Source organism: Oncorhynchus tshawytscha, linkage group LG07 (genome assembly GCF_018296145.1).
Source record: "Oncorhynchus tshawytscha isolate Ot180627B linkage group LG07, Otsh_v2.0, whole genome shotgun sequence".
NCBI lineage: Eukaryota > Metazoa > Chordata > Actinopteri > Salmoniformes > Salmonidae > Oncorhynchus > Oncorhynchus tshawytscha.
In genome coordinates, this window is record NC_056435.1 from 62,333,936 (window position 1) to 62,406,024 (window position 72,089).

Consider the following 72,089-nt stretch of genomic DNA (forward strand, 5'->3'; position numbering starts at 1 on the left):
TTTGACATTTCTGCAGTCAGCATGCTAATTGCATGCTCCCTCAACTTGAGACATCTGTGGCATTGTGTTGTGTGAACATTTGAGTGGCTTTTTATTGTCCCCAGCACAAGGTGTATTGTGTATTGATCATGTTGTTTATTAGCCTCTTGATATGCCACACCTGTCAGGTGGATGGATTATATTGGCAAAGGAGAAATGCTCACTAACATGGATGTAAACAAATTTGCTCATGAAACATGGGACTAACACTTTACATGTTGCGTTTATATTTTTGTTCAGTGTAGATAATGACAATTTCAGAGTTTTATAATGTAGTGCAGAATGTGCCCTGTTTAGAATTCTAGTGAATGTGCAAGTTTAACAACATTGAATGACTGATTAACTGAGATGCCAAGAATGAGTATTTAAACCCCATCTGCTCAGGAGCTTCAGCTTCCTGACCCCTGTGTACGATGTCTCTTGGATTAAATGGAAAATGCAAATTATTTTTTATGCAGATTTGAAAGTTAGTAGGATGGCTGTATACCTTTTAAAACTATTGTGTTTTATTAGCATTTTCATCTGTGAAAACGTTATCCCCAGCACTACAGGGTGTCTTGGTGTTGACCACCGAACGCCTGCTCAGAAGTCCTATGGTGATCAAACACACAGACATTACTGTACATCCACCGATGAGCAGAGGCCTCCTGCCAACCCTATTGGCAAACACCATGGAGACCAAGGTTGCGTTCACTTTGACTACCTCCATGCCCACGAATGCCAGCACTGCTGAGGCATTACTCTCAAAGCCCACTGAATGAAAGACAGTTGAGCTGTAGAAGAGCACGTTGGGCTGACCGGTGAACTGATGAAAGATCACCAAGCCCAGCCCTATCATAGTCCTGATCCTCATGTTATCCAGCCGTTGTAAGAGGTGCACAATGCTGTACTGTGCGTTATCAAGTCTGTTGGAAACTGTTGCTGAATTCTCTACTTCGTGATCCTCAATGAAGCGAATAAGGCCTCTTTGGCTTTGAGCGCCTGCCCTTTGGCATTCTGCAGGTGCTCCAGCATTGGACGGGAGGAACCAAATGGAGACGAACTGAGCCAAAGTCAGCACGATGGCTGACCCAAACAGATATTTCCATCCATGTCTGGTATCAGACAGGATATAGTTCATGGCATAAGCTCCCAGAATGCCCACGGTGATACCGACTTCGTTGGGTCCCAACAAAAAAAAATTATCTCCAAAACACAGACACAGCAGGAGATGCATATGGCGAAGCCCACCGTGATTCTTCCCACCACCAGCGCTAAGTAAAAGGTGCTAACAAGGACCAGACTCCCTGCCAGGATAAGGACGTTGCTGAGGATGATGGAATTCCTTCGGACATAGCGGTCAATCAGCTACCCGCCGACCAGGGAAGCCTGCAAGGCCCCAATCAGAAGGGTACTGACCACCGCCTCCTGCTGGACACAGGTGAGCTGGAACTAGGCCTGGAGCAATGCATTTCACTGTACGTCTGCACATGACAATAAAACTTAATCTTGGGAAGAAGAAAAACATTTGAAGTATATGAGTTTAACATGTTTTGTTTGAGTATAGGATTCATTTAGTCTACATTTGAATGACCCTTGGATGATGTGACACAATTGATCATGGATTTGACCTATGGTAAAAAAATTTCAAGGTGCAACAGAATGTACTAATGTGTCTATTTTCATATGTGTGCCTATATGGAGGAAATGTATATAGTAAAGCAGCTAAAAGAAAATGCTAATTTGTTTATCATAAATATATTCAATAAAACATTAGCTGTTAACTACATTCATGTTTGGAGAGAGGTCATAAACAATATATATTCTTCATGTACATATATACATGTTTGATATGCAATATATTGCTAATGAATCGGGCAAAAATCCAGGATAATGTGTAAACCCTATGTGGTATCTTTGATTATTCAGGCTTTTTTACAGTTCTGCAGATGGCAGACTAAAACATTGAATAAGTATCGCATATTCTTTTATGCCTACTGTACATCAGTGGAGGCTCCTCAGAGGAGGAAGGAGGACCATCCTCAGTGAAATTCATACAATTAAAAGGGAAAAAGTTATCCTTTTTAGATAAAACTATACCAAATATATTCACATGTCAATTCTGTCCGTCTCTGGGTACTTTGACTTCAATACAAAACCTAGGAGGCTCATTGTTCTCACCTTCTTCCATAGACTTACACAGTTATAATGGCAACTTCTGTCCTCTAATCTATCAGAGCTCTAAATTGTGTTAGAGTTGTTAGTGGTCATCTATTTAGGCAAACTTATTTGTATGTACAGTGCATTTGGAAAGTATTCAGACCCCTTGACTTTTTCCACATTTTGTTAAGTTACAGCCTTATTTTAAATTTGATAAAATTGTCCCCCCTCAATCCACACACAATACCCTATATTGACAAAGTAAAAATATATTTTCAGACATGTTTGCAAATGTATGTATATATAAAAAAAAACTATCACATTTACATAAGTATTCAGATTATAGCCTCGAGTCTTCTTGGGTATGACGCTACAAGCTTGGTACACCTGTATTTGGGCCACTCAAGGACATTCAGAGACTTGTCCCAAAGTCACTCCTGCGTTGTGTTGGCTGTGTGCTTAGGTTCGTTCTCTCTGCACTTTGCTCCGTTCATCTTTCCATTGATCCTGATTAGTCTCCCAGTCCCTGCCGCTGAAAAACATCCCCACAGCATGTTGCTGCCACCACGTTTCACCGTAGGGATGGTGTCAGGTTTCCTCCAGACGTGACGCTTGGTATTCAGGCCAAAAAATGTAATCTTGGGTTCATCAGACAAGGGAATCTTGTTTCTCATGGTCTGAGTCTTTCGGTGCCTTTTGGCAAACTCCAAGTGGGCTGTCATGTGCCTTTTTAATGAGTGGCTTCCATCTGGCCACTCTACCATAAAGGCCTGATTGGTGGAGTGCAGCAGAGATGAATGTCCTCCTGGAAGGTTCTCCCATCTCCACAGAGGAACTCTAGAGCTCTGTCAGAGTGCCCATTGTGTTCTTGGTCACCTCCCTGACCAAGGCCCTGAACGAGCTCTACAGACAATTCCTTTGACCTGATGGCTTGGTTTTTGCTCTGACATGTACTGGCAACTGTGGAACCTTATATGGACAGGTGTGTGCCTTTCCAAACAATGTCCAATCAATTGAATTTACCACAGGTGGACTCTAATCAAGTTGTAGTTGTAGAAACATCTCAATCATCAATGGAAACAGGATGCACCTGAGCTCAATTTAGAGTCTCATAAATAAGATATTTTAAGATAAGATATCTTTGATATTTTTGTTTTTTATTCATAATACATTTTCAGAAATGTCTAGAAATCTGTTTTAGCATTTTCATTAGGGGGTAGTGTGTGTAGATTGCTGAGGATTTTTTTTACATTTTAGAATAAGGCTGTAACGTAACAAACTGGAAAAAGTTAAGGGGTCTGAATACTTTCCCGAAGGCACTGTATCCATGTTACAGTGCTTGTTTACTGAAGGCAGATGGAAGCAACCACCTGTGCTAATTAGCTATCTATGGTGCTCAAACACCTGTGAGTAAGTGTAACTAGGGAGGAAGTGTAGTTCGTCGGCTGGAGGCACACATCCGTATGGATCTGACCTTTTACAGTAAGTGTATCTTTTATTTGAAATACTATTTTTGCTAATATGAAAGATAAGTTCCATATGTTTCAAAAACCGTATTGCAAGTGATGGTTATTGATGATCTGTTTTAACATTTAGAAACGGCAGGATTGTAGTTCACATGGACCCACTGTAAGCAGTGCTTAGCTGAGAACCCTTGGGATAAGAATTCTTTCTTAATGCCTTGGGATCTTGAGAGCAACAAGCAGGCTAAATAAAAACCCTCACAGTAGTATATGTAAATACATTATTGTCTGCACAGTAGTATATGTAAATAAATTATTGTCTGCATATAAATGACAGAAGTAGGGGAAAACACATATTGTGTGACATAAAAATGTTCAGTCTAATAACTAACCTCACAGTAGGCAGTATGGGCTATCATTTCCAGTTGTGAATTACATGTTTGATGTGACCTGGCTTGCGTTATCTCCAATCTTTTTACAGATTTCGACTGATGGCATGAACATGATCAATTATGATCCTCGTCAGTTTTACGCCGAAACAGAAGGTGGCAGCAGTTTTAAATATATGTAATTGTGCCAACTGTCAGGAAGATACAGCGATTTGTAAACATGGCTGTTGAGGGGAACAGCGTGGCCCTACCGCAGTTTCTGAAGAAAATAGAACTGATAAAACAGGGTGCAGAAGCTCGTGTATATCGAGGGTCATTTTTGGGCAAGCCAACCATTGTAAAAGAAAGGTTTCCGAAATTGTATAGACACCCGTTGTTGGATGAAAAACTCACACATCGCAGAACCGTGCAAGAGGTGCGCTCAATACTTCGCTGTCGAAAAGCTGGTGAGTAGCGTTAGCCCAAGATGTAGCTGAGGAAAGCTCAACTCAGTTCTCTTATATCAAGGCGGAGTTGAGTATTGATAACTGGTCTCGCGAAATCCATACTTTTATTTAAAAAACGTACCAAATAGGTTTTTGGAGACGTAGCGGCCTTGACCAACGCCTCATGTCCACCAGATGTATTGCGTTCCTTCGGAAGTCATTAATTGTCAATGGAGCAGTCCGCAACTCTACGTTATGGGGTACTGCAGTGCGTTCTGTATTTTCATTTTCGCATTCTAGCATTCAGTTGCATATTTCTGTTATGGAATGTCTGAAGTTCATGTGTGCAATTAACGTAATTCGATCTTGCACTTCTTAACGTAATTTTTGAAAACTTTCTCAAAGGGTAAAGTCTTGGAGATTGTAGTTTTGGAAACATAAAACTGTATCGACATCAAATGTTTAATAATTTAGAAAATGTGTCTGCCAAAATCCATCTCGTTCCATCTTCTCCCACTGCCTGCCACTAAGCTTTCTCTCATCACCATATTTTGTAGTGAGTGGAAATGCCAAGTGGATACTTCACATGTAGCCTATACAGTAAATTTGGAAAGTATTCAGACACCTTCCCTTTTTCCACATTTTGTTACATTACAGCCTTATTCTAAAATATATATATTTTTTAAATTCCCCCTCAAATCTACACACACAACCTGTTTTTGCTTTGTCATTATGGGGTATTCAGAAATGTTTGCACATTTATTAAAAATAAAAAAGATAACTTGGGTAAATAAGGTTTCAGACCCTTTGTTATGAAACTTGAAATTGAGCTCAGGTGCATCCTGTTTCCATTGATGTCTACAACCTGATTGGAGTCCACCTGTGGTAAATTCAATTGATTGGACGTGATTTGGAAAGGCACACACCTGTCTTTATAAGGTCCCACAGCTTACAGGGCATGTCAGAGCAAAAACCAAGCCATGAGATTGAAGGAATTGTCCGTAGAGCTCTGAGACAGGATTGTGTCGAGGCACAGATCTGGGGAAAGGTACCAAAAATGTCTGCAGCATTGAACGTCCCCAAGAACACTAGCCTGCATCATTGTTAAATGGAAGAAGTTTGGAACCACCAAGACTTTTCCTAGAGCTGGCCTCCCAGCCAAACTGAGCAATCGTGAGAGAAGGGCCTTGGTCAAGGAGGTGATCAAGAACCTAATGGTCACTCTGACAGAGCCCCAGCGTTCCTCTGTGGAGATGGGAGGACCTTCCAGAAGGACAACAATCTCTGCCTCACTCCACCAATCAGGGCTTTGTGGTAGAGTGGCCAGATGGAAGCCACTCCTCAGTAAAAGGCACATGACAGCACACTTGGAGTTTGCCAAAAGGCATCTAAAGGACTCTGACCATGAGAAACAAGATTCTCTGGTCTGATGAAACCAAGATTGACCTCTTTGTCCTGAATTCCAAGTCTCACATCTGGAGGAAACCTGGCACCATCCTTACGGTGAAGCATGGTGGTGGCAGCATCATGCTGTGGGGCTTTTTTTTTAAGCGGCAGGGACTGGGAGACAAGTCATAATCGAGGGAAAGATGAACGGTGCAAAGTACAGAGCGCTCAGGACCTCAGACTGGGGAGAAGGTTCACCTGCCAACAAGACAATGACCCTAAGCACACAGCCAAGATATGAAGGAGTGGCTTTGGGACAAGTCTCTGAATGTCATTGAGCGGCCCAGCCAGAGCCCGGACTTGAACCCTATCAAACATCTCTGGAGAGCCCTGAAAATAGCTGTGCTGTGTTTCTCACAAGTGTAGCAGGTTCCTCACTCTGCAAATAACGTTTCCACTCCGAAAATGAAATTACTGTAATTAATGTAGGCTAACCAAATGACGGATTAATGGTAAATTTGTCTGTTTTTACAAATGGTAAGTTACCACATGGGTATTCATAAAAGCGCATTGCGTGCCAACACTGTATGGCCTAGGCTACTATTATACTTTGCAGGGTTATGATGTGTGACAGAAAAATTACATATTTACCTGATTTGTTGGATATTTAACAATTATTTACTTAACAAACAGTGAGAGATTTCTGTTCTACTAATGCTGTGTTTTATGGTCTCAACTGTAGCACCCTGCAGCTAATCTGGGTGTATGGTTTTACTAGAGATAGCTTGAGTGTGCAGGCTTCATTATTGCAATAATAAACACTATTAAATAAAGATGATTGTTTGAAGAAATGTCTCCCTCAGTATGAATTTCCATGACAGATGGCAGCATTTTTCTTGTCTCGCCTAAAACGGCATATTGGCCAGGTGTTTGTGTGTGTGTGGGCCAGGACCGGGCATGATCATTGTTGATTAGTCTATAAATTAAGAAAAGATTCCATATCAAATTATACCATGCCAGGTTCAGCAAGCAAGAGCAAGCCTGCATCTCTCCTCCAATAGGCTATTAGTAGGCTAAAGAAAATTTGTCGAAATAAGTGTCCAACAAGCATTTGTAAAGTCTGGCTTTTCCTGGGACTGTACAAGATTTAAGAGGAATAGCCGAGGCAGAGGAGAGGCATGATTGCGCAACAGAACAATGAAGACTGATAGGCTCGAGATGAATAGCCTAAATTAGAATCTTATGCATATTACCCCATAATTCATAAACTCAATGTTAGGATTAATACTGCTTTGAATAGGCCTATATCCAGTCTTAACACTGATAGATTACATCCTGACAAAACACACAACATGAATGGCCTGCTAATGTATTTTTCTGGACCATTAACCTTCTAAACTGTCAAGAATAGACCCAAATTGTTGCATAATCAGGCCTAGATTGTAGGCTATGCAGTTAGTTCGGCCGAAACAAAACAGGATGTTTGAGTGGTTATTGAAATTAGACTACATCACTGCAGTTTATAGCCTATAGACAATTGTGCACTCACTTGATAACAATAATACAATCCTCATTTCACTTTGTTATAGCCCTGGTAGAATAATGTTCTTCAAAAGTGGAGATTTGCTGCCCGGGGACCAGAGTGGCCTGTAGGAACTCTCAGATCTGCCATTTCATAATCTGTCAACTTTATTTTCAGGCACTTTCACAGATAAACATTTCACCTATGCACTAATATTTAGCTAGTGAAAGAACTAACTTAACTTCTTACTTCAGTTACACATCACTATTCTCTCCCAGCTGTTTCCGTGCGCAATAGTCTATAGGCCTATGCATGCCTCTCCGCAGTAGGCAATTCCTCTTCTCATGACATCCCAGCAAAAGCTATAGGACATGTATTTTTCTACTAGACCTAATGGTTTATTCGGCGAGAGAAGCAAGCTTGCTCTTGCTAATTGCTGAATGTAAAACAGGCCTACAGCATAGGCCAAATTAACTGTTGTATGCAGTCCGCACTGCCATGAATGATTCAACTGAAAATCAGAGGGAGCAATCTTTGGACAAGAGGTAGTGAGTGACTACAGGGGTTCTATGCAATCATTTTTAATCTTGAAGTATATGTTAGTTACAGAGCTGCTTCTCACTGCACAGGTGTCCAGAACTGGACAGCTGTCAAATCTTTCCAATACAGGATGTTGATGATTGCTAGGCCTATACTGTTCTAGCGCAGATCATACACTATATATACAAAAAATGTGGACACCCCTTTTTAAATGAGTGGATTCGGCTAATTCAGCCACACCCGTTGCTGACAAGTCTATAAAATTGAGCACACAGCCATGCAATCTCCATAGACAAACATTGGCAGTAGAATGGCCTTACTGAAGAACTCAGAGACTTTCAACGTGGCACCGTCATAGGATGCCACCTTTCCAACAAGTCAGTTTGTCAAATTTCTGCCCTGCTTGAGCTGCCAGGATCAACTGTAAGTGCTGTTATTGTGAAGTGGAAACGTCTAGGAGCGACAACTGCTCAGCCATAAACTGGTAGGCCACACAAGCTCACAGAACGGGACTGCCGAGTGCTGAAGCGCGTAGAGCGTAAAAATCATCTTCTGTTCCAACACTCACTAGCATTTCGCTACACTCGCATTATCTGCTAACCATGTGTATGTGACAAATAAAATTTGATTTGATTTCACTACCAAGTTCCAACCTGCCTCTGAAAAGGTCAGCACAAGAACTGTTCATCGGGAGCTTCATGAAATGGGTTTCCATGGCCGAACAGCCACACACAAGCCTAAGATCACCATGTGCAATGCCAAGCGTTGGATGGAGTGGTGTAAAGCTCACTGCCATTTGACTCTGGAGCAGTGGAAACACATTCTCTGGAGTTGTGAATCGTGCTTGACCATCTGGCAGTCCGACGGACGAATCCGGGTTTGGTGGATGCCAGGAGAACGCTACCTGCTTGAATGCATATTGCCAACTGTAAAGTTTGATAGAGAAGGAATAATGGTCTGGGGCTGTTTTTCATGGGTCGGGTTAGGCCCCTAAGTTCCAGTGAAGGGGAATCTTAACTCTACAGCATAAAATTACATTCTAGAAGATTCTGTGCTTGCAACAGTTTGGGAAGGCCCTTTCCTGTTTTAGCAGGATAATGGCCCTATGCACAATGCGAGGTCCATACAGAAATGGTTTGTTGGTATTCGGTGTGGAAGAACTTGACTGGCCTGCATAGAGCCCTGACCTCTACCCCATTTAACATCTTTGGGATGACTTGGAACACCGACTCTGAGCCAGGCTTAATCGCCCAACACCAATGCCTGACCTCACTAATGATCTTGTGGCTGAATGGAATTCCCCGCAGCAATGTTCCAACATCTAGTAGAAAGCCTTCCCAGAAGAGTGGAGGCTGTTATAGCAGCAAAGGGGGGACCAACTCCATATTAATGCCCATGATTTAGGAAGGAGATGTTCAAGCACATGTCCACATACTTTTGGCCATGTAGTGTACATATCAGATAAGATACATGCCTGTATATCCCTGATCTGTATTAGTGTCTAATTATACCCCCCTTCTCTCTCATCCCCACCAATATATATCTCTCTATCACTCTCTCTCTCTCTCTCTGTTCAGGCATATCTGCACCAGTCGTCTACTTTGTAGACTACACCTCCCACTGCATCTTCCTTGAAGACATCGTCGGCTCCATCACCGTACGAGACCACATCGCCTCCACCCCGCTCTCCTCTGCCCAGAAACTCCCAGAGGAACGCCTGGACCAGCTCGCTAAGAAGATGGGTCAGATTCTGGCCAAAATGCACGATGAGGACGTTGTCCATGGAGACTTGACCACTTCCAACATGCTGTTGAAGGCGGGCACTGAGAGTGGAGAGACTGAGCTGGTCCTCATTGACTTTGGCCTGAGCTACATATCAGCGCTGCCCGAGGACAAGGGAGTGGATATGTATGTGCTGGAGAAAGCTTTCCTCAGCACCCATCCCAACACTGAGGCTCTGTTCGAGAAGCTGCTGAAGGCCTACGCAGCCTCATCCAAGAAGTCCCATGCTGTCATCAAAAAGCTTGACGAAGTTCGGTTGAGAGGGCGAAAGAGGTCGATGGTCGGTTGAGGGGGAGAAAGAGGTCGACGGTCGGTTGAGGGGGAGAAAGAGGCCGACGGTCGGTTGAGGGGGAGAAAGAGGCCCGGTTGAGGGGGAGAAAGAGGCCGACGGTCGGTTGAGGGGGAGAAAGAGGGACGGTCGGTTGAGGGGGAGAAAGAGGCCCGGTCGGTTGAGGGGGGAAAGAGGCCGACGGGGAAAGAGGCCGACGGTCGGTTGAGGGGGAGAAAGAGGCCGGGTCGGTTGAGGGAGAAAGAGGCCCGGGAAAGAGGCCGACGGTCGGTTGAGGGGGAGAAAGAGGCCGACGGTCGGTTGACGGTCGGGAGGGGGAGAAAGAGGCCGACGGTCGGTTGAGGGGGGAGAAAGGGGAGGCCGACGGTCGGTTGAGGGGGAGAAAGAGGCCGACGGTCGGTTGAGGGGGAGAAAGAGGCCGACGGTCGGTTGAGGGGGAGAAAGAGGCCGACGGTCGGTTGAGGCCGGGGGAGAAAGAGGCCGACGGTCGGTTGAGGGGGAGAAAGAGACGGTCGGTTGAGGGGGAGAAAGAGGCCGACGGTCGGTTGAGGGGGAGAAAGAGGCCGACGGTCGGTTGAGGGGGAGAAAGAGGCCGACGGTAGGTTAAAGAGAACCTACGAGATAATCTGCATATGCATTTATAATGACATGCCCTGTTTGGCACTGATTTGTTAAGTTCTATTTGATATTTGTATGGAAGCATAGAGACTGTCGGTGCCAGAATTTTATGTTACTAGAAATATTTGTTTTTGAAATAAAAGACTACTCGCTTTTATTGGTTTGTGTTCTTTCAGGTTAGTTTAGTATGCTGAGAATTTAGAATGTGGTTCCTCAGTCAGCCCCACACAGTATGCAGGCGATGATTTCTCAATACTATTTCTATTGCGCCAATCACAATATTCACTGTTACGTAATGATGTCCATATTTGGTAACTTATGAGCTTTCCTGTGACTCAATTGGAGCATTGGAACGCACTTGACTGAGATCTGTGTCAAAGTTTACTTTCAGAATTGCTCTCCAGTCTCAATGCACTTGTCACAGTAAAAAAAACAAAGTGATTACCAATGAATAGTAGCTGGGATATTAAAAATGTCACTACGATTCTGCTCATTATTTTGCATTGTAAAGGTAAGAGGAAAAACTGGCCAGTGTTTTGATTGTCTTTGTATTCTAACTACAGGTTTCTTCGGAGTAGTGGGACAAAGGTCAAAGTCAGTCCTAGTAGAGAGCAATAGTATTTGTCTTGGCTACGAAACAAGTTCTTAAACATTTTTCTCGTCTAATCTTTAACGTTGCATTACTACATTTATGGGAAGATATCTTACAGTAGCTGTTTCTGCTATGCATGTTTTTTTATGTAACAGAGAATAGGCTGTTTCATATCCGGCCGTGATTGGGAGTCCCATAGGGCGGCGCACAATTGGCCCAGCGTCGTCCAGGCTTGGCCGGGGTAGGCCGGGGTAGGCCGTCATTGTAAATAAGAATTTGTTCTTAACTGACTTGCCGAGTTAAAGAAATACATAAAATAAAAAATGTCAGTTTTAATTATGGGGCAGTGGTCGAACCCCCAAGCTGCCTGTGGGGAAATCTGCAAGAAGTGATCTGGTTGTTGGCTCTCATATCCCTGTATACTACCTACCCCTTGAGCAAGGCACTTTACCCCTAAGTGCTCCCAGAGGCGCTGCTCCCAATGTGTCCGGTTGGGTACGGTGACAGCAAGAGAAAATGTAAGCTTATCAGTGAAAATTGACCAAAAACATATTGTATCCTACGTATTGATCGTGAGTCTGGGTGATATCATAAAATACCTGCCAGCTACATGCTGCAGTCTCATGTGAACATTTTTAATATTCAAATACTGCAGCAAGGCACTCAACCCCAAACTCTCATGACTGACATAAAAAGATATTACCCAAACTGGTTTGTGTTTTGGACTGTAGGTGCAAAGGCCCAGTCTACAAAGAAGATCGCCATCTTAGCTGGCACGGATGTTACCTTAAACTGCTCTTTTAAGAAGCCTGAACATGTACCGCTGAAGAAAATCACGGTTGAGTGGGGGATGATGGTGGATAAAGAGACCATAAAGCACCTAGTGTATACATTCCAGAACGAGAGTGCCAAGGTGCATCGTGAAGGGTCTCGAGTCGACCAAACGGGGTTGCTTCAGGGCAATGCATCCCTTCGTTTGTTCAACATGACCGTGGCTGATGAGGGACTCTACCGCTGCAGAGTGATCATCACTCCCAACACATACAAAGTTTCCTCACAGCTGGAAGTATCAGGTGCTGTCTGACGTTCTGTTAGCCCCTTTTGTACATTTTATCCCAGCAGAAAATGAAGCAATAATAGGCAGTGGAGGCTGTTGAAAAGAGACCGGCTCATAGTAATGAGTGGAATGGAATGTGTTTGTTACTGTTCCAGTCATTACAATGACCCGGTCCTCCAATTTTACTGACACCATCCTCCACTGATGCTATAATCGTATTTGTTATTGCTGTGAAAGTAAGTGAAATTGTTGAGAATAGGCCTCCAGTAGTATCCTAATGGATGTATCTTATTATTTACATAATGACATGGCTTTACCTTACACACACATGCCTAGTTCACAACTTCACACTGTGTGTACAATGTATTTAATTGTGTGTGAACTAGGCCACAGTGAGGGAAATTAATTCACACTCTTTACTCCATCTTTTCCCTACAGCCAGACCCTCAGTGTCCCTCCCAGAGACCGCCATGGTGATGGAGGGGGAGGAACGGACATTGATGTGTGACATCACAGGATTCTACCCAGAGAATCTGTCTGTGACCTGGCTGATCCAAAATGGCTCCCGGGTGGCCCGTGGGAGCATGGCTCGCGGGGCCATCTCGCGTGATGTGTGCACTGGAATGGCTGTGCCCAATCCAGACGGCACCTACAGTGTCAGCAGTCACATCACTGTCCAGGCTTCAGCCGTAGGGAGCGGAGGAGCCATGTACATCTGTCACATTGAACATAGGTCCTACCCTGATGGAAAATACAGCAAAAGCATCTTGTTGACCGTGCAAGGTGGGAAGCCAACACACCACTCTATCAGCTTTATATTGGGATTCATAACAAATTATACTGGATTTTCCCCATGGGGAAATGTAGCTTGCGGCTCTGAGCATAAATTAAAATATTTCATTAAGCATACATAAACATAACATAAAAACAAATACAGATAAATACAATGAGAATTTAAAAAAAATGCAATTGGGTGTTTTAATAAGGATTCAACTGAACACTACTATACACATAGTGTATTTCAATGGACTGAAAGTCAATTTCAGTGTATTTCTAGTGTATTTTATCAACATGTACTTCTAACTCCTCTCTCATCAGATCCAGGGTTTAATGCTGTAATGCTGATGGTGGTTACTAGTCTTGTTAGTGTTCTTCTGGTCTTCTCTGTCATCGGTGGTGCAATGGTCTTCTACAGGTATTTTTACACAGGTACGTTTACATCCAAGAAGTGATTATTAGATTCAGGTGTGTTCTGTTGTGCTGGAACAAAAGCCTGCACACCTTGTAGAATGGTGACTACTGATGTAGAATGGTGACTACTGATGTAGCATGGTGACTACCGACGTAGAATGTTGAATACCGAAGTCGCATGGTGACTACTGACAGCATGGTGAATACTGATGTAGCATGGTGAATAATGATGCAGCATGGTGAATACTGATGTAGGATGGTGAATACTGATGTAGGATGGTGACTACTGATGTAGCATGGTGACTACTGACAGCATGGTGACTACCGACGTAGCATGTTGAATACCGAAGTCGCATGGTGACTACTGACAGCATGGTGAATACTGATGTAGCATGGTGAATAATGATGCAGCATGGTGAATACTGATGTAGGATGGTGAAAACTGATGTAGGATGGTGACTACTGATGTAGCATGGTGACTACTGACAGCATGGTGACTACCGACGTAGCATGTTGAATACCGAAGTCGCATGGTGACTACTGACAGCATGGTGAATACTAATGTAGCATGGTGACTACCGATGTAGCATGGTGACTACTGACAGCATGGTGACTACTGATGTTGCATGGTGAATACTGATGTTGCATGGTGAATACTGATGTTGCATGGTGAATAATAATGTATTTTTCCTCAGTTCCTCCCAGCATCTCTGACATCATCAAACCCACCATCGTTTATGCCATGAAGCCGACCAACTTAAAATGCACCATTAAAAGAGTACGACTGAGAGAGCTCAAAGTGAAATGGTACAAGATAACAGCCAACAGGGACTGTAACGCAGCTTCCAATAGCCAATCAAAGGCACTGTTGAGCCACAAGGACCTGAGTGACCAGGCTAACATCCACTCTGAGAGCACGCATCACGTGTCTACCCTGTCCATCTGTCTGTCAGTTAGGGAGGACCAGGCTAAGTACCTATGTGTTGTGCTGTACAGAGGCAAGAAGATCACCAGAGAGACCACTGTGAGTGTAAAAGGTAATGTAATAATGTCATGGAATAACTACAATAATGTAATAACGTAATGTAACCAGTACGTAATGCTGAACTGTTCTGTGTTCAAAGTCGGGTAGTAGTACAAGCTTAAAGTGGGTCTTGAGAGCAATACAAATGAGTGGACATATTAACATTATATATCATATTTTATATACACTGTCATTCATAAAACACAACCAAAAAAGTCCATCCAACTGAATCTGTACCAATATCTAGAAATGTGCCACTTTTGACTTAACACACTGTTCCCTTTTCATTTTTCCCAGTGACTCCATCGTTCTTTCACATCTCCAGCATGCCTCAGATCCCAGAGGTAAAGAGGTTGCTGGTGCTCTGCTGTCGGGTCGAGAAGTTCTACCCGGACGACCTCCATCTTGAGTGGTCGAGAAATGACGGGGAGCAGGTGAGGACAGCCACTAACTATGGACCGTTCTCTGACCACGAGCAGATATACAGCATGTGGAGTAAGATCGAACTGACAATAGCTCAGGAAGACGAGAAGGTGGTCTACACATGTCGCTTGTATCACTCCAGTTTCCCCGGGCCAGGATACAAAGACGTTCTCTATCATATTAACACACAAGGTAACTAATCAAAGACATGCTGTTCTTTTTAGCACAGGGGTCACAAAATCTTTTTTTTTCAAACTGGGTGGGGCGTCTAACTCTATTTTAGTTACGTTTCTACATTTCTCACAAATGTATTCAGACAATCAAAGCTAGGCTATATGGTGGTAATTGTCATAATGTGTAGATGAAATATGAGTTAGAGGGCAAGTTTACATCCTGGAAATGGAATCATATTTGTTGGTTGTCCTAATTTTGTTCAGAAGGCATCAACAGACAGAATATAACTGATGGAGCTGTTATTCAAGATAGTCTTCCTCTGATAAGTTGAGTGTCTTCTGATAACTTTTTTGCGCAAACGTGATGTGTGTCATCAGTTATGTTCATTTGGGCTTATCATAGCAAAACTATTTTTGCAACTGAAAATTATCATTTCTTTTCAGACAAGTCCAAGTACTCCCTCCCTGTTTCAGGCAATTTATTCCATTTGATGCCTACTGTAATGAATAGGACCTTCTTCACCAGGTACTCCTCCAAGTGTGATGTTTATCAAGTGTGAGCCACTACTCCCTCTGCTGGATGAGGAGTGCACACTCAACCTCTGTGTCAAAGACTTCTGTCCTGAACAAGTGTCTGTCACATGGTTTAAGGACGGACAGACGGTCCCCAACAGCCAGTTCTTCAACTCCCCACCCAGCCTCAACATCAATGGCCTCTACTCTATGTGGAGCTTCCTCAAACTGAGCCACACCTCGGAGGACTACGGCTCAGAGTTCAGGTGCCGGGTGGTCCACAGTGCCCAGAAGGAACCGGAGGAGAGGGTGTTCACACATCAGATCTCATAGTCACCTAGTCAAGGGAAGTCAGACCTTTGATCAAATACTGTGTTTGCACTTTTGGGACTTTTCTATTGGTTCCATTACAACAGGAAAGCTCAATAAAGGACGGCTCAAGTATTTGAAATGATTTCAAGTAGTATTTGAACCCAGGTCTGGGATGTATATAAGGATATTACCGCTAAAGTTTATAGTATACCTAAGATTATTTTTGTAAATTAATTTGATGCATTTATACTTGTTTTGTTAATTCTGTTCACTTTATCTTCTGATAGACTGTAAATATTGACCTGAAAAAGGTGCTTGCTCTGAACTGTCGTAGCATACTAGATATGCTCATGAAATGTGGGGCCTAAACTAGGAAAAAAGTGTCAGTACTACACCTTTTATATTGAGGTAAGTTAATCTAACAAACACAGGTTCGTAACCCTATATACTTACATCCTGCATACGGTATGAAAATGGCAGATTGATCACTGTAAACACTTCAATTGGGGCGGCAGGTAGCTTAGTGGTTAGAGCATTGGAGTAACCAAAAGGGTGTTAATCGAATCACTGAGCTGACAAGGTAAAAAAATCTGTCTTTCTGTCCCTGAACAAGGCAGTTAAACCCACTGTTCCTAGGCCGTCATTGTAAATAAGAATTTGTTCTTAACTGACTTGCCTAGTTAAATAAAGGTTAAATATGATTATTTTAATAATAATACAAATATTAATAAATATTTTTAATAATATATTTTTTAATAGTAACACATTAAGTCAGAGCTCTGGGTCTTCAGTTTATGTATTAAAGACAGACAAATTAAATCCTCAATCAGTACCTAGATGGGTTTTAAAATGGTAAAACAGAGACAAGAAAACAAGAACTAATCAAAACAAACTGCCAAAGCAGCAGCTACTCTTCCTGGGGTCCAGCCAAATTAATGCAGTTTATACCATTTTAAAAACATTACAATATATTCATAATTTATAATATAATAATATAATAATAATAATATATAATATAATAATAATAATAATATATAATATAATATATTCATCATTTTCACAACACACTGTGTGCCCTCAGGCCCCTTCTCCACCACTAAATCCATGTGCATGTATAGTGCGTATGTTATCGTATGTGTTTGTGCCAATGTTTGTGTTGCTTCACAGACCCAGCTGTTCCATAAGGTGTTTTTTAATCTGTTTTTAAAATCTAATTTTACTGCTTCACAGTTCCTTGATGTGGAATAGAGTTCCATGTAGTCATGGCTCTAAAAGTCTGTCCTGGACTTGGGGACTGTGAAGAGACCTCTTGTGGCATGTCTTGTGGGGTATGCATGGGTGTCCGAGATGTGTGCCAGTAGTTTAGACAGACAACTCAGTGAAGTGGTTATTTCCTTAATTTATTTAAACAGTTTTTTCACTTTCTGTGTGTAACATTAATACCCACAGACATGACTGCTCAAGGCTAGGGTTGCAAAACGACCAGTAATTTATGTAATTAAACAGGTAATTTATACTTGAATGACTTAAAAAAAAAAAACATTTAAAATTTGTCTTAATCGGGCCTCCTGGGTGGCGCAGTGGTCTAGGGCAGTGCTAGCTGTGCCACCAGAGACTCTGGGTTTGAGCCCAGGCTCTGTCGCAGCCGGCCGTGACCGGGAGGTCCATGGGGCGACGCACAATTGGCCTAGTGTCATCTGGGTTAGGGAGGGTTTGGCCGGCAGGGATATCCTTGTCTCATCGCGCACTAGTGACTCCTGTGACACATTGGTGCGGCTGGCTTCCGGGTTGGATGCGCGCTGTGTTAAGAAGCAGTGCGGATTGGTTGGGTTGTGTTTCGGAGGGAGGACGCATGACTCAGGACCTTGGCTCTCCCTAGCCCATACGGGAGTTGTAGCGATGAGACAAGACAGTAACTACTAACAATTGGATACCACGAAAAAGGGGGTTAAAAAATACATTTAAAAAATTATCTTTACATGTTGTCCATGGGTTTGTAGTGGATAGACCATATGGTTCAAGAGAAAGTACCCTACCTAATGAAAAAAAGCTAATCAACCATGACATTTTCAATGAACTCTGCAGTGTTTTTTTTTTTTCATAACTGCCACCAGTTCGGCCCCAAAACAAAGACATAGTAAAATAAATAACATCCTGAAACCCTGATCATGTTTTACAGAGTTGTAATTCTATTTTTTTTATTTTTATATTTAAAACATCTTATTTTATATATTTTACATGGACCTAAAATATTTGAAAGTTTAGAAATTTCTGGTTGTACAGTTGCCAGAAAATGAGTCTTTCCAATTGATTCTAACACACTGAATTCTGTCAGCTAAATATGAATCCATTCATGTTAAGGCATTGGGAGAGAAATTAAACTTTGAATGTTTTGAAAGTAGAACACTGATTTACAGTATAAAATACTTGTTGCAAATCTAAAAACACAGGTCCTACCACTCCCCCTTTGTTAAGTTAATATTTTATCTTAAAAATAATATAAAATATCTTGCACAGTTGCCCCTATCAGCTGGATTTTGTAGTGGCTTTTCCCCGGCAAGAAAACCAAATAATGTCACTCAAACAGAAGGGGGAACTACCAAAAAGTCACCGACCACAACCAAAATGAAACAAGTGGGATTTTAGCAGTGGTGATGAGTACCTAAGTAAAAATACTTTAAAGTACTACTGGGTTGTTTAATATAAGGAATTTTAAATGATTTGTACTTTTACTTTTTACTTTTACACCGCCCTCAACTGCAAGGCTCTCCAGAGGGTGGTGCCATCTGCACAACGCATCACCAGGGGCAAACTACCTGCCCTCCATGACACCGACAGCACCTGATGTTACAGGAAGGCCAAAAAGATCATCAAGAACAACAACCACCCGAGCCACTGCCTGTTCACACTGCTACCATCTAGAAGGCGAGGTCAGTACAGGTACATCAAAGCTGGGACAGAGAGACTGAAAAATAGCTTCCATCTCAAGGCCATCAGACTGCTAAACAGCCATCACTAACTGAGAGAGGCTGCTGCTGCCTACATTGAGGACCAATCCCAGGCCACTTTAATAAATGGATCAATTGTCACTTTAAACAATGCCACATTGTATGATATGAGTGATGCCGCTCGGCCATCACTCATCCATATATTTATATGCACAGTCGTGGCCAAAAGTTTTGAGAATGACAAAAATATTAATTTTCACAAAGTCTGCTGCCTCAATTTGTATGATGGCAATTTGCATGTACTCCAGAATGTTATGAAGAGTGATCAGATGAATTGCAATTAATTGCAAAGTCCCTCTTTGCCATGCAAATAAACTGAATCCCGAAAAAACATTTCCACTACATTTCAGCCCTGCCACAAAAGGACCAGCTGACATCAGTGATTCTCTTGTTAACACAGGTGTGAGTGTTGAAGAGGACAAGGCTGGAGATCACTCTGTCATGCTGATTGAGTTTGAATAACAGACTGGAAGATTCAAAAGGAGGGCGGTGCTTGGAATCATTGTTCTTCCTCTGTCAACCATGGTTACCTGCAAGGAAACACGTGCCGTCATCATTACTTTGAACAAAAGGGGTTTACAGGCAAGGATATTGCTTCCAGTAAGATTGCACCTAAATCAACCATTTATCGGATCATCAAGAACTTCAAGGAGAGGGGGTAAAGTCATTTTCTCTGATGAATCCCCTTTCCGATTGTTTGGGGCATCCGGAAAAAAGCTTGTCCGGAGAAGACAAGGTGAGTGCTACCATCAGTCCTGTGTCATGCCAACAGCAAAGCATCCTGAGACCATTCATGTGTGGGGTTGCTTCTCAGCCAAGGGACTGAGCTCACTCACAATTTTGCCTAAGAACACAGCCATTAATAAAGAATGGTACCAACACATCCTCCGAGAGCAACTTCTCCCAACCATCCAGGAACAGTTTGGTGACGAACAATGCCTTTTTCATTATGATGGAACACCTTGCCATAAGGCAAAAGTGATAACTAAGTGGCTCGGGAAACAAAACATTGATATTTTGGGTCCATGGCCAGGAAACTCCCCAGACCTTAATCCCATTGACAACTTGTGGTCAATCCTCAAGAGGCAGGTGGTCCCACAAATTCTGACAAACTCCAAGCATTGATTATGCAAGAATGGGCTGCCATCAGTCAGATGTGGCCCAGAAGTTAATTGACAGCATGCCAGGGCGGATTGCAAAGGTCTTGAAAAAGAAGGGTCAACACTACAAATATTGACTCTTTGCATCAACTTCATGTAATTGTCAATAAAAGCCTTTGACACTTATGAAATGCTTGTAATTATACTTCAGTATTCCATAGTAACATCAGACAAAAATATCTATAGACACTGAGGCAGCAAACTTTGTTAAAATTAATATTTGTGTCATTCTCAACTTTTGGCCACAACTTTACATATTCTCATTCACCCCTTTAGATTTGTGTGTATTAGGTAGTTGTTGGGGAATTGTTAGATTACTCGTTAGATGTTACTGCACAGTCGGAACTAGAAGCACAAGCATTTCGCTACACTCGCGTTAACATCTGCTGACCATGTGTATGGTTACACTCTCTCTCTAACACACTCTCTCTCTCTCTCTCTCTAACACTCACTCACTCACTCTCCATCTCACTCTCTCTCTCCCTCTCTCACATGCATCCCCATCTGCATTGATTGCAATTGGTGGTTCAGGCTCTTGTCAAACAGCATTACATATGTCCGTTGCCGGGACAGCTCTCTGACTGTGAGGGACTTGAATGAAGTAAGGTGAGAGCCCAAATGTACTGAGATATGCACATATTATTTCGCCGCATGCAAATCTCCATGCAATTTGGCTGTCCGGGAACATGGTTGGGAAAACGAAGCTCGTGTCTACACATGACTTATAAGAATAGTGTGAGTTTGCCACTTTCAGAGCCCACGATACTCCAGCAGCTAGCATTTCATTCTTGTTTACCACAATCAATGTTTGCTTGGTAGCAGAGGAGGTGGTTGGCACGGCGGCTGACTCCGGGTTGAAGAAGCTAGTGATGAGGGTAGAGGTCGTCATCACGTGCAACAGCACTGAGGTATTTTTTTTCTCTTTCATGTTGGAAGTTAGCTCTGCCTCCCCCATGTTCCAAACGTTGAAATCTTTGCTGCACATCTTGCATCTTGCACGCCCTGTTTTCAATTAAAACATTTTTAAAACTTTAGCCAACTACAACTCATACTTCGACGTGTGTAGCCAAGCATTGTTGAAGGAACATTTACCTGGCATAGCTAGCTATCTTCTAGCTTGCTAACTATGGAGGCTAGCTAGTCCAACATACAGTCCAACAAATGTGAGAGAGGACAAATGCAGGGGGGGTCCCGACATTATACAAAAAATACAAAAACCATCCCACTCCACAGTTCAAATCACATCCCTAAACAGGCTCAGGTGCCTGTGAAGATGGAGCATTCATCAACAGGATTCCTTGTAATGCCTCTACTGTAGTCCCAAAAACGGTGCCTATTTTTCCAGATTTCCTCTCTGTTTGCGCTGTGCATGTTAAGAAGGTCGACTGTGTAGCAATAAAAAAAAAATCTGTCGACACAGAACATTATCTGATGTCTCTACTGCTACTACCATTAGTTCTTCAACTTTACTCCTTTCTTCCCTTATTCTCACCACCTCCTGATAGGAGACATGCTGGACAGCCCTTATTCTCAACACCTCCTGATAGGAGACATGCTGGACAGCTCTTATTCTCAACACCTCCTGATAGGAGACATGCTAATTCCATCATTATATCTCCAAAATGTCAATTTATTTGGCTCGTTTGATTCAGAAAAACACCGGTTCCAACTCGCCCAGCATGACTACAAAATATCTAATAATTTACCTGTAAACTTTGTCCAAACATTTCAAACAACTTTCCTAATTCTCAACACCTCTTGATAGGAGACATGCTGGACAGCGCTTACTCTCAACACCTCCTGATAAGAGACATGCTGGACAGCTCTTATTCTCAACACCTCCTGATAAGAGACATGCTGGACAGCCCTTATTCTCAACACCTCCTGATAGGAGACATGCTGGACAGCTCTTATTCTCAACACCTCTGTCTCCTTCACCCTATAAGGAGACTTCAGAAATTCAGGTTCATGTTCACCACCACAATTGCAGCATTTAGGCTCAGCTGGCATACGATACTCCTCCCGTCTACATATACTTGACACATGATCAAATAATTAGCATTTGTCAAACTGCATGGGTTTGCGGACGAAGGCTCTCACAGGGTATCTCATTAAACCCAAATATACGTGAGAAGGGAGAGACTCTTCATTAAAAAAAAAATCATAAAACCATGCAGGTCAGTCGGTGTGCACCAACCACTTGATCCAATTCATCACGTACTGCAAATCCTTTTAATTTACTTCTAGCGCCACCCCAGTGATAACACTCTTGATTGGCGCCCTGCTTCAAAGATCCACACAAGACACAATTCAACCCTATATCTTCTTGAGGTACAGAGCACGCTCCTTTTGTTGCATAGATACACAACAAAAATAATAATAAGCCCACCGTTAACTCACAGTGATTTCTGCCAGCAGAGGAGAAGTGGGTAGCTGCAGTTTAATATGGCGGCTGGAGTATGTGTGAGTATGTGTGCGTTTGTGTGAGTGGGTGTGTCTAAAGGAAAGCAGTGGGCATGTGGAAAGGAGTGGGTGTGTCTAAAGGAAAGCAGTGGGCATGTGGAAAGGAGTGGGTGTGTCTAAAGGAAAGCAGTGGGCATGTGGAAAGGAGTGGGTGTGTCTAAAGGAAAGCAGTGGGCATGTGGAAAGGAGTGGGTGTGTCTAAAGGAAAGCAGTGGGCATGTGGAAAGGAGTGGGTGTGTCTAAAGGAAAGCAGTGGGCATGTGGAAAGGAGTGGGTGTGTCTAAAGGAAAGCAGTGGGCATGTGGAAAGGAGTGGGTGTGTCTAAAGGAAAGCAGTGGGCATGTGGAAAGGAGTGGGTGTGTCTAAAGCACTCTGCTATTGGTTTTAATTGAGTGGTGTTTTTTTCTTGTTTCTTACCACTCCATTGCCGGTACATTGAACTACCATACTGCCAGAGTTTGGACTTGTGCTTTGAAGCCAGAGGATGAGTCTGAGTCATATTTCACTGTTAGTTTAACACAAATAATTTTAGATTTTCAGTTATAAAACTGACAATATATATTTTTTTTTATTAAAAGTACTGATGACTGGTGTATTACTGTTGCTTCATGCGTTGTATGAATGTGTTTACCATGACTGTCACCATACAAGCATTTCTCTACACTCGCAATAACATCTGCTAACCATGTGTATGTGACCAATAACATCTGCTAACCATGTGTATGTGACCAATAACATCTGCTAACCATGTGTATGTGAACAATAACATCTGCTAACCATGTGTATGTGAACAATAACATCTGCTAACCATGTGTATGTGACCAATAACATCTGCTAACCATGTGTATGTGACCAATAACATCTGCTAACCATGTGTATGTGAACAATAACATCTGCTAACCATGTGTATGTGACCATTAACATCTGCTAACCATGTGTATGTGAACAATAACATCTGCTAACCATGTGTATGTGACCAATAACATCTGCTAACCATGTGTATGTGAACAATAACATCTGCTAACCATGTGTATGTGACCAATAACATCTGCTAACCATGTGTATGTGACCAATAACATCTGCTAACCATGTGTATGTGAACAATAACATCTGCTAACCATGTGTATGTGAACAATAACATCTGCTAACCATGTGTATGTGAACAATAACATCTGCTAACCATGTGTATGTGACCAATAACATCTGCTAACCATGTGTATGTGAACAATAACATCTGCTAACCATGTGTATGTGACCAATAACATCTGCTAACCATGTGTATGTGACCAATAACATCTGCTAACCATGTGTATGTGACCATTAACATCTGCTAACCATGTGTATGTGAACAATAACATCTGCTAACCATGTGTATGTGACCATTAACATATGCTATGTATGTGACCATTAACATATGCTAACCATGTGTATGTGACCAATAACATCTGCTAACCATGTGTATGTGACCATTAACATATGCTAACCATGTGTATGTGACCATTAACATCTGCTAACCATGTGTATGTGACCAATAACATCTGCTAACCATGTGTATGTGACCAATAACATCTGCTAACCATGTGTATGTGACCAATAACATCTGCTAACCATGTGTATGTGACCAATAACATATGCTAACCATGTGTATGTGACCATTAACATATGCTATGTATGTGACCATTAACATATGCTAACCATGTGTATGTGACCATTAACATATGCTAACCATGTGTATGTGAACAATAACATCTGCTAACCATGTGTATGTGAACAATAACATCTGCTAACCATGTGTATGTGACCATTAACATCTGCTAACCATGTGTATGTGACCATTAACATATGCTATGTATGTGACCATTAACATATGCTAACCATGTGTATGTGACCATTAACATATGCTAACCATGTGTATGTGAACAATAACATCTGCTAACCATGTGTATGTGAACAATAACATCTGCTAACCATGTGTATGTGACCATTAACATATGCTAACCATGTGTATGTGACCAATAAAATGTGATTTGATACTAGGTAGCTTCTTCCGACGCTGTTGCTGGACAGTAGTATACATTTGCACCAAACTTTTGTAACAAAACATTCTCTTTATTTATCCTACATAGCATACAATATTTTTTAGAGTCACAGTTCAAATGGGAACTGAAGCATGTTCCACAAGCAGACCCTCATCACAACTACAGTTTGAATGGGAACTGAAGCATGTTCCACAAGCAGACCCTCATCACAACTACAGTTTGAATGGGAACTGAAGCATGTTCCACAAGCAGACCCTCATCACAACTACAGTTTGAATGGGAACTGAAGCATGTTCCACAAGCAGACCCTCATCACAACTACATTTTGAATGGGAACTGAAGCATGTTCCACAAGCAGACCCTCATCACAACTACAGTTTGAATGAAAAATAAACAACAAAAAACATTTTTATTAATATCAGAATGGCAATGTTAACCTATAAACCATCATGTTCCAATCAGGTGCATCAACATATTTCCTATTTGTGGTCATAATTATGTCATATTCACCAAATATCCTGTAACAATTTGTGGTGTGTGCATATAACACATAATCAATTTGGAACTGAACCATAGGCCTAAATGCTAACCATACATTTAATGAACATAAGTAGATGGGCTTACAGTATAAAGGCCTACATTCTATGTAGGGGTTTTGGTTGTAGATACCTTTATTTTCACTCACGATAGAAACATGCAAAATATGCTTCAGTTCCTTCAGAAAGCATGCCTTCAGCCTTTTGATTGTCATTTACATTCATCAATTTTCAAGACACTAAACAAACATTATAAAGATTACACAAATACTTGGCAGAAGAATAAACACTTGAAGTAGATTGTTGAAATATATGTTTTTGGAAAGCAATCCACAAACACTGATAGCTACACTTTCATGTTGCTCTCAATTCAAAGACTCATAATACACAATTTACAGATACAGTATGAAAGGCATTGGAAGGGGGATGGCAGCTTACTACACTATTAAATCATGTTAGGATAAACCTATGCAAACTCAATTACTACTGAACAGCGTTGGCTATAACTAAATAAGCGTCTGTAATACGGAACTGAGGACATACTGTAAGTGGAAGCAAAACAATTACTGAACATCATGTCACCTAGTCTCATACTAAGCGACTTAAATATAACAGTAAAGGGAATTGTCCTGACTTGACTTTAACATTAATCGGAAGACTTATTTATCTAATCTAATTTATCTAACTAACTATGTTTAATTGTTACCCGATTAAATTAATCATGTAACAATTAACTCATTAGGATCTGAGGCACCACAAGAGCGGTTGTTTAAAGAGTTACCATCTCCTGAATTAAACTCTAAAAGGTCTTTACCTATCACATCTATAAACAGTCAACTTATTAATCATAACCTTGTATCATATCATCATTCTGAACAGTCGTAAACTCCTGCATCGGCAAAAACCTGAGCCTTACTTATGAATGCATGACTTGTCACTGCAAAGTTTATGTAAAACAATGTTCTCTAATGGCTCCTAAAAATCAAATCCCTCTCTTAACAGAAATACTTTCATCATTTTTCATATTACATGCACAACACATAGGATGGACACGTCATATATGCAGTGGGTATACTTTCCAAGTTACATTATTTCCTTTATAAATTTTTTAATGACATCACAAAATAACAAAGTGAACATTCCCAAGTTATATGTTAGAAATATTGTTCCAGTATTTGATATTTGAACGTGTTAGAGTTTCATCTGGAAAAGTCTCTGGGGAAAAAAGGCACATTCCTTTGGTGAATTTGGAGAGGGACCTGAATGTTCTCTCCTTGATTAACAACAGGTCATGAGTTGTTAACCCCCCTAGTTCTTTCCTTCCCACTCACTGCAGGTGAGAGGGGGTCTGATTTAAGTTATTCATTGCAAACCTGATCTGACCTATTTGGATTCTTGTGGACAGTCATGACAGAATCAATGCTTTAAAACAAATAATTCAACTCATAGGAAGCAATTAATCTGACGTAGTCAATATATATGTAATTATAAGTGCTAAATATACAGTACCAGTCGGTTGGAACCGAAAATCTCAAATTTGGACTCATCAGACCAAATGACATATTTCCACCCGTCAAATGTCAATTGCTCATATTTCTTGGCCCAAGCAAGTCTCTCCTTATTATTGGTGTCCTTTAGTAGCGGTTTCTTTGCAGCAATTCGACCATAAAGGCCTGATTCACAGTCTCCTCTGAACACCTGATGTTGATTTGTGTCTGTTACTTGAACTCTGTGAATAATTTATTTGGGCTGCAATCTGAGGTGCAGGTAATTGCCAATTTCTGAGGCTGGTAACTCTAATGAACTTATCCTCTGCAGCAGAGGTAACTCTGGGTCATCCTTTCCTGTGGCAGTCCTCATGAGAGACAGCTTCATCATAGCGCTTGATAGTTTTTGCAACTGCAAAGTTCTTGACATTTTTGGATTGACTGACCTTCATGTCTTAAAGTAATGATGGACTGTCATTTCTCTTTGCTAAATTCAGCTGTTCTTGCCAAAATATGGTATACTTGGTATTTGACCAAATATGGCTATCTTCTGTATACCACCCCTACCATGTCACAACACAACGCTTTCAACACCTTGTAGAGTCCATGCCCCAACAAATTGAGGCTGTTCTGAGTCCAAAAGGGGGGGGGTCCAACTCAGTATTAGGAAGGTGTTCCTAATGTTTGGTATACTCAGTGTATATTTACTCAAGAGATAAAGGATCTTACATTCTTATAGTTGGTTTGGAATGTTAGTCAGTCAAAGATGAATTTACATTGAGAGAATTTACAACAAAAAAAAGGAAAATTTAAAAATGTTCCTTTGACATAAAGGTCAACCACCAATAGACGATTTGGTCCCTAATTGCAGAAAATTGACCAAAAAACACATCTGTCAACCTTCAAATGCACCAACAAGGTTAGCGATTTAACACCAGGTTCATATGTGAATCTATTTCTTCTAATGCATCTAAAGGCCAACTAAAGAGATTTTTTAATGAGAAACCATCAACATCTAATACACAAAACAAAACAGTTCATTTTGACAGGAAATCATTTCAAATCTAGGCCATGTGGTCAAAGTCTATGGAAAACACTTTTATTTTACTAAATCAGGAATCACAATAAGGAACGTGAAAAGAAAATACTGCGTTGGTGGAACCGTTCTCAGCTAAAGTCCCGGTTGGTGAGTATCATTGGGGCGACCACGGTCCAGGTATAGAGGGTAAGGCACACCCAACTGGAGGAGATCTTCACCCAAACCGCCGGCCACTTGCTGGTCATGGCATTGTAGTCTGCATCAGGACTGTATGGGAAAAAAATAAGATTTGTATATATAGTCATATCTGAACAATTGTTACGATGTGAATCTGTAAGAGAAATATCCATGGAAGAAGTATTGCGTTGCAGCGTTGCTTTGTGGCCACTTTCATTTTAGAGAGATGGAGTGGTCTCCATTGAAATATAAAATGTTGAACTATAAAAGAACACAATGTGTAATTCATGTTATTTCCTCTTTAGTGTCAAAACATTGTGGTTCCTCCCTATTTTTGACGAACACAATGGGATCACAAAAGAGGAGTTCAACTTCACCTCAAAATGTGCACCACCAAGTTTGACAACATGGCCGTGTCTGAAAATGTCACTAGCTGTCAAATCCTTGCTCCCTCTGTCCTTATTTTCTCAATTACCTTCAAAGCTCATTGGAGGAGGTTCTCAGAGTGAGGAACCTTGGATCCTCTCCAAGGTGTACCAAGAACAAATCCTCAAAGGGAATTAAGGAAACAAGGACGGAGGAAGCAAAGACTTGACAGCTAGTAACGTTTTCAGACACAGCATTTCACAACGTTGGTCATCTGTGTAGTTTGGCCATACTGACCTGTACCAGTTGGTGAGAGTCATCATGATGTAGAGCGAAGCGAGGAAGAGCATGAAGTGGAAGAAGAAATAGCTGTACTGGACCGTGTCCCTTTCGTTATCCTCCACACGCCTGGGTCCCGTCCCTCCCTCCTCGTCCGGGGTGCCTGCTTTACTCTCCTCCAGGATCACTGTGTCGTTAGAGGCCATGGTTAACTTGTTCACCTGGCTGGTGTTGGACGAGCGGATGCTGCAAGGAAGTACACATTTATAGGCATTATAATAAGCACTATAATTTCATTAGCAATTATAACATAACATGTAAGGCATTTATAATGATGGGTTCTGACTAACTTTAAATATGAAATATCCTTATTCATGTTACTGAGAGGGGAATGCAGAGAGTTAACATTCTGTCAGAACATGTTATTGTTAGATATTAGGTATCATATGGAGAGGAGAAGGGCAACAGTCTGGTTTCAGTTGTTGGGTTGTAATTTGAAATACTTGCTACACCAGACGTTAATGGTTATCTGTAGGAGGAATGTATATGGTGGAGTCAATGGAGGTTGGATATGAGCCAGGAGCTTGGAATGTTACTGAGTAAATGAAAAGGCAATCACATGGTTTTGGTCACTGACAAGAGTGGATAGCTCTGGATTAGTGAGGAATGGGGGCTGAGGTCAGATCAGGTCACATGAAGGAACAGTTTATTACCCATATCCCTTAACTTCCTGCCAAGCAACAGAGATGTATTGGCTGTCTCACCATACGAGGAAGGCTTAAATACCAGTTCTTGTGTAAATGTGTTTTTGTCTGTTCAGATGTCCGACCCATTGGGGGAATAAACTTGGTTTGAGCTTTTCCTAGTTGTCTGTTTTACTCTGTTTATTTAGAATCTAACAATAAGCATGGGTAAGCATTTATAAGTATTTCTAATTATTGTAATGCTTTAATAAAATATAACCAAAGTGGATTGCATTAGCGCTTTCAGAGTGCTCAAACTGCAAACTGAAATTCTAATTATGTGAATGAGGGAGTCACCACATCCACTAATACTGTGAGGGACCGACAAATGTACATGACTTATATTCCCCAAACCACGATGTGCTGTAGCTGTACCCAAGTCTGCCTTGCTGACCAATCACACCTGGAATAGAGGATGCAGAGGATGAAGATGGCCAATCCCACAATGCTCTGGGTGTCCCACCACTGCAGATAGGGGGAGGAGAGGATGGGCTCTTCAGTGCCGATGATCACCACAGTCGTCTGGTTCTCGATCTCCAGTGGGGCCAGCGTGGGCACCAGTGTCTGCTGGAAGATGCTCAGCAGGCTGGGGTTGCATGTACGGTCTAAAGGGGTCCCGGGGGGGGTTGCCCAACAGGGAAAAAAATGTAAGACTTTGAGATTACATTTTTCTCCCTTTCATTTTTATAGATATATTTTAATGAGTTGTAAAGCATAATCATATCATTAATCCATGAGAGGGGGTGGTGATTTTTCAGTTTGACTCGAGCTGAACAGGTGAATTTACAATTTCCTTGGGCAATGTAGAGTTTAAGCAAGTACGTGTTTGTAATTGAGAATTTATTTGATAGTACCCAGTAATTAGTCATATAGAGAAGCATTTCAACTATTGGTTAATTAAGTATGAATTAATAATGAACAATAGATGAACAGGTAAAGGATGCTGTTGGGGTAGCAGCTATAACAGTGTCTCTTACCAGGCTCGTTGGTCATGGCCGACCAGGTCAGATACATGGTGTACATAGTCATGAAGGAGGACTGGAGTAGACCGGATCGGGGCTGGAATTTCTAAAAATAATTAAACAAAACTGTAATTTACAAACGGATTCCAAAAACGTGTTTATTTTCTTCCATGATTTTATTATGATCGATATCAGGGTTTCCCAAACGCGGTCCTGGGGCACGTTTTGGTTTTTGCCCTTGTCCAATTCTTGATGATTATTTGAACCAGCTGTATAGTACCAGGGACCCTTGGGAGGCCCCAGGACCGCGTTTGGGAAACTCTTCTCTATATTAATATCACTGCATTGTTGGGAAAGAGCTCTTGAGAAAGGATTTCACAGTACTGTTTTACACCTGTTGTATACTGTGCACGTGGCAAATAAACGTTGAAACTTGAACATGATGACATTGTCAAATTATGGAAAAATCACATTGATGAACTCTTTGGTCCTATCACTGTTCACTTACTTACTAATGGCACTGCCTACTCCAGACGACTTGTTTTTTAAATCATATGAGCAAAAAAAAAAAAAACATTTTATTTGGAATGCTAAGCCAGACAAAATTAAACATGCCTACTTATATAATGAATATGAGTTTGGGGGGCTAAAATTATTAAATATTAAATCTTTAAACCCCTCACTAAAAGCTTCACTCATATATAAATTATACTTAAACCCCAAATAGTTATCCAGTAGATTATTAAGAAAGGCTCATCCTTTGTACAAAAATGGCCTTTTTGTCTTTATACAGATTACAATACAAAAAGGAGTGGGAGGCCCCGGTGCACAACTGAGCAAGAGGACAACTTTAGAGTGTTTAGTTTGAGAAACAGACACCTCACATGTCCTCAACTGGCAGCTTCATTAAATAGTACCCACAAAACACCAGTCTCAACGTCAACAGTTAAGACGTGACTCCGGGATGCTGGCCTTCTAGGCAGAGTTGCAAAGAAAAAAACATAGACTGGCCAAAAAAAGAAAAGATTAAGATGGGCAAAATAACACAGACACTGGACAGAGGAACTCTACCTAGAAGGCCAGCATCCCGTCGCCTCTTCACTGTTGACGTTGAGACTGGTGTTTTGCGGGTACTATTTAATGAAGCTGCCAGTTAAGGACTTGTCTGTTTCTCAAACTAGGCACTCTAATGTACTTGTCCTCTTGCTCAGTTGTGCACCGGGGCCTCCCACTCCTCTTTCTATTCTGGTTAGAGACAGTTTGCACTGTTCTGTGAAGGGAGTAGGACACAGCATTGTATGAGATCTTCAGTTTCTTGGCAATTTCTCACATGGAATTTCTCAGAACAAGAATAGACTGACGAGATTCAGAAGAAAGTTATTTGTTTCTAGCCATTTTGAGCCTGTAATCGAACCCACAAATGCTGATGCTCCAGATACTCAACTAGTCTAAAGAAGGCCAGTTTTGTTGCTACTTTAATCAGGACAACAGTTTTCAGCTGTGCTAACATAATTGAAAAAGGGTTTTCTAATGATCAATTAGCCTTTTAAAATGATAAACACAATGTGCCATCGGAACACAGGAGTGATGGTTGCTGATCATGGGCCCCTGTACGACTATGTAGATATTCCATTTAAAAAATCAGCCGTTTCCAGCTAAAATAGTAATTTACAACATTAACAATGTCTACACTGTATTTCTGATCAATTTGATGTTATTTTAATGGACAAAAAAATGGCTTTTCTTTCAAAACCAAGGACATTTCTAAGTGACCACAAACTTTTGAACAGTAGTATATATGTAAAATGTGTCTATAAAATGTATGTAAATATAGCAGAAAAGCTGTAAAAAAACAAAAAGATATTTGTCCTCCGAAGAGGGGGGGGGGTGGTGGAGGGGTTAAAAATAAAATATATATATACACTGGGGCAAAAAAGTATTTAGTCAGCCACCAATTGTGCAAGTTCTCCCACTTAAAAAGATGAGAGAGGCCTGTAATTTTCATCATAGGTACACTTCAACTATGACAGAAAATCACATTGCAGGATTTTTTATGAATTTATTTGCAAATTCTGGTGGAAAATAAGTATTTGGTCAATAACAAAAGTTTATCTCAATACTTTGTTATATACCCTTTGTTGGCATTGACAGAGGTCAAACGTTTTCTGTAAGTCTTCACAAGGTTTTCACACACTGTTGCTGGTATTTTGGCCCATTCCTCCATGCAGATCTCCTCTAGAGCAGTGATGTTTTGGGGCTGTTGCTGGGCAACACAGACTTTCAACTCCCTCCAAAAAAGTTCTATGGGGTTGAGAACTGGAGACTGGCTAGGCCACTCCAGGACCTTGAAATGCTTCTTACGAAGCCACTCCTTCGTTGCCCGGGCGGTGTGTTTGGGATCATTGTCATGCTGAAAGACCCAGCCACGATTCATCTTCAATGCCCTTGCTGATGGAAGGAGGTTTTCACTCAAAATCTCACGATACATGGCCCAATTCATTCTTTCCTTTACACGGATCAGTCGTCCTGGTCACTTTGCAGAAAAACAGCCCCAAAGCATGATGTTTCCACCCCCATGCTTCACAGTAGGTATGGTGTTCTTTGGATGCAACTCAGCATTCTTTGTCCTCCAAACACGACGAGTTGAGTTTTTACCATTTTTTTTAAATTTTGTTTTCATCTGACCATATGACAGTCTCCCAATCTTCTTCTGGATCATCCAAATGCTCTCTAGCAAACTTCAGACGGGCCTGGACATGTACTGGCTTAAGCAGGGGGACACGTCTGGCACTGCAGGATTTGAGTCCCTGGCGGCGTAGTGTGTTACTGATGGTAGGCTTAGTTACTTTGGTCCCAGCTCCCTGCAGGTCATTCACTAGGTCCCCCCGTGTGGTTCTGGGATTTTTGCTCACCGTTCTTGTGATCATTTTGACCCCACGGGGTGAGATCTTGCGTGGAGCCCCAGATCGAGGAGATTATCAGTGGTCTTGTATGTCTTCCATTTCCTAATAATTGCTCCCACAGTTGATTTCTTCAAACCAAGCTGCTTACCTATTGCAGATTCAGTCTTCCCAGCCTGGTGCAGGTCTACAATTTTGTTTCTGGTGTCCTTTGACAGCTCTTTGGTCTTGGCCATAGTGGAGTTTGGAGTGTGACTGTTTGAGGTTGTGGACAGGTGTCTTTTATACTGATAACAAGTTCAAACAGGTGCCATTAATACAGGTAACGAGTGGAGGAAAGAGGAGCCTCTTAAAGAAGAAGTTACAGGTCTGTGAGAGCCAGAAATCTTGCTTGTTTGTAGGTGACCAAATACTTATTTTCCACCATAAATTGCAAATAAATTCATAAAAAATCCTACACTGTGATTTTCAGGATTTTTTCCCCTAATTTTGTCTGTCATAGTTGAAGTGTACCTATGATGAAAATTACAGGCCTCTCTCATATTTTTAAGTGGGAGAACTTGCACAATTGGTGGCTGACTAAATACTTTTTCCCCCACTGTATATATATATATATAATAAATAAATAAAAAACATGATGAAAGTGACATCTGAGTAGGCATCAGTGGAGGTTTCTCCAGGTAGGAAAGGGAGGATGGATTCAAAATCCTCCAAGGAATAAATATACAGAAGTCACTAGCCGCCACCCACTGGTAGACGTGTTATAATTAGGGCCTGAATTTGTTCTTAAACACAAGTCTTTTAAGACGTACTTCAATCCTTATCCCCGAGGTGTCACTGTTAACCTCAGCAGTCACCAGGAAATCAATACACAGGTGGGTCACACTCATGATTAAAGTTAAATGTCAAAAGCATACCATTAACATTTAGCAGATAAAGGTTCAGCCTACGCTCCCCAAACGCTAACCTTAACCACTACAAGGGCAAATGCTAAAAACTGACCTACAAATGAAATGATGAATATGAACGTTAAATGAGCGTTTAATGAACACTGAACGAGGGCTTACCTGTACTCTGGGCAGGATGGACACGACAGAGGCTACAGCACAGAGAATCATGTTGAAGCTGATGAAGAACTTGTTGAGCAGACAGCCCTTTGGCTGAGTGTAGAACAGGTACATCAGGATAACGGCGATAAATGACATGATGTAGTTGAGTCCAGTTACAGCGAGCAAGGCTGGACAGAAGAGGACAGAGAGAATCAGATTCTAGTTGCATTGTTTTTATAAAGCAGGACAGATTCTGTCATAGAGCATTATATAGTGTCAGCACTATTGACCCCTGACCTTATGATACAGTTCACCATGTATTTACCTGCTTGAGTTGATATCACATACTTTACTAAAAAGTACCAAGTGAATACTTGCTAAAACAGGACTTGAGTTTGAGTTTATTAAAATTTTTACAGGTAGAGTGCACATGAATCAACGTAAAAGTGCGGGTTTTAGCAGCGGCTAATTTTCAACCGCAGTCCCTGGGCAAGTTATTAAAAACTATTACAATAACAATAACGATACAGACAAACAATGAGCAGTGAGCACATGCAGAGCAACATAGGACAAGCAACACTTAGCACGCAGACAGGGGAACTTAGGACAAGCAACACTTAGCACGCAGACAGAGAAACATAGGACAAGCAACACGTAGCACGCAGACAGAGGAACATAAACCAAGCAACACGTAGCACGCAGACAGAGAAACATAGGACAAGCAACACGTAGCACGCAGACAGAGGAACATAGGACAAGCAACACTTAGCACGCAGACAGGGGAACATAGGACAAGCAACACTTAGCACGCAGACAGAGAAACATAGGACAAGCAACACGTAGCACGCAGACAGAGGAACATAAACCAAGCAACACGTAGCACGCAGACAGAGAAACATAAACCAAGCAACACGTAGCACGCAGACAGAGGAACATAAACCAAGCAGCACGTAGCACGCAGACAGAGAAACATAAACCAAGCAACACGTAGCACGCAGACAGAGGAACATACACCAAGCAACACGTAGCACGCAGACAGAGAAACATAAACCAAGCAACACGTAGCACGCAGACAGAGGAACATAAGACAAGCAACACTTAGCACGCAGACAGAGAAACATAGGACAAGCAACACGTAGCACGCAGACAGAGGAACATAAACCAAGCAACACGTAGCACGCAGACAGAGAAACATAGGACAAGCAACACGTAGCACGCAGACAGAGGAACATAGGACAAGCAACACTTAGCACGCAGGCAGGGGAACATAGGACAAGCAACACTTAGCACGCAGACAGAGAAACATAGGACAAGCAACACGTAGCACGCAGACAGAGGAACATAAACCAAGCAACACGTAGCACGCAGACAGAGAAACATAAACCAAGCAACACGTAGCACGCAGACAGAGGAACATAAACCAAGCAGCACGTAGCACAGACAGAGAAACATAAACCAAGCAACACGTAGCACGCAGACAGAGGAACATACACCAAGCAACACGTAGCACGCAGACAGAGAAACATAAACCAAGCAACACGTAGCACGCAGACAGAGGAACATAAGACAAGCAACACTTAGCATGCAGACAGAGGAACATAAGACAAGCAACACGTAGCACGCAGACAGAGAAACATAAACCAAGCAACACGTAGCACGCAGACAGAGGAACATACACCAAGCAACACGTAGCACGCAGACAGAGGAACATAAGACAAGCAACACTTAGCATGCAGACAGAGAAATAGCACAAAAAAGCAACAAAACAAAATACATAGAAGCAACAAGGAGAATGATGGAGTGCTGCATCAGATGACCTGGCCTCCACAAAAACCCAATTGAGATGGTTTGAGATGAGCTGGATCCGGGGTGAAGGAGAAGCAGCCAATAAGTGCTCAGCATATGTGGGAAATTCTTCAAGACAGTTAGAAAAGCAAAGCTGTCATCAAGGCAAGTGGCTACTTTGAAGAATCTAAAATATATTTTGATTTGTTTAACACTTTGTTGGTTACTAAATGATTCCATACATGTTATTTCATAGTTTTGACATATTCACTATTATTCCACAATGTAGAAAATAGTAAAAAATTGTGAACAACCCTTGAATGAGTAGGTGTGTCCAAACTTTTGACTGGTACTGTATATCACTGTATCATCTGCATACATTTGAACTTCAGACCCAGTACAGACAGAAGGCAGATCATTAATGTATAGAATTAACAGGAGGGGCGCCAGTATTGACCCTTGGGGCACGCCCACATCATAGCTGAGAGTGGGCGATAGCTTATTGCTCACTCTGACACACTGAGTTCTTCCTTCAAGGTATGATTTCATCCATCTCAAGGCATTGGGGTAAAAGTTCAACTTGGACAGTTTTTTGATGAGAACCTCATGGTTAACAGTATCAAAAGCTTTCCTTAGGTCTAGAATACAGCCCCAACAACTTCAAATAAAACATCACATCAGCATCTCTAATCAGCAAAATTATTTAGCCAATCATAAACACTTGTGTGTTGATGCTCTTTTATTCTGCCCTTTTTTTCTCCTTCATTGTATTGTTTGACTGCTAACTACGTGTGTTGCGATTGTAAGTGGATTTAATATAAGGTTGGATTTGATTTGACTTCCTTAGCAGAGGGTCAGGCAGACTCACCTGCATACCAGCCCCTGGAGTTCCCACTCTCCATGTTATCCACCCAGGACTCATTCCAGGAGTGGGCAAAATCCACCAGCAAAACCAGCTGGATCAGGATGAAGAAGAACGCCCCACAGGTACCCACCACGAACCACACTGCACACACACAAAGAGACCATCATCGTATCACAAATATCCACAAGCACTGCTAAGTATAAAGTTACTAGTATATTACAATTACAACTAATTCAATGATTAATTGCGTGTATCAACAATTAATTGTCTTAATAATCCAATAAATTGTAATATCAACAATTAAAAGTATATCACTAATGTTTATGCGGATTGTGCATGGTCAAGTGCTACATCGATAAATCATAATAAATAGACAAATGTTATGACAAATTCTTTATTTAAATTGGGTCAATCTTACGGTGAGTGAAAGGCCCCTCAGGGATATAAAAGGCACCGACTGTCACGGCAACCATGGTGGCAATCTTAAAAAACCAAAACCTGCATGGGGGAAGGAAGTCATTCGTCAACCGAATCCCTTTTGATAATGTTTTGATAGACTTCATGAATCATTATAAAAAGTATGGAAAATAACTATGAAATAAAAAAAATAATAGTATGATCTTTCAATAATGCCACTCTTGATGTGGTGTACAGATAAAATACAAAATAATATAGATTGACAGTATCAGCATTTTTCAAAACGTACATATTACATGGTTATTTTGTTGCATGGGTATACCTAGTAAATATACATGAATAGGCTTATGATGTACATGTCTGAAAACCTGTTATTGCTTTGCCATTATGCGGTATTGTGTGTAGATTGATGAGGGGGAAATGTTTTTAAAAAAATCAATTTTAGAATAAGGCTGTAACTAGGGATGCAACAATGTTATTTTTGGCCGATACCGATATCCAATATTTTCCTTGCCGAAAAAACAGTACCGTTACCGATAACCGATATTTACAATTTTAGCGGCCTTTTAAGCATTCTTAAGGCACTGCATCTCAGTGCAAGAGGCGTCACAACAGTCCCTGGTTCGAATCCAGGCTGAATCACATCCGGTCGTGATTGGGAGTCCCATAGGCCAGTGCACAATTGGCCCAGCATCGGCCGGGTTTGGCCGGGGTAGGCCGTCATTGTAAATAAGAAATTGTTCTTAACTGACTTGCCGAGTTAAATAAAGGTTACACACACACACCACACTGACCCAAAATGTATTTTGTTGGCATTTACGTATGTCCCCATTACCAGTAAATGATCATCAAAACCTATTTCTTTCACTTACTTGCTGTGCTGTTTTGTTGTTCATTTGTTCAGTCGTTTCTTTCTCAAACAGGATTTCATCATACATGTCAAGCAGTGAAGTTTCAGCTGTCAGTGCGCACCGAGGAAGAGAGGCCACGGACAATCACTGTGTCCATTTCCATCTTGTCCAGCCATGTCTGTAACATTTCACGTAAACCCTGTTTCTTGTCTGCATCGAAGTAGCGGTCCTTGTACCTGGCATCGAGCATGGTGGTGACACAGTAAAGAGGCTCAGAGGTAATGCCACCGAATCGCTTGTTCAAAGCCTTGAGTACTTATGTAAGTTTCAACCAGACGGTCTGTGTCGGCAGTTTTGTTGAGCAGGCGTTTCAATGCCATGACAGAGGGTATCACATCTGCTGCAGACGCAGTTGATTAGCTTATTTCTCGAGATAGTTGTTCGAATGGAGCTAGGATTGTTCATGTTTCCTTCCAAGTTTCAAACATGTTCTCAAATGCCATTGAAATGGCAGCAGTGGTATGAGAAAGAGCACATTCTTGAGCATGCAATATGGCTTTCCTCAGTATGAAATCCTCGTCGACCCACTGTGCAGTCAGACTCAGCATACTCATGTGGCTGACATCGCTGGTCCAAATGTCAGTCAGGAAGCTAATAGCAGTGACGCCCATAGCAAGTAGCTCATGGATGTGAATGTCAACAATACTGTGTAACTCCGGTAGGGCAACATCTGAAAAATAGTGTGTACCGGTGCTCGACCAGTCGGTGAAAGCCAACATCATCCACGACAGAGGACGGTTGATTGTCAGAGGGCAATGAATTCTATTATCTTGGCGTTAATGGGTTTGGCCTTTGAGTTGTCTCGCTGAAATGTTCTTACTTTTTCAAGTGACTGCCCGACTTGAACTTGTTTAGTTGTTGGAAGTGTGCGCTTAGTATTTTTCTGCTTTTGTTCTGTGTAGCGCTGTATTTTTCGTGGCGTCATTACATCATCTACCTACGTTATAAAGGTATTCACGTCATCTACCTACGTTATATAGGTTTACACGTCATCTACCTACGTTATAAAGGTATACACATCATCTACCTATGGTATATAGGTATACACATCATCTACCTATGGTATATTGGTATACACGTCATCTACCTATGGTATATAGGTATACACGTCATCTACCTTTGGTATATAGGTATACACGTCATCTACCTACGTTTATATAGGTATACACATCATCTACCTATGTTTATATAGGTATACACGTCATCTACCTACGTTTATATAGGTATACACATCATCTACCTATGTTTATATAAGTATACACGTCATCTACCTATGTTATAAAGGTATACACGTCATCTACCTATGGTATATAGGTATATACGTCATCTACCTATGGTATATAGGTATTCACGTCATCTACCTATGGTATATAGGTATACACGTCATCTACCTACGTTTATATAGGTATACACGTCATCTACCTATGTTTATATAGGTATACACGTTATCTACCTACGTTATAAAGGTATACACATCATCTACCTATGGTATATAGGTATACACATCATCTACCTATGGTATATAGGTATACACATCATCTACCTATGTTTATATAGGTATACACGTCATCTACCTATGGTATATAGGTATACACGTCATCTACCTATGTTTATATAGGTATACACATCATCTACCTATGTTTATATAGGTATACACGTCATCTACCTATGTTATAAAGGTATACACGTCATCTACCTATGGTATATAGGTATACACATCATCTACCTATGTTTATATAGGTATACACGTCATCTACCTATGTTATAAAGGTATACACATCATCTACCTATGTTTATATAGGTATACACATCATCTACCTATGTTTATATAGGTATACACGTCATCTACCTATGTTTATATAGGTATACACGTCATCTACCTATGTTATAAAGGTATACACGTCATCTACCTATGGTATATAGGTATACACATCATCTACCTATGTTTATATAGGTATACACATCATCTACCTATGTTTATATAGGTATACACGTCATCTACCTATGTTTATATAGGTATACACGTCATCTACCTATGTTATAAAGGTATACACGTCATCTACCTATGGTATATAGGTATACACATCATCTACCTATGTTTATATAGGTATACACGTCATCTACCTATGGTATATAGGTATACACATCATCTACCTACATTTATATAGGTATACACGTCATCTACCTATGTTTATATAGGTATACACGTCATCTACCTATGTTATAAAGGTATACACGTCATCTACCTATGGTATATAGGTATATACGTCATCTACCTATGGTATATAGGTATACACGTCATCTACCTATGTTTATATAGGTATACACGTCATCTACCTATGGTATATAGGTATACACGTCATCTACCTATGGTATATAGGTATACACGTCATCTACCTATGGTATATAGGTATACACGTCATCTACCTATGGTATATAGGTATACACATCATCTACCTATGGTATATAGGTATACACATCATCTACCTATGGTATATAGGTATACACATCATCTACCTATGGTATATAGGTATACACGTCATCTACCTATGGTATATAGGTATACACATCATCTACCTATGGTATATAGGTATACACGTCATCTACCTATGTTTATATAGGTATACACGTCATCTACCTATGGTATATAGGTATACATGTCATCTACCTATGGTATATAGGTATACACATCATCTACCTATGGTATATAGGTATACACGTCATCTACCTATGTTTATATAGGTATACACGTCATCTACCTATGGTATATAGGTATACACGTCATCTACCTATGGTATATAGGTATTCACGTCAGCTTTGACATCGGTTTTGCATATCGGCGTTAAACTAGACTTCGGGCTGATGCAGATGTTGGCGTTTTTTGCCAATTTCGTCAATTCCGATATGCTCACCAATATATTGTGCATCCCTAGCTGTACCTAACATAACAAAATGTGAAAAAAGGGAAGGGGTCAGAACACTTTCCAAATGCACTGTATATGAATAGGCTTATGATGTATTGCTGTTACAATTTTTTTTAGTGCAGTTAATCTCCTCTGTTTCAGAGAGGCACGGTGGCCTAAAGCACGTTAGCTCAGTGACCTGTTGTGTAAGAGATTATTTTATAAATATTGCCAATGGTTGTTGTAACAGTGCCTGTAGCAGTGTGATAGTCATACTGTATGACAGAAAATAGTCAACAAACAAGGGTGTCTTACCAGTACCTCATTATGACATTAGTTACAAGCAGTGTACATTTTCAGTTAATAATAACAATAAAGGCTATTCACCTTAATACTGACTTTTAAGTCAAAGTTGGCGTAGTAATAAATATGATTACATCTAGGCCTTTACTTTTTTATTTTTTCATGTATTTTTTTTAGGGGGTGCATCATGTGATGGGTGGTTACCCGTTGTGGATGGCAGAGCGTGGGTCTCGGCTGTTCTTGACGTTGATCATAATCAGAGCGAACACCAGGAAACACATGCTCATGCCGAAGCACACCCGGTACACGGCTTTATAGCCCACAAAGATCTCACAGTTCATGTTGGCATGGATTCCTGGGATAGAAGAGCCTGCTCCGTCTTCACAGAACCCAGGAATCTACAGGCACAGATAGACATTCTCACAAACCATTCAGGCCAGTCTAATCTACTGTACAGAGTAGACAGCATTATTATAGTCTAGCTGTGCGATTCTGTATTCAATAACCTAACATTTTCACTTTGGTCAACAAGAAGTTGGCTACTATCATGAGAGACTGTACCACAAAAGTCAACTTTTCACATACAGTATTATAACCATTCATACAACAGTGCTCATTTAGTTAAGTCTTAATTATATTATAGTCAAAATGACTAAGACTTAGTCACATTTGTCATTTGAATAATGATTTAGTGTAGTTATTGTCAAAATGACGAAAACAGTGGGACATTGTTTATCAACTAAATGCCCTTTCATTTTAGTTCCATCATATTTGTATTGCCTCAACCTATAGTGAACATAAATAACTGGCTTCCATGAGCAGAAACATACACAGCCTTGTCTTACCAATATATTTTTCTGCATAACATCCTATTCTCTTCCCAATGCAGAAATATGACAAACATATGCAATAATAATAATAATAATAAATGACAGAATAATTATCTGGCCATGTAAGTTCCTAATTCAGCCTACATAGATATTACACATTACATACAAAACAGACGAGAGAGAGAAGCACAATCACCAGATGGTGCTGCAAAGTATTGGCAAAGTACAGTAGTATTTTGCATTTCCTTCACTGGGTCGCATCATTGCCATTGTTATCAACGTTCCAGATGCTGCAGCCACATTGTTGTCCAAAAGAACGGGGGCTTATGGATGTAAAATGCAGGCCGATGTGGCTCAACATAAATTATTTATTTCTTTGATTAGCTATAGTTTATTTCTGGATTTATTTAGTCAGTTATTGTCATGGCAACTGCCACGGAAAAATATGTGTTTGACGAATATTTTTGCCATTATTTTTGTTGACTAAATTAACATGGTCATAAAGTCATTCAATGTTCCCAGGTAACTGCAAAAATAAAGGAAACATGTGTAAATGAGGGAGACAAAGTAAATTGAAAGCATGTGCTTCCACACAGGTGTGGTTCCTGAGTTAATTAAGAAATTAAAACATCCCATCATGCTTAGGGTCATGTATAAAAAATGCTGGGCAGCCCATTATTTTGGCTACCATGACTAGAAGAAGAGATCTCAGTGACTTTGAAAGAGGGAGCATAGAGGGTGTAAAAGGGTTTGTGTGTCTCAGTCACCAGATCTCAACCTAATTGAACAGTTATGGGAGATTCTGGAGCGGCGCCTGAGACAGCGTTTTCCACCACCATCAACAAAATACCAAATTATGTAATTTCTTGTGGAAGAATGGTGTCGCATCCCTCCAACAGAGTTCCCGGACACTTGTAGAATCTATGCCAAGGCGTACTGAAGCTGTTCTGGCAGCTCTGGTGGCTCAACGCCCTTAAAACACTATGTTGGTGTTCCCATTATTTTGTCAGTTACCTGTATATGTCATATTTTAATTTAGAATGACAGTATACACAGAGTTGCAATGTTAATGCAGCCTCAATATGCAGTAAGTTGTATCTCTGTAGGCCCCTACTGTTCTATACTTTGTGTGACTTAACTCTTCCCACCGATAGCCTCCCCAGGTATTCAAGCATTACTAAAGCAACCATTTACCATGTACACAAACATCTACTATGACACATCATGGCTCATCATCTCCTGCACACACACACATTGGGTGTTTCTCAATATGCATACTAGCGCACTCCGAGCACGCAATCTGGAGCACGGGAGTGTCGGAGCATGAGTCCAAATCAAAGTACGCAAAACGGAGCACGGAGGGAACTTCTCGGATGCGTACTCTGCTGAACACATTTCGAAGCATGCATTGTTGTATTCGGTGCATGTGACAAATCAAATTTGATTTGAACGAACAGTAATATGACGCAACCAATAACAAAAAAACAACACAACACTTGCTGACATTAATGGCGGCCATTACATGAGCTGAAGTGAGAGAAAATAAACTGATTTTCGGAATGAAATGTTGCCCAATCAAATCTAATGTTACCTGACTACAATATTGTATCTTGAAAACATTAATAAATACATGCTGTGTTCATTTTGGCATGTTTACCTGTTTACAATACCCACTGTAGTGTGCGTAGATTGCAAGCCCATAGTAAGTCAATAGGGCCAACTGGCTAACTACAACTAAATATTGTTATCTTGTTTTGTCTCTATTGTCATTGTCCTGCCTAGAAGATGGTTCAGTGAATGGGGAGGTGTAGCGTGTGTGAGGTAATACCTTAGGGGGAGTGTGAGTGCTTCTCAAATGTTATGTATTATGCGTTCTGGAGAGTTTTTATTTATTTCACCTTTATTTAACCAGGTAAGCTAGTTGAGAACAAGTTCTCATTTATGCGACCTTTATACAACCTCATTCATGCGACCTGGCCAAGATAAAGCAAAGCAGTGTGACAGAAACAACACAGAGTTACACATGGAGTAAATAAGCGTACAGTCAATAACACAATAGAAAAAAAGAAAGTCTATATACAGTGTGTGCAAATGGCGTGAGGAGGTAGGCCATAGTAGCGAAGTAATTATAATTTAGCAGATTAACACTGGAATGATTGATGAGCAGATGATGATGTGCAAGTAGTGATACTGGTGTGCAAAAGAGCAGAAAGGTAAATAAAAACAATATGGGGATGAGGTAGGTAGTTGGATGGGCTATTTACCGATGAACTATGTACAGCTGCAGCGATCAGTTAGCTGCTCAGATAGCTGATGTTTAAAGTTAGTGAGGGAAATGTAAGTCTCCAGGTTCAGAGATTTTTGCAATTTGTTCCAGTCACTTGCAGCAGAGAACTGGAAGGAAAGGCGGCCAAAGGAGGTGCTAGCTATGGGGACGACCAGTGAGATATACCTTCTAGAGCGCGTGCTATGGGTGGGTGTTGTTATCGTAACCACTGAGCTGAGGTAAGGTGGAGCTTTACCTAGCATAGACTTATAGATGACCTGGAGCCAGTGAGTCTGGCGACGAATATGTAGCGAGGGCCAGCCGACTAGAGCATACAGGTCGCAGTGGTGGGTGGTACAAGGGGCATTGGTGACAAAACGGATGGCACTGTGATAGACTGCATCCAGTTTGCTGAGTAGAGAATTGAAACTATTTTGTAGATGACATCGCCGAAGTCGAGGATCGGTGGGATAGTCAGTTTTACTAGGGAAAGTTTGGCGGCGTGACTGAAGGGGGATTTGTTGCGAAATAGAAAGCCGATTCTAGATTTGATTTTGGATTGGAGATGTTTGATATGAGTCTGGAAGGAGAGTTTACAGTCTCGCCAAACACCTAGGTATTTGTAGTTATCCACATATTCTAGGTCAGAACCGTCCAGAGTTATGATGCTGGTCGGGCGGGCGGGTGCGGGCAGCGAACGGTTGAAAAGCATGCATTTGGTTTTACTAGCGTTTAAGAGCAGTTGGAGGCCACGGAAGGAGTGTTGTATGGCATTGAAGCTCGTTTGGAGGTTAGTTAACACAGTGTCCAAAGAAGGGCCAGATGTATACAGAATGGTGTTGTCTGCGTAGTTGTGGATCAGGGCATCAAGCTAACTCCCCCCCTTTGGCAGTTCTATCTTGACGGAAAATGTTGTAGTTGGGTATAGAAATCTCATAATTTTTGGTGGCCTTCCTAAGCCAGGATTCAAACACGGCAAGGACATCAGGGTTGGCGGAGTGTGCTAAAGCAGTGAGTAAAACAAACTTAGGGAGGAGGCTTCTGATGTAAACATGCATTTTTTCGATGACAGAAGTACGGTAGTATGTATATTGAAAAAACGCATTGATTGGCACGCCTCGTACCTTTTTTAGCTGCTCGTCCACTCCCGGTGACAGCATGATGCAGGCTATAATGGTCCCTAGCAACAGGATGAAGGCGTAGATGACTCGCGTCACCGTGGAATTCTTGCTCTGGGGACAGCACCTGCACAGCAAGCATGTCGCACTGCTACACAGACACGGCACCTAGAGGGAAAGAGATAGGGAAAAACCATTGCCAAACGTCCCCCTACACCAAAGTGATCACGACACGCATGTTAAAATATGAAATCAAACTGAACCAATTATATTAATTTGGGGACAGGTCGAAAAGCATGAAATATTTATGGCAATTTAACTAGTTAGCTTGCACTTGCTAGCTAATTTGTCCTATTTAGCTAGCTTGCTATTGCTAGCTAATTTGTCCTGGGATATAAACATTAGGTTGCTATTTTACCTGAAATGCAGGTAGGACATGCAGCGCATCTGCGTCAGAAATAGGAATTACTTCTATTTTAGCCCTTGGCAACGCAGACGCTCTCCAGCAATGTGGGTGCAATAGTTGAATAACATAGATTCCTAAATTTATTTTTGCAAAGCCCTCGGTGTAGTCAGGGTATTAGAAAAATACTTGTCTCCATTGACAGTCCATGTTAATTCATGGCAGTATTTTACAGTACAAGGAAAACGTTAGGTAACTTGGTGAGAGGCATCACGAGGCTTAATTCTGGCACTTATCACCCCCCATACCGGTCATCCTACTGCCTCTGATCTGGCGGACTCACTAAACAAAAATGATTTGTTTGTGAATTATGTCTTGAGTGTGCCGTCTGGTTTGCTTAATAAAGAATTTGAAATGATTTATACTATTACTTTTGAGACTTAAATATATTTAAAACCAAATCATTTTTTACTTTTACTCAAGTAACGTTAGTATTTTACTGGGCGACGTTCAATTTTTTCTGTTAGGGTATATTGACTTTTATTCAAGTATGCTAATTGGGTACTTTTTCCACCACTGATCCTGACAACCTTGTATGAGCTCACCTCAGCTGCACTTGCCTGGGATACTCAGCCATTCTTTCATACATGTCAACCTGGTTCTTGTTCACAAATATGGTCGTGATGATATACGAGAAGCACCTTACCCAGCTTGCGACAGAAAAGGCCCCAAAGACAGCTCCCATAATGTTCTGGTTTCGGCACAAGATTGCACTCAACCTCTTTAGTGGTTTTCTTCCTGGAACGGTACACGTTACTTTTCTGTCCTGGACTCTCAGTGTAGCTACAATTTGAGTACCAACTTTTGAAAATACTAAATATTTTAACTAAATGATTTTGTTGTAGTGCTGTACAAGCGATTGCTAGACTAAGTCCTCAACTGTAGGCAATCTTCTGTGATTTCCTTCCGTTGAACGTTGTTTCCCAATGCGTCACACAGGATGATGTCACTACTTTCAGATAAGTACAGTCTATACAATGTTGCTGCTACGGTCCAATCGGTTTCATCTCTTAATGCTGTCATTGGTCTAAAATCAAATGTTTGAATTCCAACCTCAACATACAGTATAAGCTATAGTTTATTTAGTAAACTACACACACAAAAATCTGTCATCATTTTTTTTCTAAACATTATGAACATATTCCTTTGAGTAACAGTCGGATCTAATTTACATTTTTGATAAAAAATAAAACTTGGCATTCAACTTCCCATGAAAAAAATAAAAACAATATATACATATTATGTTGTCATCTTCAGGAAACAAGTTATATAGGTGAACACAGAATGTACCTTGGTAACACTTTATTTGAACTGTACATCATAACAGTGTCATATTATGGTCATAAACATGACATAACAAATGTCAAAAGATGTAAAGGCATCTTATGTCACTGACTGTCAAGTGACAAGGCAGTGTCATTTTTCATGTACTGTAAACAGTTAAAGGTGTAATGACATGTTGACATAGTTCATGTAACTTATTATGAAGCTGTCATGACGTACAGTGTTACTCAGTTATCGGTCATGACGTAAAATACTGTTCAGATATCCATTGGCATGGCATAACCTCCAAGAAATAAGGTAGCTATATCGATCCAGTACGAGTAGGTAGATGATGTTCAAGAGAAACTCTCGCACCCCCCTGTAGCAATATCCTGTATTGTACGTCCATAACACCCCATACCATAGCAGAATCAAGAGTGATGCCTCTGTAATATGGCTGGACAACTCAGTCTCCTGTCCAACAGCTCCCTGGTGTGACCACATTCACAACAACACCTTTGACCAGCCGAGGCCTCATTCTCCTTCAAAACCTAATAAAAGAGAGAAGTCATTAACAAAACAGATATTTCTCATCCAAGCAAAAAGACCACCTTTACAGAAAGAAAGGTATTTTTTTGGTAACCATTACAGTGGTCACTCAGAGTAATGCAGCTCATGGTCAGGTCAGGATTTGGAACAGAGGACCACTCACAGTGCTCACCTCCCTTGCCTCTCTGTCCTGCATCTCCATACTCTTCTTCTGTAATTTCACTGCCCACGGCGAGAGGCTGGAAGAAGACTGCTCAAACTTGACTCCCCCGTTGGCGCTCTTGGCACTGCCAACTCTGTTGGTCCCATTGCGGGTGGCGAGAGCAGCCGGGGCAGACCGGGACCCCCTAATGGACAGAGGGACGATGGAAGAGGAGTCTGAGGTGGAGGGGAGCGTTTGAAGCCTCGTAGCGCCCCTCTGGCTTAGCCTCTTGTTCATGACGAAGGCAAAGGTCCTCTGCTCCTCGTTCAGCTGACGCATGCAGGTAAGCTGCTGCTGCTCCAGCCTCTTCAGAGTCTGAGAAAGAGAGACAGCAAGGGAGGAAGTCACTAAATGGCCATGTTGGAATGGACACAAGTAGCAGTGTCATTTGATCTGTTGAGCAAGTGCATTAGATATTTGTTCTTTATCTTGTCAGTTCAGATTCAAACCTATGATCGTCTGTTCTCTATCCATGGAATTAGTCCACTGCACCACCAGGATGGAGCTAGAGTGCCATGTTTTTTTACAAAGCTGGTCATTTTAGTATTTTCAAACAGACCACATATCAAAGGAAACAAGAACTCATTAAGATCGGGTGTGGCCAATTAGTGGGCGCGACTAACACACCTGAATTAACTTAACAAAATACAGGATAGAGGGAGTTTTGTTGATGCTGAGAACAGAATGTATGTTCTTAAATAACATTCTTAGAATGTTCTCTGAACGTTAAAGTTTTCGTGTTTTTTTATAATGAAAAGTTTTCTTAACTTTCTCTGAACTATTTGGGAACATTCCCAATATCGAACCAGTTGGAGAACGTTCCTAGAATATGACCAAAATTGAAATGAAATGTAACCATGTTTGAACTTTTACGAAACATTCTGGTAGCCCTTTACACTCGTAACCGTGTACGGGTTGAACATGGCCAATTTGGGCACTGATAAACGCCTGAATTGGAGAGCAATTGCTGTACAGTAACATGCTATACATGACATTAGAACTCTGGCTCTGTGCTTCACAGCACTGTATGGGTTTTGACTGACAGCAGTTATGAACTTGAGCACCTCTCGCAACAAGAAGTTGCCCCCATTCCTCACGCTAATTGGGACACTTTTGTGTTGTCTGAGTGAAGGAAATGCTTATTGAAGAGGACTAGGGGCTGAGTCACTGGCTTACTGGGGCTCTTTCACTGACCGATCTTCCTGTCTGGGGTGCGTCCCCCCCCCCCCTTGGGTTGTGCCGTGCGGAGATCTTTGTGGGCTATATTCGGCCTTGTCTCAGGATGGTAAGTTGGTGGTTGAAGATATCCCTCTAGTGGTGTGGGGGCTGTGCTTTGGCAAAGTGGGTGGGGTTATATCCTTCCTGTTTGGCCCTGTCCGGGGGTGTCCTCGGATGGGGCCACAGTGTCTCCTGACCCCTCCTGTCTCAGCCTCCAGTATTTATGCTGCAGTAGTTAATGTGTCGGGGGGCTAGGGTCAGTTTGTTATATCTGGAGTACTTCTCCTGTCTCGGTGTCCTGTGTGAATTTAAGTGTGCTCTCTCTAATTCTCTCCTTCTCTCTTTCTTTCTCTCTCTCGGAGGACCTGAGGCCTATGACCATGCCTCAGGACTACCTGACACGATTACTCCTTGCTGTCCCCAGTCCACCTGGCCGTGCTGCTGCTCCAGTTTCAACTGTTCTGCCTTATTATTATTTATGAACATTTGAACATCTTGGCCATGTTCTGTTATAATCTCCACCCGGCACAGCCAGAAGAGGACTGGCCACCCCACATAGCCTGGTTCCTCTCTAGGTTTCTTCCTAGGGAGTTTTTCCTAGCCACCGTGCTTCAACACCTGCATTGCTTGCTGTTTGGGGTTTTAGGCTGGGTTTCTGTACAGCACTTTGAGATATCAGCTGATGTACAAAGGGCTATATAAATACATTTGATTTGATTTGACTATGTACAGTATTTTGAAAGATGAAACGCACTTCACATTTCCATATCATAAAACTCTTGCCATACGCAGTGTCAACGATTATGATCACTATGTTTGATGTACAGTTACAAGATGATATGGCATACCCTGGTTTGTTCTGAACAGTCGTGTTGGCAATAGAACAACCTATCAACTGATGCACACTTGACCCATATTGCGATTTATAATGGACATTTTTGGATTGTGTAAACAACAACAGTAATTGTGTGATTGCTGGGATGCAGGGTTGTGTTTGAGACAAAATAATGAAAAGTGTGCTTGCTCTAGTTCCTCAACAGCACAGCTGGGAGAGCTAAATGAATGAATGAAACTAAGATTGAACTCTTTGGCCTGAATGCCAAGCGTCACGTCTGGAGGAAACCTGGCACCATCCCTACGTTGAAGCGTGGTGGTGGCAGAATCATGCTTTGGGGATGTTTTTCAGCGGCAGGGACTGGGAGACTAGTCAGGATCGAGGGAAAGATGAACGGAGCAAAGTACAGAGAGATCCTTGATGAAAACCTGCTCCACTGCGTTCAGGACCTCAGACTGGACAACAACCCTAAGCACACAGCCAAGACAACAAAGGTGTGGCTTCGGGACAAGTCTCTGAATGTTCTTCAGTGCCCCAGCCAGAGCCTGGACTTGAACCCGATCGAACATCTCTGGAGAGACCTGACAATAGCTGTGCAGCAACGGTCCCCATCCAACCTGACAGAGCTTGAGAGGATCTGCAGAGAAGAATGGGAGAAAGTCCCCAAATACAGGTGTGCCAAGCTTGTAGCGTCATACCCAAGAAGACTCGAGGGTGTAATCGCTGTCAACAGTGCTTCAACAAAGTACTGAGTAAAGGGTCTGAATACTTATGTAAATGTGATATTTAAGTTGTTTATTTTTAATACATTTGCTCATTTATAAAAAATTTAAAAACAGTTCTTGCTTTATAAATCTACACATACCCCGTAATGACAAAGCAAAAACATTTTTTATTTTGCAAAAGTATTAAAAAAACTGGAAATATCACATTTACATAAGGACTGTAATGTAACAAAATGTGGAAAAAGTCAAGGGGTCTGAATATTTTCCGAATGCACTGCAGTTGAAGACTCTTATTTGAGTCATAAAAGTGCATTGAAATTACTTAGGAACTGTGCACACTTTGCAGAGGTTTGTGGCCACAGAAACATGAGTTAGTCCTCTCACTCAAACCCTTGCCTAGCCCACATTTTCCAGGAATATACTTATCAGGCTACTAAGTGTATCCAGAGTATTTTCAGATTTCACTATCAACAAATGCAGCAAAAAGTTAAGTAAATGTAAACTGCATATAAAATCAACAGTGTAATGTTTGGATTCTGTTTTGTGTCAGGTGAACTGTTGTGTCCTCACCTTTGGTCTAATAATTTCCCCATAATCTCCAAACTGTTCCCTTTCAATTGATAACATTGTTATCCAAACGCTTTTCATATTTCTTCTGTAAGAAACATTTCAATTTAGCCCTATCCATATTGGCTAATTCCCACGAGTGTAAAGGGTTAAGCTGAAAATGAATAAATCACCATCTAGTCTCACTGCCTAGACAATTATTTACAAAGTTAACAGAGCAGTAACTGGAATTATTAAAAGTCACGCGATGCTTCTAACTTTCAATGAAAAGTGAATATATGCTTACAGGAACATGAATAGGCTATTTTTTATTTTTTTTACTTGTAAAATATACAAGCCCAGTAAAAGATAGCCTACAATTGTATGCTATACGTTTATAAGATTAAACATAAGTCTAAATATGTGGGTTATATTCAAACAAGCGAATCGGAAGGAACATTTGAAAATACAAAATAACACAATAAAGAGCAGAACGTTACCTTCATAAGTTGCTTCTGTTCCTTTATGAAATTATTGTTCACAGTTTGAGAAGCGGTCATTAAATCTGAGGCACAGAGGGAATAAATTGGATCGCTTCTGTAAAGACATGCCAGCGAGAAGGATGGATTGGCATCCATTTCGTATCTAAGAACTATCAACGACAGGAATCAACTGTACTTTTCAACTTCAATTAGCCTATTCCCAGTTGATATGCGGGCTACAAGTGCATGCGACTGTAAGCGCAACAATACTTGAAGCATGCAGTCTGTTGGTTCCCGCATTCGATCGTAGGCTATTGCCCACACCAGCATATCATCAGCAACACTAAAGAAGTACTTCCGGGTCAAGGAACTGTTTCGGAACTGTTCAAAATAAAAGTCTCCCACGTAATAGTAGAAAAGTGCCTTTAACCTGTATTTATTCAGGATGTATAAAAATCATTAACAGTTATTTATTTTTGTTCATATTTTCGTGACGTTTACATTAAATGTGGGGTTTAGGTCAAATAAATGGCCCCAATGCAAATAACGTGCATTATTGTCTTATAGAGAAACATGTGTATTTGTGCTGATGTTAAAGTGGGGTGGGGAGTACTCAGTACGGTCTGTAGAATGGTGTCATTTCATGGGGCTCTGAATAATATATGTTACTGGGGTTTTACTCTGGGTGACTGGTCTCAGATTATCCCGTAGGCGAAGAAGCCAGATGTGGAGGTACTGGTCTGGGGTGGTTACACGTGGTCTGCGGTTATGAAGCTGGTTGGAAGTACTGCCAAATTCTCTAAAACAATGTTGGAGGAAGCTTATGGTAGAGAAATGAACTTACAATTCTCTGGCAACAACTCTGGTGGACATTCCTGCAATCAGCATGCCAATTGCAAACCCTCAAAACTTCTGTGGCATTGTGTTGTGTGACAAAATTGCACATTTTGGAGTGGCCTTCTATTGTCTCCAGCACAAGGTGCACCTGTGTAATGATCATGCTGTTTAACCAGCTTCTTGATATGTCACACCTGTCAGGTGGATGGATTATCTTGGCAAATGAGAAATGCTCACTAACAGGGATGTAACAGGGATGTAAACAAGCTCATCAAACATGGGACAAACACTTTATATGTTAATTACAGTGGTGTAAAGGACATAGTTTAACGTTTTGTTCAGGAAGTTCTACCCACAAATTTCTTGGCAAATTATCGACGATACATTCAGAGTCTATGTTAAAATCTTTCCAGTAAGTGTGATGCCCAGGCAGTGTATGGCCAGACTACAAAACAACTGATAGTAGAACTGAGGGACATTTCTACAGACAGCATGGACCAATACCTTGTTGGTTTCAATCAAAATCAACAGAACAGAGCATGTGATATATCTAATAATTCAAAGGGCTCTCAACATTCAAGTTGTTATGTAACCTATGCCCCACAGCCTGCTTGTAAAAATGGACATGGCTAGGATCAAATGACCTAGAAGCTTTATTCTACCTTGCATATTTAGCAAACATACATATACTATTTCCAGTATAGTCACATTTTCAGACGAATACCCATTTGAGAAATTGCATTCAAGTCATGGCCAGCTTTGGCACGTAAACTGCACTGAGACATCAACATTGTCAGTGGGCTATAGTTTAGAATTACTCAACAAATTGCTGTACAAAGACACATTTTGTCTAGTTGCATATGACAGGATAAGTAGTGTAGAGGTCCTCCACTTCAAGTCAAATCACATTTCATTGGTCACATACATGAAAGAAGTCATTTACTTATGCACTGTCAAACTGAAGGACTGCGATTCCTCTCAACATAAAGACATTTCTAAGCCAACTCAGAGGAAACTGTTTGTAGTAACCACTGAGGATCTTGATAAAATAAGCAATGGCAATTGGTTCAGTGATAAGATAATTGATTTCGTGTCATACGATTAGCATTTTACCACAGACTTTTAAGACTTCTGAAAACCGGAAGTCTGAATGTGCTAGTGTTGCTGCGTGATGCTACTCCTATACACCTACGTAGGATACCCAACCCCCGACCACTAGAAACTTTATTTTCTAAAAATAAAAATAAAATGAACTTCTATGAACGCACCTTTGCACCATAGCCTACTTTTTGGTTGTATATGTTTTTTCAGTGTCGCACAGGAAAATAAATAGGCCCATAAAAAGTATGACTATTTTTCCCCAATGGAAATTCAGTAGAAACTTGATTTCAAAGTGTTACAATTGCTCCATCTTGAGGGGATATAATAGAATGTTATTCAAGATTATAAAAAATATATATTGGGTTTATAATTCAGGTTTTTTCTACGAACAAACAGTTTGTGATTCATTTGATTACAATTACTGCCCAGGAGCAGTTGTTGTTGGGGGTTACTTGCGCCATGTTTGTCTTTCTAAATGTTTATGGAATTTCAATTTTAAAAAATTAAAAAAGGCTAATTCTAAAGCAATGACTTCTATAAAAAGTAAAATCTGAAAAAGCTTTAATTTAACAAAATCCATAACTTAAGTCAATTATAACAAATTTCTGATTTTCCACAAAAACGTTGAGAAGGGCCGAAGGACGTGTGTGGATTTTACATCCCTGCAGATGTTGTAATTGTCAAAGTATCTAGAACGATAGACTGTGTCCACAGTGGCAAGGTTGGTCTTTGCTCTGTAGGTTTTTGCCTTCTCTGTGAATAACACATGCGTCGAATACAACCTTACCGTGAAATGCTTACTTACAAGCCCTTAACCAACAGTGCAGTTCAAGAAATATTTACTAAATAAAATAAAGTAAAATTAAAAAGTAACAAAGTAGAATTACAATAACGAGGCTATATACAGGGGGCCTAGTACCTAGTAAATGTGCGGGGGTACAGGTTAGTCAAGGTAATTTGTATATGTAGGTAAGGCTAAAGTGACTATGCATAGAGGATAAACAGTGAGTAGCAGCAGTGTAGGGGGGTCAATATAAATAGTCCAGGTGGCCATTTGATTAATTGTTCAGCAGTCTTATAGCTTGAGGGTAGAAGCTGTTAAGGAGCCTTTTGGACCTAGACTTGGCGCTCCAGTACCGCTTGCCGTGCAGTAGCAGATAGAACCTTCTATGACTTAGGTGACTGGAGTCTTTGACAATTCTTTGGGCCTTCCTCTGACACCGCCTGGTATATAGGTCCTGGATGGCAGGAAGCTTGGCCCCAGTGATGTACTGGGCCGTACCCACTACACTCTGTAGTGCCTTACGGTCAGATACCGAGCAGTTGCCATATCAGGCAGTGATGCTCTCAATGGTGCAGCTGTAGAACTGGTAACTGCTGAAATAAAGGAAACACCAATGTAAAGTATCTTAATAGGGCATCGAGCCACCACGAGCCACCTTGGCAAAGATTTTACAGAGAGAGAGAGATAGAGAGAGAGAGAGAGAGAGAGAGAGAGAGAGAGAGAGAGGGGAAATTGGGTCCCCTCTTGTCTCAGCCTCCAGTATTTATGCTGCAATAGTTTGTGTCGGGGGCTAGGGTCAGTCTGTTATATCTGGAGTATTTCTCCTGTCTTATCCAGTGTCCTGTGTGAATTTAAGTATGCTCTCTCTAATTCTCTCTCTCTCTCTCTCTTTTTTCTCTCTCTCTCAGAGGACCTGAGCCCCAGGACCATGCCTCAGGACTACCTGGCCTGATGACTCCTTGCTGTCCCCAGTCCACCTGGCCGTGCTGCTGCTCCAGTTTCAACTGTTCTGCCTGCGGCTATGGAACCCTGACCTGTTCACCGGACGTGCTACCATGTCCCAGACCTGCTGTTTTCAACTCTCTAGTGACAGCAGGAGCGGTAGAGATACTCTGAATGATCGGCTATGAAAAGCCAACTGACATTTACTCCTGAGTTGCTGATCTGTTGCACCCTCGACAACCACTGTGATTATTATTATTTGACCCTGCTGGTCAAATAATAATAATGACAGTGGTAGAGGGTGCAACAGGTCAGCACCTCAGGAGTAAATGTCAGTTCTGTTATAATCTGGCCACCCCTCATAGCCTGGTTCCTCTTTAGGTTTCTTCCTAGGTTCCAGCCTTTCTAGGGAGATTTCTACACCGTGCTTCTACACCTGCATTGCTTGCTGTTTGGGGTTTTAGGCTGGGTTTCTATACAGCACTTTGTGACATCAGCTGATGTAAGAAGGGCTTTCTAAATGAATTTGATTGATGATTGATTGGGTAGCAGGAACGTGGAATTAGAACTATTTTTTATTCCTGTCCAGTAACTATTTATATTATAGTCCACCATCTGTGACATCAGAAGGCAGACTTTATAAATGAATGGACAGAGGCAGGCAGTTTGCTAACACACCACCATAAATGGCATTGCAGCTTTCCTGAGATAGAGAGAGAGAAGAAACTGGCTAACCCCTGATGATGGACCGACGAGACGCTATGCTCGTTAGTTCCTTGTTGTTATGTATCGTCACTCAGTTGAAGCCTGACAAACTCAGGAATTTCCTCACGAATTCAAGTTATCAATCATCTTAAAATTGTTTATCTTGTTCTTGGAAGAAAATGGACAGTTGATGGAAAGTTCAGCCTGATCGCCAGCTTTAGGCTGGAGAGAATAGTATAAGGTGGTTCACAAACTGATACTAAACGTTCTAAAACTAGAGCAGTGTGGTAGAGCTGAAAGTACACGACTGGATGTTCGCGGTCACAGGGATGCTGGGGGTTGAGGTGGTCTATGGTGAGACGTTGGGGAGTTGTGTATTGCATAACATATCTTTGACTGCAGGAGGCAAGAGATTGAAGACCTCTAGGCTATATTGCACAGAATTAGCAGAACTCCTTGGGGTTATGTATTTTGTCTACACAGCAACAGTCTATAGGAAATTACAACAGCACAAAGGTGGAAGTGATGCTGTAAATGACCAGCTTATGTTTCATGTGGGTAATATGTGTGCAATACATCCTGTGTGACGATCATGGTGTAATTTACTGACGGGGCTCGGTGGAACCTACCACAAATATTTTTGTGTTGTTTCCCATGAGAATTAGCACATCTAGTTCAGAATCCTGGATTAAATGATTTGCAATCGAAATACACCACCCCAAAACTTTGACCATCATTGTTTTACTGTATTAGTAGGGTTGCAAGCATTCCCAAAACTTCCCAGAAATTCTCAGTTTTTAAAGAAATCCTGGGTTAAAAATTCCGGCAGGAGGATTCCTTTGTGGCTAATTCCCTGCTGACTCCAGAAAGCCTCGAACCGGAAGTTACATTACAACCCTGTAAGTGTTACGCCTGCACCCGCTCTCCCTGGCTCTTGAGGGTGCCAGGCTGCCCTTCATTACGCACACCTGTCACCATCATTAGCTCTCACTGGACTCACCTGGACTCCTTCACTTTGTTGATTGCCTTCCCTATTTCTGTCTGCTCCGTTATGTGTTCATGTCCAGATGGTGTCCTGCCCTGTTCCTTGTCCGTTGCTAATGAAATGTTCACTCCCTGTACCTGCTTCTCGTCTACCAGCGTTGATCCTTACAGAATGCTGACACCACTAAAAGAAGCATCAGGGAGTTTTTGTTTTTGTTTTGGTTGGTGAAGTCGGATCCGAGTGCCATTGCCGAGGGAACCGGGGGTGCCTCAGCTAGCTCGCCAGGCTTCCATTCTTTAGCTGACTCGAGAGGCGCTCACCCCACGTCATACTTCAGCCGGCCCATCAGGCTCCCACGCCTCAACCGGTTCGTCGAGAACCCATGCCTCAGCAGGATCGTCAGGCTCCCATGCCTCAGCTGGCTCTCCAGGCTCCCATGCCTCAGCTGGCTCTCCAGGCTCCCATGCCTCAGCTGGCTCTCCAGGCTCCCATGCCTCAGCTGGCTCTCCAGGCTCCCACGCATTAATGTCATTATATGTTCATGTCCAGATGCTGTCCTGTCCTGTTCCATGTCCGTTGCTAATTCAATGTTCACTCCCTGTACTGGCTTCTCATCTACCAGCATCCAGCCGTGCAACAAGTTAATCAAACAAATATACACAAAAGTACAATAAGATCTACAGTACAGTCGCACACACAAAAGCTTTACAGCGTACAGTCATCAAAAGGCAGCTGGATAAAACCTTTCTTCCACACACGCACTGCAGTTCATCCTCCTACTGTAAACCCCTCTGTGTTAGGTGTGGTGCCAGCTGTGCAGGGGTTCCATGCCACAACTGCCCCTGGCACGTGCCACGCTGCCCTCCAGAGGTGCCCACGGTGCTGGACAAGCGGAGCTACTGCTAGGTGTGTGCCAGGCCTGGAGGTTGAAGGCTGAACAGAGGTTTGTGTGTGACAGTCAAATGTCTTCCATTATGTGAACATGATAATGATAATAAGAGCTAGATTGGAGAGAGATGTAAGACTGTATACCATTTTTTCATGCACAGCAAGTCTTTGACTGAGACCAATGTTGATTACCCAATTCCATAAATAACAGGAACATAGCCTAACTACTTCCAAATTCTCTTGTATTGTGAACAGCAGCCAAGGGTAATAATCCCACAATCTCCTGACGGACACAACAAGCATTATCAGCATTGATGTTAATAGAGGGCAGTAATACAGTATCTTCTCCCTAGACCACATACACTATCCATTTGCCTCACGTACTAAACTGATCAAAGTTCACTCTTCCCCTCCCCGTCTCACGACCTGTCTACTCCTCTCTCTGTGCCCAGGCTGGAACTCGCTGGGCTGTGAAGTGTACGGAATGCGCTTCGAGGAGGGCCAGACATTCCAGCAGTTGTGTGCACAGCTGTGCCACTGCCTGGTTGGTGGGGTGACCTGCGTGTCACTGTGCAGTAATGACCTCCAGGTGCCTGCCACAGCCAACTGCCCCAACCCCCAGCTAGTGCACCAGCCAGGGAGGTGCTGCAGGGAATGGGTCTGTGACAGCCTAGGCAACAACATTTACCCAGACACCATAGCAGTAGGACAGTACTCAATAGGCGAAAGGCAAATAAGACTTCAACTTTTTCCTATTTGAATAATTGGGTGACACACGCTTAATTAGAATATTTCCAAATGCACGACCAAGATGCAGGGCTCATTTGCTCATCAAAATCATGACATTCTATGGTCCAACTTTAACTTGCAAAATGCAAGAACCTCTATGGTTCAGTCAAGGCATAACACCTGTGAGGTTAAGGTTAGCATAAGGCTGTAGGAAAGCTTGAAATACTGTAGAAAAACAGAAACAATGTTTTGAGAGCCTCATGGGAAGCAAACTGGCAATGTTTTATCACAACTTCCGCCGAAGTCGGCTCCTCTCCTTGTTCGGGTGGCGATCGGCGGTCGACGTCACCGGCTTTCTAGCCATGGCCGCTCCCTTTTCCATTTGTTTTGTCTTGTTCCCTGCACACCTGGTTTTCATTCCCTAATCACACTGCCTGTATTTATTCCTCTGTTCCCCTCCATGTCTTTGTGTGAAATTATTTTTGTTACATGTTCGTGTGTACGCGCCAGGCTGGGTTTTTCCCGTTATTCCGTGGCTTTTCACGAGGGATGTTAATTGTACAACATTTGCTCAATTTTTGTAAATGTTTCGCGCATAGCACTTTTACCTTTGGCTGGAGGTTTTGACCCAGTGGCGTCTGTTTTATTTGCCTCTGCCTTAATAAAGTGTGCTCCTGTTCACAACTCTCTGCTCTCCTGCACCTGACTTCTCCACCAGTAGCGCACACCGTGACATGTTTGGAGTCTAAGCCACAGTTCACGCCCTTTACCCACCCTGCCACAAAACCCTAGCAGGCAAATCTGCTACAATTTGCTAATACACATTCTACTGCACACTTGTTGGCAAATGCCACACCTCCCAACCAATGTTCCCTCTAATTTTGGGGGGCAAATTTCTGGTCTGCTGAGCGCAAACGAACATGTGAAAATGTGAAAATTCTGTGCAACTTCCAGTGCGATTTTACTGTGACTGAGGTTGTACCCGCTTTAAGTTACAGTTTTAACAGTGGCTAAGTAGGCTACTTTGGCTATTTGATTATAATGTAGGCCTACCAGAGTGGTCTACCATCAAAAACAATGTAGAAAATGCATCCCATAACATTTTAACATGGAAGTAGCTGTTCTATTATTCAGCCTACAGTAGCAGCCAATGTGTGGAGTTCAGACAAGAAGGTGACTGAAAATGTTTTTGTGTTATTTAATGCAAGAAACCACAAATAAAATGAATTATTATTCCCATACCAGTATTACAGAGAATCAGACAAATTAGGCTACCCTCTACCTATTGGCTACTTAGCTTACATATACTTGACTCAAAGTACAACACTGACACTTTAAGGCAAAAAAAAGCTCTTTACCTGACTTTCTTTTCAAAGATGTGTCACGCCCTGGTCTTAGTATATTGTGTTTATATATTTATTTGGTCAGGCCAGGGTGTGACATGGGTTTATTTTGTGTTGTGTTTTTGTATTGGGGTTTTAGTAGGTATTGGGATTGTGGCTGAGTAGGGGTGTCTAGCATAGTCTATGGCTGCCTGAGGCGGTTCTCAATCAGAGTCAGGTGATTATTGTTGTCTCTGATTGGGAACCATATTTAGGTAGCCTGGGTTTCACTGTGTGTTTGTGGGTGATTGTTCCTGTCTCAGTGTATTGTATTTCACCAGATAGGCTGTATAGGTTTTCACTTTCCGTTTCTTGTTTTGTATTGATCGTGTTTTGTCTTCATTAAACATGTATCGAACTAACCTCGCTGCATTTTGGTCCGACTCTCCTTCAACGGAAGAAAGCCGTAACAAGATGTCTAGAAATGTACACGTTTTGTGCTCTTGTAAGATGCAATCACTCCCCGATTGCACTGAATATAAGATCAGCGTCAAGATCAGCGTCAACTCACCATCAGTACGACCAAGAATATGTTTTTCGCGACGCGGATCCTGTGTTCTGCCTTACAAACAGGACAACGGAACAGATCCCATGCAGCGACCCAAAAAAACGACTCCGAAAAAGAGAGAAACGAGGCGGTCTTCTGGTCAGACTCCGGAGACGGGCACACCGTGCACCACTCCCTAGCATTCTTCTTGCCAGTGTCCAGTCTCTTGACAACAAGGTTGATGAAATCCGAGCAAGGGTAGCATTCCAGAGGGACATCAGAGACTGTAACGTTCTTTGCTTCACGGAAACATGGCTCACTGGAGGGACGCTATCCGAGGCAGTGCAGCCAACGGGTTTCTCCACGCATCGCGCTGACAGAAACAAACATCTTTCTGGTAAGAAGAGGGGCGGGGGCGTATGCCTTATGACTAACGTGACATGGTGTGATGAAAGAAGCATACAGGAACTCAAATCCTTCTGTTCACCTGATTTAGAATTCCTCACAATCAAATGTAGACCGCATTATCTACCAAGAGAACTCTCTTCGATTATAATCATAGCCGTATATATCCCCCCCAAGCAGACACATCGATGGCTCTGAACAAACTTTATTTAACTCTTTGCAAACTGGAAACCATTTATCCGGAGGCTGCATTCATTGTAGCTGGGGATTTTAACAAGGCTAATCTGAAAACAAGACTCCCTAAATTTTATCAGCATATCGATTGCGCAACCAGGGGTGGAAAGACCTTGGATCATTGTTACTCTAACTTCCGCGACACATATAAGGCCCTGCCCCGCCCCCCTTTCGGAAAAGCTGACCACGACTCCATTTTGTTGATCCCTGCCTACAGACAGAAACTAAAACAAGAGGCTCCCACGCTGAGGTCTGTCCAACGCTGGTCCGACCAAGCTGACTCCACACTCCAAGACTGCTTCCATCACGTGGACTGGGAGATGTTTCGTATTGCGTCAGATAACAATATTGACGAATACGCTGATTCGGTGTGCGAGTTCATTAGAACGTGCGTTGAAGATGTCGTTCCCATAGCAACGATTAAAACATTCCCTAACCAGAAACCGTGGATTGATGGCAGCATTCGCGTGAAACTGAAAGCGCGAACCACTGCTTTTAATCAGGGCAAGGTGTCTGGTAACATGACCGAATACAAACAGTGCGGCTATTCCCTCCGCAAGGCTATCAAACAAGCTAAGCGTCAGTACAGAGACAAAGTAGAATCTCAATTCAACGGCTCAGACACAAGAGGCATGTGGCAGGGTCTACAGTCAATCACGGACTACAGGAAGAAATCCAGCCCATTCACGGACCAGGATGTCTTGCTCCCAGGCAGACTAAATAACTTTTTTGCCCGCTTTGAGGACAATACAGTGCCACTGACACGGCCTGCAACGAAAACATGTGGTCTCTCCTTCACTGCAGCCGAGGTGAGTAAGACATTTAAACGTGTTAACCCTCGCAAGGCTGCAGGCCCAGACGGCATCCCCAGCCGCGCCCTCAGAGCATGCGCAGACCAGCTGGCCGGTGTGTTTACGGACATATTCAATCAATCCCTATACCAGTCTGCTGTTCCCACATGCTTCAAGAGGGCCACCATTGTTCCTGTTCCCAAGAAAGCCAAGGTAACTGAGCTAAACGACTACCGCCCCGTAGCACTCACTTCCGTCATCATGAAGTGCTTTGAGAGACTAGTCAAGGACCATATCACCTCCACCCTACCTGACACCCTAGACCCACTCCAATTTGCTTACCGCCCAAATAGGTCCACAGACGATGCAATCTCAACCACACTGCACACTGCCCTAACCCATCTGGACAAGAGGAATACCTATGTGAGAATGCTGTTCATTGACTACAGCTCGGCATTCAACACCATAGTACCCTCCAAGCTCGTCATCAAGCTCGAGACCCTGGGTCTCGACCCCGCCCTGTGCAACTGGGTACTGGACTTCCTGACGGGCCGCCCCCAGGTGGTGAGGGTAGGCAACAACATCTCCTCCCCGCTGATCCTCAACACTGGGGCCCCACAAGGGTGCGTTCTGAGCCCTCTCCTGTACTCCCTGTTCACACACGACTGCGTGGCCACGCACGCCTCCAACTCAGTCATCAAGTTTGCGGAAGACACAACAGTGGTAGGCTTGATTACCAACAACGACGAGACGGCCTACAGGGAGGAGGTGAGGGCCCTCGGAGTGTGGTGTCAGGAAAATAACCTCACACTCAACGTCAACAAAACTAAGGAGATGATTGTGGACTTCAGGAAACAGCAGAGGGAACACCCCCTATCCACATCGATGGAACAGTAGTGGAGAGGGTAGCAAGTTTTAAGTTCCTCGGCATACACATCACAGACAAACTGAATTGGTCCACTCACACAGACAGCATCGTGAAGAAGGCGCAGCAGCGCCTCTTCAACCTCAGGAGGCTGAAGAAATTCGGCTTGTCACCAAAAGCACTCACAAACTTCTACAGATGCACAATCGAGAGCATCCTGGCGGGCTGTATCACCGCCTGGTACGGCAACTGCTCCGCCCTCAACCGTAAGGCTCTCCAGAGGGTAGTGAGGTCTGCACAACGCATCACCGGGGGCAAACTACCTGCCCTCCAGGACACCTACACTACCCGATGTTACAGGAAGGCCATAAAGATCATCAAGGACATCAACCACCCGAGCCACTGCCTGTTCACCCCGCTATCATCCAGAAGGTGAGGTCAGTACAGGTGCATCAAAGCTGGGACCGAGAGACTGAAAAACAGCTTCTATCTCAAGGCCATCAGACTGTTAAACAGCCACCACTAACATTGAGTGGCTGCTGCTGACACTGACAATGACACTTACTCAACTCCAGCCACTTTAATAATGGGAATTGATGGAAATGATGTAAATATATCACTAGCCACTTTAAACAATGCTACCTTATATAATGTTACTTACCCTACATTATGCATCTCATATGCATACGTATATACTGTACTCTATATCATCGACTGCATCCTTATGTAATACATGTATCACTAGCCACTTTAACTATGCCACTTTGTTTACATACTCATCTCATATGTATATACTGTACTCGATATCAGCTACTGTATCTTGCCTATGCTGCTCTGTACCATCACTCATTCATATATCCTTACGTACATATTCTTTATCCCCTTACACTGTGTATAAGACAGTAGTTCTGGAATTTTTAGTTAGATTACTTGTTGGTTATTACTGCATTGTCGGAACTAGAAGCACAAGCATTTCGCTACACTCGCATTAACATCTGCTAACCATGTGTATGTGACAAATAAAATTTGATTTGATTTGATTTGAGACAAACTGAATTGGTCCACTCACACAGACTGCATCGTGAAGAAGGCGCAGCAGCGCCTCTTCAACCTCAGGAGGCTAAAGAAATTTGGCTTGTCACCAAAAGCACTCACAAACTTCTACAGATGCACAATCGAGAGCATCCTGGCGGGCTGTATCACCGCCTGGTACGGCAACTGCTCCGCCCTCAACCGTAAGGCTCTCCAGAGGGTAGTGAGGTCTGCACAACGCATCACCGGGGGCAAACTACCTGCCCTCCAGGACACCTACACCACCCGATGTTACAGGAAGGCCGTGAAGATCATCAAGGACATCAACCACCCGAGCCACTGCCTGTTCACCCCGCTATCATCCAGAAGGCGAGGTCAGTACAGGTGCATCAAAGCTGGGACCGAAAGACTGAAAAACAGCTTCTATCTCAAGGCCATCAGACTGTTAAACAGCTACCACTAACATTGAGTGGCTGCTGCCAACACACTGACACTGACTCAACTCCAGCCACTTTAATAATGGGAATTGATGGGAAATTATGTAAATATATCACTAGACACTTTAAACAATGCTACCTTATATAATGTTACTTACCCTACATTATTCATCTCATATGCATACGTATATACTGTACTCTATATCATCGACTGTATCCTTATGTAATACATGTATCACTAGCCACTTTAACTATGCCACTTTGTTTACATACTCATCTCATATGTATATACTGTATCTTGCCTATGCTGCTCTGTACCATCACTCATTCATATATCCTTATGTACATATTCTTTATCCCCTTACACTGTGTATAAGACAGTAGTTTTGGAATTGTTAGTTAGATTACTTGTTGGTTATTACTGCATTGTCGGAACTAGAAGCACAAGCATTTCGCTACACTCGCATTAACATCTGCTAACCATGTGTATGTGACAAATAAAATTTGATTTGATTTGACAAATGATTTATAACTGGGCTAATAACTCACTAACTAGCAAAGAATATGAACAAAATGTGCACATGTGGCTACATGCAGCTCTTGCTTTCACCACAGCTGTAAAAACAGTCCAGTTCAAAGTAAACGTCTTAGATCCATATATGGCAATGGTCTAATTGCATATAGGCCTACTGCAGCTCTGATTGGTTATGCCACACAGGTCTGTGTAGAATACAGGCTTGCACAATAGAATCCTACTCCAATGTGTTCCACCCAGAGCCGGAACTAGAGTTTTATACATGGGGTGGCCAGGGGGTGGCCAAGGTTACTTCAGGGGGTCCATTGGCCATGACAGAAAATGCATCCTATGATTGCTGATTAGAAGCAGAAGTGTTAATTCATTTAACCCAGAGTTCTTCAAAGTGGCAGATAGTGTGGTCCAAAAGAGTTACTTCACTAAAATTCTTTAATAACATACTATGATCAGTCAGTGTCTCTACCTCGGAATTACAGCTCTCTCTCTCTCTCTCTCTCTCTCACACACACACACACACACACACACACACACACACACACACACACACACACACACACACACACACACACACACACACACACACACACACACACACACACACACACACATTGGAGAGATTTGGGTCACTCTGTTTTCATGAATATATCATCTGGGTCTATAAGTGTTAAACATTCAAATCAAAAATCAAATCAAATTCATTTATATAGCCCTTCTTACATCAGCTGATATCTCAAAGTGCTGTACAGGAACCCAGCCTAAAAGCCCAAACAACACACAACGCAGATGCTCGTTGGTGCGCGCGAGCAGTGTGGGTGCAATAATTGAATAACATGGATTTCTACATTTATTTTGCGATGCGCACGACGTGTCCGGTCTGGTCAGCATGTAAGCATCCAATTATCCACATTTTAGTGTAATCTCAATCTTAATTACAAATCCCCATTGCCATGACTGTACCTTAAAATCAACTACCAGCCTAAGTTACTAGTTAGATCATAGCTAGCCCTACTCTGCAGTAAGTAACTTAAATCAAATCAAATCAAATCAAATTTATTTATATAGCCCTTCGTACATCAGCTGATATCTCAAAGTGCTGTACAGAAACCCAGCCTAAAACAGGCTAGCTATAATTTCTTACACCTTTACGATAGCAAACAGGCAATCTGCAAATTGTGGTCATCTTTTGAGTAACATTAACAGATTGATAATAACACTTGTTCGTTTTGAGTTAAAGTACAAAAATCTAACTGATGAATGTCAACTTTCTGAACATTGACAGCCTACTAGTTACCCCACATTAGCTAAACATTCGTATACTGTAACTTACAACACTGCACTGTATATGTGTATATTACTAGTACAGATGCAAACATAAGCAACAAAATACACAGAGAACTGTATCCCTTGGTCAAAATGTTGAAATGTAGTAACGACTTGCTTAAAGTCTTGAAATAACTTAGGTGCTGCAAAGACATGTACTGCTTGTTTGCCATGACAAAACATCTTGAAGCGCAAAACACAGAGGAATTAGGATGCATTTCAGATATTTCCTGTTTGACAAAAGGGAGCAGTTCAATTGAACCTGCAAGGCAGCATTTACACAGTAGCATTCCAATGGAGTCATAACATCATTGAGACTCTGTTTTTGGTTAACACTTTCATTGAACCAGGTTTTACATAAAGCATTCATAACACCTTTATGAAAGCAGTCATAACAGTTTATGAAGGTGACAGTATCATTCATAACAACGTTCTTAACACATGTTATGACTGGTTTCATGAAGGTGTTATGAATACTTATGTACGGATACCCCCTTCAAGTAAAGTATTACCCGTTTCTGCAGCTAGCCTACTGTAGATGCTTCAAAGGTGTGGAGTGTGTGCAAGGAGTCCAGTAGTTACAGCACAGCAGTAGACAGGCTGTATTGAATCCTGCAGTCAAATGTAATAAAGCATTTGAAACCACAATATTCACATTTAAAACCTCCTAGATGTAAAGACCCTGTTTTGGGGACCTGTATGGCTCCGGTACCGGTTCCGACCAGCATTTTTGCTTATAAATCGATCTGTGGACAGCATAGATTGAAATGGCTTGCATTGAGCGGTCACCCTGATTCTCACGGGCACAGCAGGATGTGAAATCTGACACCACTTGAAGCTGGGATGTCGCTCCTACCATTTCCATTGGCTCTTCAACTCCAGGCTGACCCCTACGTCACAGCCACTAATAGAATCCTTACATCGTAGTGCAGCTGGAGAGAGAGGTTTCGTCGCTGGAGCACACTCAGAGATCGATTTATAGCAAGCAATTTTACATTTAAAAGCATTGCCTTTAAATTGTTTAACTTGGGTCAAATGTTTCAGGTAGCCTTCCACAAGCTTCCCACAATAAGTTGGGTGAATTTTGACCCATTCCTCCTGACAGAGTTGGTGTAACTGAGTCAGGTTTGTAGGCCTACTTGCTCACACACGCTTTTTCAGTTCTGCCCACAAATGTTCTATAGGATTGAGGTCAGGGCTTTGTGATGGCAACTCCAATACCTTGACTTTGTTGCCCTTAAGCCATTTGCCAAAGCTTTGGATGTATTCTTGGGGTCAGTGTCCATTTGGAAGACCCATTTGCGACCAAGCCTTAACTTCCTGACTGATGTCTTGAGATGTTACTTCAATATATATCCACATAATTTTTATTCCTCATGATGCCATCTATTTTGTGAAGTTCACCAGTCCCTCCTGCGGCAAAGCACCCCCACAACATGATGCTGCGACCCCCGTGCTTCACAGTTGGGATGGTGTTCTTCGGCTTGCAAGCCTCCCCCTTTTTCCTCCAAACATAACGATGGTCATTATGGCCAAACAGTTCTATTTTTGTTCTATCAGACCAGAAGACATGTCCCCATGTGCAGTTGCAAACCGTAGTCTGGCTTTTGTATGGCGATTTTGGAGCAGTGGCTTCTTCCTTGCTGAGCGGCCTTTCAAGTTATGTCGATATGGGACTCGTTTTACTGTGGATATAGATACTTTTGTACTCCAGCATCTTCACAAGGTCCTTTGCTGTTGTTCTGGGATTGATTTGCACTTTTTGCACCAAAGTACGTTCATCTCTAGGACACAGAACGCGTTTCATACCTGAGCAGTATGATGGCTGCCTGGTCCCATGGTGTTTACACTTGCGTACTATTATTTGTACAGATGAACGTGGTACCTTCAGGCATTTGGAAATTGCTCCCAAGGATGAACCGGACTTGCGGAGGTCTACAATGTTTTTTCTGAGGTCTTGGCTGATTCCTTTTGATTTTCCCGCAATGTCAAGAAAAGAGGCACTGAGTTTGAAGGTAGGCCTTAAAATACATCCACAGGTACACCTCCAATTGACTCAGATGATGTCAATTAGCCTATTAGAAGCTTCTAAAGCCATGACATAATTTTCTGGAATTTTCCAAGCTGTTTAAAGGCACAGTCAACTTCGTGTATGTAAACTTCTGACCCACTGGAATTGTGATACAGTGATAGTAATTTTTCCAATAATTGTTGGAAAAATGACTTGTGTCATGCACAAAGTAGATGTCCTAACCGACTTGTCAAAACTAAAGTTTGTTAACAAGGAAATTGCGGAGTGGTTGAAAAAGAAGTTTTAAGACTCCAACCTAAGTGTTTGTAAACTTCAACTGTATATTATATTTTAAGTAATATTGTTATTATGTTATGATACAATGACCAAAAAGACGCCTGGATTACTATCTTGTAGATCGGTGTTGATAATAACTAAAACATCACCAATAAAATATTGAACGTCTCACATTCAAGCCTTTATAGCCTATTGTTACTTATATCTTGCAGAAATAACTGTACTCTAGCTCTGCTAACTTCCTTCTGGATACAGTATCACATGGAAACTATGGAATGAACGAAGTGCCCACGCAGGAAGTGGGCGCTCAATGAGCAAAGTTACATTGAAAATACATATTTTAGAATTAATTTCCAGAATTTTGAATCAGGTTCATTTTAGGTGTGTTATACGGACATTGAAAATATGTAACTTACTGATGTTGAAGATACATATTTTACAGACATTGAAAATAGGTATTTTACAGATGTTGAAAGACGTCCTTTTTTGGTCATTGTTCCTATGGCCATCTTTAAATCATACATACATTCACTTACATTTATACTGAACAAAAAAATAAAGCAACATGTAAAGTGTTGGTCCCATGTTTCATGAGGTGAAATAAAAGATACCGGAAATATTTCAGACGCACAAACAAAAAAATTGTCTCAAATTTGGTGCATACAAATTTGTTTACATCCCTGTTAGTGAGCATTTCTCCTTTGCCAAGATAATCCATCCACCTGACAGGTGTGGAATATCACAAAGTTGATTAAACAGCATGATCATTACACAGGTGCACCTTGTGCTAGGGACAATAAAAGGTCCCTCTTTTGTCACACAGCACAATGCCACATATGTCTCAAGTTTTGAGGGAGCGTGCAATTGGCATGCTGACTGCAGTAATGTCCACCAGAGCTGTTGCCAGAGAATTTGATGTTAATTTCTCTACCATAAGCTGCCTCCAAAGTCGTTTTAGAGAATTTGACAGTACATCCAACTGGCCTCCCAACCACAGACCACGTGCAACCATGCCAGCTCAGGACCTCCACCTTCTTCACCTGTGGGATCGTCTGAGACCAGCCACCTGGACAGCTGATGAAACTGAGGAGTATTTCTGTCTGTAATAAAGCCCTTTGGTGGGGGGAAACGTATTCTGATTGGCTGGGCCTGGCTCCCCAGTGGGTGAGCCTTGCTCCCAAGTGGGTGAAATCAAGACCAAATTTGAACCAAATATGGATGTCTATAATTGGTTCTGTGGACTTTGAAATCAATACCGGTCTGGACCAAAAAAAACGACATTTGTGGACGTTAAAATCAAGGCCAGACGCGTATGTCTTTTCAACGTCCATGGACTTCTGTACTCACTGGGTGTAATATCTTTGGTTTCACCATGCTCAACATGATGGTGGACGGCTGCGATTTACGATGTGTTTCCATGACCAAGTTTGATTTCATTCACTTCTGGGCGTCAACGATTCATATTCTATAGCTTGTGTTTAAACTTCACTTTGATCAAAAAGACGGGGAAAATGTCAGATTACAACAGCACACACGTTCTCAACATGACCGCATGTGAAGGAATTAACCTTCGTTTTACGCACAGATTTTTACCTGCTGTGTTCATGCTGGTGTTTGTCGTCGGGACATTTGCAAACTTCTGTGGGTTAAAAACTGTTTGTACAAGCTGGAAGAAAATTGGGAGTATAAACATATTCATTCTCAACCTTGGAATAGCTGATTTGCTGTACTTATTTACCTTACCATTTTTGGTTGTCTATTACGCGCTAAACAGTAAATGGATATTTGGACAAACATTCTGCAAGATCACCAGATTCTGCTTCAATTTGAATCTCTATGGCAGCATTGGGTTCCTGACATGCATTAGTATCTATCGATACCTCGGTATTGTGCACCCAATGAAAGTGATGGGAAAAATCCACAATCGCCACTCAGTGGCAATGAGTTTTCTTGTCTGGATTTTGGTTTTCATTCAGATACTTCCCGATATGTTCTTTGACAAGACAGCGCAAAATTCCTCATATTCGTGCTATGACTCAACAGCCGACGACTTTATCAAGGATTACCTTCCGTACAGTATTGGCTGGACCATTACCGGATTCGTTATACCATTACTGATCATTCTGGCTTGCTATGGACATATAGTGGTGGTCCTTGCCACCAAAGCCAATGTCAATACTTTGTTGAAACAACGATGTCTAAAACTAGTCATCATCTTGACTGTGTTGTTCTCAATTTGCTTTATCCCTTATCATGTTTTGAGAAATCTAAATTTGAAAATAAGGATTTTGAAAATGGAAGGCACCTGCAAAGCAAGCTTCGATGATATTTATGTTGCTCATCAAATCAGCCGCGGTCTGGTTTGCATGAATAGCGCAATCAATCCGTTAATTTATTTAGTTGGAAATGATGATTTCATCATGCGTTTTCATAATCTCAGCAAACAAGCCAGGATGTCTCTTGTTCAATGGACTGGTGCTGTGATTTACCGCAATACACCCGAGGCAGATCCAGCAACAGAAGAATCTTAACCAGTAAACTTTGACCAGCTAATTATTTAAAACCTAAACTTGACTGTCAGCTATTCTAGTATTTGATGTTGTCTACGCCATTATTGTACCAAAGGCCTGTAAGTATGTACATATGCTATTTTTTACACTTTATGTATCATTCTCAGAGTATTTTATTGTGTAAACGTGAGGTCCTTTTTGTGGTTGAATGCCCTTGTGTAAAGTGAAATAATGTGCCATGCATTTAGTCAGTGATATGCAGAGCTAACTACTGGTTTCCATAACTATCTTAGATAAAAATGTGTAAATACCCTTGTGTAAAGTGAAATACTGTTCCATTCGATTAGTCAGTGATATGCAGGGCTATGTCACTGAAATAAACATAAACTCAATATGCATTTCAGATATTGCATAATAATTCCATGCATTCCAGCAGTTTATTACACATAGCCTACCAGCTGGATTATTCATCTCTGTTGTCCATAAATAATAAAAAGGTATCAAGCTCAAAGGACTGTCCATCTTACCTTGTGCTTGAGATAATATCTACTCCTCCACAAGTATTGTCTTCCCAGGGGAAACAGAAGATTTGAACTCATTCCCTTAAGGGGAAAAATCCCTCAACACAAACATGCACTGGAAATGTATGTCCTATATGTTTATTCATGTCATATGACTGGTCAGGTGCTTTTCAGGTGCGGGTTACAGAACGGGGCCTTGAGGCTCACTTTATTGAGAGGACTGAGCAAACATAGTGTTAAAAAATAAAATAATAATTCAAACCTAATGGCAAATAGAGCAGTGAAAATAAGAGAACAACTACTAGTTTCCAGAGCTATCTTATATAAAAATGTGTCTACTCTCTCTTAGCAGACACAGACATTTTTTCTCTCATCCTTACAAAAAAAAAGGGAGACTGTTTGACTGGCTAGGATGATAGCAGTTTATACCCTGGATAAATAACTTTCATGTAAGAACAGTTGATAAAAACAAAACAAACCACAAGTATGCTAGCATTCGAGTACAAGGAGTGGCTTGTCAGCACA

At 41.7% G+C, this 72,089-nt stretch overlaps 4 protein-coding genes, 1 pseudogene and 1 gene segment (V, D, J or C); 3 read left to right on the forward strand and 3 right to left on the reverse strand.

Moving 5' to 3' along the window:
- Positions 1 to 535: 535 nt before the first annotated feature.
- On the reverse strand, positions 536 to 1,485 carry LOC112255349 (annotated as a pseudogene).
- A 2,733-nt stretch (positions 1,486 to 4,218) lies between these two features.
- LOC112255003 (EKC/KEOPS complex subunit TP53RK-like) lies at positions 4,219 to 10,060 on the forward strand. Its single transcript, XM_042324794.1, has 2 exons — positions 4,219 to 4,476; positions 9,481 to 10,060. The coding sequence occupies exons 1-2, from the start codon at positions 4,251 to 4,253 to the stop codon at positions 9,972 to 9,974; spliced, it is 720 nt and encodes a 239-aa protein (XP_042180728.1). The 5' UTR covers positions 4,219 to 4,250; the 3' UTR covers positions 9,975 to 10,060.
- Positions 10,061 to 10,327: 267 nt separating this feature from the next.
- On the forward strand, positions 10,328 to 16,016 carry LOC112255004. The segment is given in 7 exon segments: positions 10,328 to 11,103; positions 11,916 to 12,257; positions 12,680 to 13,024; positions 13,340 to 13,450; positions 14,128 to 14,469; positions 14,754 to 15,071; positions 15,579 to 16,016. Coding segments are annotated over 7 exon segments (1,842 nt in total).
- An 11,631-nt stretch (positions 16,017 to 27,647) lies between these two features.
- LOC112255005 (serine incorporator 3-like) lies at positions 27,648 to 46,876 on the reverse strand. Its single transcript, XM_024428026.2, has 10 exons — positions 46,593 to 46,876; positions 45,490 to 45,651; positions 41,474 to 41,667; positions 37,154 to 37,233; positions 36,739 to 36,876; positions 34,104 to 34,273; positions 30,152 to 30,242; positions 29,578 to 29,779; positions 28,450 to 28,677; positions 27,648 to 27,876 (listed from the first exon to the last, which is right to left on the reverse strand). Exons 1-10 carry the CDS (start codon positions 46,629 to 46,631, stop codon positions 27,738 to 27,740), a joined length of 1,443 nt encoding a protein of 480 aa, XP_024283794.2. The 5' UTR covers positions 46,632 to 46,876; the 3' UTR covers positions 27,648 to 27,737.
- Positions 46,877 to 47,231: 355 nt separating this feature from the next.
- LOC112255528 lies at positions 47,232 to 52,107 on the reverse strand. Of its 2 annotated transcripts, none has more exons than XM_024428512.2 (3): positions 51,785 to 52,107; positions 47,922 to 48,275; positions 47,232 to 47,760 (listed from the first exon to the last, which is right to left on the reverse strand). In XM_024428512.2, the coding sequence occupies exons 1-3, from the start codon at positions 51,920 to 51,922 to the stop codon at positions 47,641 to 47,643; spliced, it is 612 nt and encodes a 203-aa protein (XP_024284280.1). In that variant the 5' UTR covers positions 51,923 to 52,107; the 3' UTR covers positions 47,232 to 47,640. The 2 variants fall into 2 exon arrangements, with proteins under 2 accessions (XP_024284280.1, XP_024284281.1); XM_024428513.1 differs by having other exon boundaries at positions 47,931 to 48,275; positions 51,785 to 52,106.
- A 17,770-nt stretch (positions 52,108 to 69,877) lies between these two features.
- Positions 69,878 to 71,554, forward strand: LOC112255006 (P2Y purinoceptor 1). Its single transcript, XM_024428027.2, has one exon. The coding sequence runs from the start codon at positions 70,045 to 70,047 to the stop codon at positions 71,062 to 71,064; it is 1,020 nt and encodes a 339-aa protein (XP_024283795.1). The 5' UTR covers positions 69,878 to 70,044; the 3' UTR covers positions 71,065 to 71,554.
- The last annotated feature ends 535 nt before the right edge of the window (positions 71,555 to 72,089 follow it).

What these genes read in the sequence shown, in the direction of transcription:
- LOC112255003 (XM_042324794.1), top strand. Translation starts at nt 4,251, where the DNA reads ATGGCTGTTGAGGGGAACAGCGTGGCCCTACCGCAGTTTCTGAAGAAA. An exon ending in ACTTCGCTGTCGAAAAGCTG is followed by an intron (nt 4,477 to 9,480) that starts GTGAGTAGCGTT and finishes CTCTCTGTTCAG; the next exon opens with GCATATCTGCACCAGTCGTC.
- LOC112255005 (XM_024428026.2), bottom strand. Translation starts at nt 46,631, where the DNA reads ATGGGAGCTGTCTTTGGGGCCTTTTCTGTCGCAAGCTGG. An exon ending in CCATCCTGCCCAGAGTACAG is followed by an intron (nt 30,243 to 34,103) that starts GTAAGCCCTCGT and finishes AATTATTTTTAG; the next exon opens with AAATTCCAGCCCCGATCCGG. An exon ending in ACTCTCACCAACTGGTACAG is followed by an intron (nt 27,877 to 28,449) that starts GTCAGTATGGCC and finishes TTTCCCATACAG; the next exon opens with TCCTGATGCAGACTACAATG.
- LOC112255528 (XM_024428512.2), bottom strand. Translation starts at nt 51,922, where the DNA reads ATGGATGCCAATCCATCCTTCTCGCTGGCATGTCTTTACAGAAGCGAT. An exon ending in AACAGAAGCAACTTATGAAG is followed by an intron (nt 48,276 to 51,784) that starts GTAACGTTCTGC and finishes TCTCTTTCTCAG; the next exon opens with ACTCTGAAGAGGCTGGAGCA. An exon ending in AGGCAAGGGAGGTGAGCACT is followed by an intron (nt 47,761 to 47,921) that starts GTGAGTGGTCCT and finishes CTCTTTTATTAG; the next exon opens with GTTTTGAAGGAGAATGAGGC.
- LOC112255006 (XM_024428027.2), top strand. Translation starts at nt 70,045, where the DNA reads ATGTCAGATTACAACAGCACACACGTTCTCAACATGACCGCATGTGAA.